We start from the raw sequence: 72,089 nt of genomic DNA, 5'->3' as shown, positions 1-72,089 counted from the left end.
GAAAGAATGCAGAGAATGAGAGGCCAGTAACAGAGTGAATGCACCACACTGCTCTCTGCAATGCTGCACCTAACCAGGAGCACCTCCCCGAAACATTACCAAAAGATCAAAGCCAGCCTTGATTTCCTGCACCGCACGGTTGGCGAGATGCAAAAAGACAACGCCGATCTAAAAACATCCGTGAAGCATCTCACAATAGAGGTGGAGGTTCTAAAAAAAAATAATAATATATTGGAAGAGACTATCCTAGATATACAGTCCAGAAGTATGCAGTACAACCTCATTGTTTCTGGGATCCCAGAGGACAACACAGAGTCCCCAGAAAACATGGTGAAAGACTTCCTCCACACCGCCCTAAAACTCTCTTTGGACTCCGTGAAGCAGATCACCTTTCACCGGGTTCACCGACTGGGACACCACCTGTGGACCGTCCCCGCTCCATCAGTGCCAAGTTTGAACACTTCAAGCACAAGGAGCTGGTTAAAAGCAAAGGACGGGAGCTGAAAGGAACCACGCTGGGTATGAACGATCAATTCCCCCCGGGAGATCAACAGGAAGGTGCTGTACCCCATCCTGAAAGAGAACCGGCAGAAGGATAAACACCTATCGCTGATTGTTGATAAACTATATATAGACGGTCTGTTATTCCGAGACTCCACCGCACCCTGGTTATGTTGATTATTATATATGTATTGTGGTTATTATATACTGCGAGATGTAGAAATTAGCACGCTATCTATGTCAATATTTAAAAGATCATTCACTCTCATCATCTCACCCTCCTATTCCCCCCTCCCTCCTCTCATCATCTCACCTCCCTGATCCCTCCCTCCCTACTTCTCCCATCACTCTCACTCTATTCCGTCTCTCACTATATCTTTGTCTAGCTCTGCAATGTTCTATGTTTGTATTTGTCTATTTGCATTTGTTTGTGTGGATTTAGTGCGTTTCTATATTGATAAATAAAAATATGCCATATCAAAATAAAACCACAATATCAGACCCAGAAGGGCGTTACATAATGATTAATGGAATTTTTGGTAACATCAAATTAACCATAGCTAATATTTATGGCCCCAGTGAGTGCCCAAATTTCTTTCACAATATATTTTCAAAACTCTTAGAATTCTCTGACTCAATTATCATATTGGGAGGGGACTTCAACACAGTACTGGATCCAAGTTTAGACTGTGGTCAAACCAGAAATAATCATAAATCCTGGCGTTCGTTGGACACTATAAACAATATATGAGTGATCTTGCTCTTGGCGATGTTGGCGATCAAATAACCCACATTTTAGAGAATACACAAATCCATTCAATTGTAATTTCTGACCATGGGTCGATTAGTTTCAACCTCATAAATGAAACCAACCGGAACCCTACCAGCAGGTGGCGGTTTAATGCCTCACTTTTGAAAGATAGAGAATTTAACCATTTATTTTCCAGAGAATGCACTTCCTTCATTGAACTGAAAGACTCCTCAGAAATATCACCATCCTTACTCTGGGGAAACGGCTAAGGCAGGTCTAAGAGGTAGTATTATTTCATTCTCCACTCACAAGAAAAGAAAGGACAAGAATGCCAAAATAAACTCGAACAGCGACTGTAGGAGTTGCACTCCCAACAAGCCCACTCATTCACCAAGCAAATCCAAAATGAGATCTGGACAATTGCATCTCAACTTGATAATATCATCCATCAAAGGACACAATTCCTCATGCAACAAACAAGGGGAGATTATTTTGAATTCAAAGACAAATCAGGTAAATTTCTTGCCAATCAATTGAAACGCGATGAAGAAAAAACACTTATTACAGCCATCAAAGAGCCACAGGGTAGGATAACATACATCAATAACATATTTAGAGACATTTATAATAGCTATATCACTCAAGTAATGAATCTAATGTATCAAACATTCGCTCATTCCTTGAAGATATTGACCTCCCTAAACGTTCGACAGAGTAGGCTATTATTTATATCACAAATAGTGTTATTTATTTCCTAACTTTTTTTCTGTGAAGATCCCAGAGAGGGTTATTTGGTTATTATTTATTTCATAAAAAGTGTTATTTATTTCATTAATAGTGTTATTATTTATTTCCTGACTTTTTTTTTCTGTGAAGATCCCTGAAAGGGTTATTAATATTTGGTTATGTGTGGCTTTTTGGAAAACAATAAATGTTTACGTTTAGGCACCCCTGCGATCGACACACTTTTCTGTTACAAACTGACCCCGGCCCCCATCAGAGAAGGGAAAAGTTATGTGGCCCTCACAGGAAAAAGTTTGGGTACCCCTGCTTTAGACTCAAGAGTCAATAAATCTTGTTGGAAATAAAGAAACCAAGAATTAAACTAGCAACACAAGAGAAAAACAAAGACTGTGGAGGCCTAGCAGCCCAAAACTTTAGATACTACTATCTTGCGAACCATCTTCAATTTATAATTAAATGGTTACAACTAGAGTAAATTAGGCCATGGATGGCAAGACACTGAACAAACAGAATGTCAGGAGTTATCATTATCTCCTCTCCCATTCCTTACCGAATCAATAAGGAAACATAATTGCTTTAAAAACCCATTTATCGCAACAACTCTCTCAGCCTGGGTGAGATTCCTCAAACTCAGTGGTCACACTATCTATCTTCATACAAAGCCACACCCATCTGGCACAACCCAGATTTTCTGGTTAAAAACAGACCAATAATATTTAGGTCTTGGAGAGACAAGGAATTACTAATCTGGAACACATTTTTGAAAACAATTCCCTTATATCCTTCCTAACCCGAACCCAAAGGTATAATATTGGTGGCCACGGCTCCCTACAATTCCTTCAACTACGGCAGTCTTTAAAAGTTTAAATCAAATTGACAAACAACATCCTACAACCACCTCTAATGATTCGACATCTCACTCATATCGGTCATTTAAAAAAAAAATCCTTTTTCCAGAATATAAATGACACCTTATCTTTACCTATAATGGAATGTGAAAGAGACCTTCCTATTCCCACCAATATCAACCCGTGGAAGCTTATTTGCAACAACACCTTTTCTATGACCCACCAACTCAAAAATGCAACTCATCCAATGAAAGATTCTGCACAGAGCTCATATAACGTAACACAAAATGTTCAAAATGGGTTTTGTGGATAAAGCCATTTGCTCTAACGGGGTGGCCCATTATGCTGGGGCTGGTTAGGCATTCCGTCTGGTCCTGTCACGGGGGGCCTGAACCTGGCTGAGTGTGCTCGGCACGGGGCTCACCATGCGGCCTCCTTCGGTGGGGGACGGTTTCCTGTCATCACACCGGGCTGCAGGGGTACCTGTCCTCTGGCACTCTCGGTGCACAGGGCGTGCGCCACAGGGTCGGGCTGTGGGTTGTGGGGCTATCTGCCCCCCTCTGCTCTGTGGTCCACATGCTCGGCGGCTGGGGGCTGACCAGGCCCTGATGAGGAGCAGCCCGGCATGGCGGAGGCGCATGGCGGGCCGCTTGGTGCCTGTGGCATATCGATGTACTGTAGGTTGGATGCCACCAGGTGGGCATGCTAGGGCACAGTCATGTCCGGGGTGGGGTCCGAGTGGTCGGTTCCCGGCCTGCTGCACCTCTGTATCAATCTGGTCGCGCTTCGCTTATCTCTCCCAGTGCCAAAACTCATACTCAGTACATACACCACACAATAGGCCTAGGGCTTGTGGGAAGGGTGGGGTGCAAGCTATGTGGGTGGGGATGCAGCGAGCAGCTGCCATCTTGCCTGTCACGCTCTTGCCCCAGCGTGCTTCTCGTCCGTCCCGAAATTTTATCCCACTCATATTAGGTTAGAACACATACACTTGCACATCAATCCTACTTCAAACAACACTCCAAAAGACCAGGGTCTGCGGGGCAGGAGGGTGATTTAGGTTCGACTTGCCTGAAGGACTCGCAGCCCCACACCCCGCAATTTTAACTGCAATTGCCAACAGCACACATTGAGTACCGGAGTTTTACAGGGTGGCGGGTCGCTGGCGGGTCAGTGACGGGGCATTGTGGGCCGGGTGGGCTCCCTGCGCCACGACATAATACTGACCTTATACACCAGAACCAATTGGGATACGTCCTGTACACTCACCGGTGGTCATCTTACACACACACAAATTCAGGCGGTCTCATCACACACACACCACCACACTTGCTTTGAATGCGCCCCAGCACCCTCCTGATTGCATGTATATGTATGTGACAAATAAACCTCTTGATCCCACTTCTTTCCTCCCTCATTTACTTCCATAACTATGACAGGAAGAGGCAACGTGCCCAATTGTAGTTCTAGTTTTCCTGGACCTAATTAATTGTTTTTCAATACATGTTGTCGTCCAGTGTTTATGTTTTCGCGTAAATGTTGTTTGGATCTATGTTTATTTGTTTCACCCATGGTGAATCTCCCCCTCTTGGAGTAGTGATCAGTTGTTTATAGACCCAAACATGACAAATAGTTCTCCAAAGAGGGGGGTTGGTGGTGGCTCTCTAAAACCAAAAGCTGTGCTCTTGTCATCCTATAGGTCGTCCACAGGACAGAGTTATTGGTATATATACAGGTATATATGCTGGGGATGGTTAAAAAAAATACAATAGCAAAGCAGTTGTCATTGTTACCTGTGCAAGTCTGACAATTCGCCAAAAATAATTGTTGTTGGCCTGGGTCCAAATGACAAAATGAGTCAGGTGATCTGACTGTGCCAATCAGAATTCAATGACATGTTCTTTGGGAACAATTATTCTTAGCTGCCATTACACATATTTATTTCAAGGACTCACTTGGATGGAAATAGAAGAGAAGAATTTGGTCTGCTATTGATTCAGCTAAATAACACAGACCCATACTTTAACTTTTGCCATTCTGCATTCATTTCATGGCCAGCATGAGGAACCTGATATTATCCATGGGGAGCAGTGGCTCTTTATGCATGCTCCTGCTCTGTTTGTCCTGGAACGGAGCGAAGAGTGAGATGCTGCCTTCAAAGCCTTCTCCCAATGTCACCAACAAAGAACCTCTTCAAGATCATCCAGAGGTTTGGAAAGCCTTTTGACCATTTATTTACTTTTTGCAATCCTGACTGAATTAGTTGAAAATGTGCACTTTGATATCAAGAAAAACAAAACATTGCTGATATCAAAAACAAATTTGCAGAAATTGCTATTTTGATATCAAGAAAAAACATGGATAAAATTTGAAACCTCTTCCCATTGCTTTCAATGCAGAATCTCAACTGTGAACATTTTATTAAAGTTTATTAATTCCCATTCTTGATTTCAACAACATGAATTGTGGATGTCATGAAATGTACTTCTTAATCTCAAGAATGTAATTGCATTTTGATGCATTTTGATATAAAAACTTGAAAGATCTATATCACGAATTACCTTTCTGCTTTCAACAATTCAAATTTTTAATAACAACTATACACATTTTTTATATCACAATTACGATTCTGCATCGAAAGCAACAGGAAGTGGTTTCAATTCTTGATATCAAGAATGTCTGTTTTTGATATCAACATGTGAAATGTACACTTGATTTTAAAGTGTATATTTACAACAAGTTAAATCAGAATTGTGCTAAGTATGAAAAGGTGAATAAATGCTGAAACAGCTTTTAATCTACAGGCTTCCCCCAGCGAGGAGAAGCTCAACCTGCCGATGTTTACTATGGATTATCCTCGCATTCAGATGCCCTTCGAACTTACACTCTGGGTGCTGCTGGCTTGCTTTGCCAAAATCAGTAAGCTAGAGTCACTAAAATGGGGCGACTTTCAAAGTACAGTTGAAAGACTAGAGGGCATGTGAAGGACTGGATTCTTCCGTCTCTTCCTCTTCACTCTTCCTTGCACTGTTCTTTTCCGCTGACCCTTCTGTCCGGCAGGCCTCCATGTTTACCCGAAAATCACCATCTGGATCCCAGAGTGCTGTCTGCTAATTGTCATCGGGTTCATCGGGGGCGCCGTCATGCACTATGTCCGAGAGGAGCCTCTGCCCATCCTGGACTCCAATGTCTTCTTCCTGTACATGCTGCCGCCCATCGTCCTGGGCAGCGGATACTTCATGCCCACGAGGCCCTTCTTTGAGAACGTGGGCACGGTGCTGTGGTACGCTGTGGTGGGATCGCTCTGGAACAGCGCCGCCATTGGGCTCTCCCTCTACGGCATCTGCCACATCGAGCTGTTTGGAGTTCAGGATATCAACCTGCAGGTCAGCTGCATTCTGACCGAAATTATAACCCCACACACCTTTAGTCAGTCTAGTAGTCGTCTTTCTAAGTGGAAGCCGGTTAAAACATTGTGTTCTTCTTAAAGTGTGAAGTTTTTTTGCATTCTCAGTCCCTCGGTTTTTGTATAAAGAGCAACTATCAGGTTGCGAGCAGCTGTCACATCACAACAGTGTGAGAGGAGACAGCGATGGTGGAAGGTGTATTTACATATCTCGGTATACGACAGGAAAACCTCCTCTTTGGCTGCATCGTTTCGACCTTGGATCCTGTGGCGGTACTCTCCGTGTTTGAGGACATTGGAGTCAACGAACAGCTGCACATAGTCGTATTTGGAGAGGGCATTTTCAATGATGCCATAGTTGTGGTGAGTATGTCAAGTATGTATGTGAACATATATTTGTGCAATGTGTGTGACAGCATGTGTTTGGGTGCCGTCTATTATTCCATGGGCACACTACACCACTTTCAAAGTGATCCGATCCTTGTACTGTTCACACTACACAACTTTTTGTCTTGTGATTGGGAATCTTGCAGTCTTGTGGTTTGCACAATACATGACAATCAAGTTACAAGATCTTTCACCAGGAGGAATCCCAGACGAGTTTGTTGGGTCTCCAAACTACATTTTGTCACGAAAACACACGCGACAATTGACACCGGAAATGACATACCATGCGGTGGACAGGACCATTTATTATTACATTTTTGATCACTTAAAAAAAAAAATAAAAGCAGAATTTAAATAAGAAATATATTAAAAACCTAGAGAAGAAAAGTTAAATAGGTATGTTGTGTGTTTCTTGGACATAAATGCATCTACAACATAGGAAATGACAATTGACTTTAGGAAGAAGCCTCATTTTCTTCCTGCTGTTATCCATGGCCAGGCTGTTGAAGTTGTTCAACAGTAAAAAATTGGGACTAGAGGACAATAATCGATAAGAAACCTTTGAACCAAATACTGATGTTGTGCAAAGGCCCAGCAACGCATGTACCTTTATTGGAAGCTCAAAAGTTTTAATGTTGACACCTCATTTTGTAGAACGCCAGAGCACGGCGCTGTTGGCACCGTGCTCTACATTTTCTTTTGTGTATCGTTGGTGTTTTGATTGATGTATGATCGTATTTACGACTGGCTGTGTAACAAATTGCGCCTCAGTGATAATAAAGACTACCTTGAGCTTGACCCCAGAATGCTTACGCCCCCAAATTCAGGAACAGTCTCACCTGTCACTGAACATGGAACAAGCAGCCTCCAAAATATTCCAGAACATTGAGAACCTGTTTCTGTCTAATGCAATAAGTAGCTATTTGGCAAACAAACAAAGCCCAGAAAAAAGGCCCAGGATAAGTTCAATGTATTTTTTTAACTGATAAGATACATATAGAGTTTCAAATACTGCAACCAGAAATAATTTGTTTATTCAATTTTGGTCTTCACTCAAAATTTAACAGAAAAAAACAAACATTTAGAACTTAGTTATAGTGAATTATCAAAGACATCAGACAGTATTTCTTTTAATTTTTTTTTCCATATGTGAACTTGTGAGAAGTACAATGGCCCCGTGTACTGCGTAAGGTGCACATGCTGTTTTGACTACCAACCTCACCTACATTGCAACAGACATAACAAGCACAAAATCTAATTTCATGAATTCCAAAATAACTAAACTAACTACTTGCTCGAATCTTGACAAATCTAGTCCAATAAAACAAAGAGATGAGTTTGAGTCAAAGCAAACACCAAGTGATATGTTGTCTTATGTTTTGACAAAATTCTTTCTCTCGCTCTCTCTCTCTCGCTCTATAGGTTCTCTACAACATGCTCACCTTTGTGGCCGAGATGCCTGCTGTCCACGTCACCGACTTGTACCTGGGGGTGGCCAGGTTCTTCCTGGTGGGCCTGGGCGCCGTTCTGCTTGGCTTCCTGTTCAGCATCGTGGCTGCCTTCACCACCAGGTTCACCGCCAACACCCGCTCCATCGAGCCGCTCTTCATCCTGCTGTACAGCTACCTGGCGTACCTGGTGGCTGAGCTCTTCGCCATTTCAAGTCTCCTGACGTGAGTGGAAACTCTGCGCTTCAAACTGCACTGCAACTCATTTTTCTACCCTAATTACCTCCAAAACCTGGAGTATCCCGTTCAGTTTGAGCCAGTGCCAACCATTACATTTTATGGCACAGTCTAGACATGGACTGTTTGGGGTCATTAGGGTTTAGTCGTAATCGTCAGATTAGCCGCAGTAGTGGTGATATGAGGGCAGCTTGGAGGGGAATCCAATCTATGGCCTCAATCACTCAGAGAAACAGTGACAGGAGACCTCTAAAAACTGATATTGATTGATATTGTCATTAGTCAGGGATGTGTTAGAGATCTTTTTAAAATATGTAAACATCAGTGTGGTAGTTCTGCCTACCATAGCTGCCCACGTTTTAGGGCCCTTTGGCACAGACAACATTGGGTTGTAGACATCAGTTTATTGTAGAGAGGCGGTGAGCAACAGGTAGATAGCCACCCTGACCCAATCACCTAGATCCAGGTCAGGTGTAGCTGTTCAAACCATCCCATCTCCACACCACAATCAAAAAGGCCCCTGGTCCAGAACACATTTGGGGGCACATCACGATACCGTGCTGACCAGCTTTGCTGTGTCCTCCCCCATATCTTCCAGATGTCACTTGATTGAAACCAAATCCCTGCTATCTGGGAATGTTCTTTTGTGATACCTGTCCCAATGAACACCAATCGATTTTAGACTAGTGGCGGGAACATCATTAATAATCAAAAGCTTGTGAGAAAAATATGATTACGATCAACTATTTTGAATGAAGACAAAGGCCTCTATCTCCAGAAGGGGTTTTTAAAACATTTGTCTCTGTCTCCCCTGGAACCCCCCAGAGTTCATGTAAAGAGAAATGTTTTGCTCCCTACAATGTCCATTTTAACATGAAATAATCAGATCACACTTGGCCCTGTTTACCTTCTATGGAGATGAAGAAACTCAACAGGGGGCGCAGACTTGTTGGAGAGCTCTGACCCAAGCCACACCTTGTTTTTCCTGTATAAAGCCTCCTGTCTTTTCCTGTGATATCAGATTGATCCGAGCACTGCTTTGTAGCAGTACTGAATCTTTCTCTTTATTCTGCAGAATAAATAATCTTGAATATTCTCAGTTTTGTTTTCTTGTAGCGGGCAGATTAACCTCACCGATCATTGCGGAAGAATTTCTTCCACAAGCTTCGAGGGAATTGTTAAAAACCTTGTTCTGTTAACTGTGGTTGGAAAACTTGATTCACTGCAATTTGCTCATCATGCAGGGAGAGGTGTGGAGGATGCAAAGCTTTTAATACTCAATAACCTAATTAAACATTTTGAAAAGCTGCAAGCCCGTGCCAGGCTTTGGATTGCAGACTTTATCGGCATTCAATGCGAAGTAGCCGCACCTTTTATCGGTAAGGTTGCTATGTGATACAAATTTGCCTCACCAGCTTGTATTATTTATCTTGGACTTCTTGACTGACAGAGTGCAGAGGGTTTCTGTAAATGGCTGTTTCTCAGACTCTGTAGCTACATCCACAGGGTCGCCAAAAGGGTGTTTTATCTCTTGGTGTGATAACAGCTTCTTGGACTTAAACTTATCTAAAACCAAGGAACTGACTATTGATTTACGACGTAACATAGATTCAGCCAAAGAGTGCATCATACATAATAGAAGTGTGGAAATGGTAAGATCATGCGAATATTTGGATACTATTTTTGATGATGACCTTAAATTTGATGTGAACACTTATGCTATTGTGAAGCGGGAGAAACAGACAATTCACCTTCTCTGCAAACTAAATTCATTTTCTGTCAGTCTTGTCATCCTCTGTTGTTTTTAATCAATCTTTTATTGAGAGACTCCTGAGTTTTTCTTTTATCTGCTGGTTTCACAGCCTTACAGTAAAAGATGGAAACAGCCTGAACAGCATTGTTAAAATCTGTTCTAAGATCACCGGGGTGAAACTAAGCGATCTGAATTATTTTTACGACCAACAAATCCCCTCAAGTTGGGGGAAGACAGTGCTAGAGTTGCTATTGTTCCATCGAGCAACCCTGTCTCGCACTCTAGCACCCGATCTAATGTGGAAGCACACGAGAGTTGCCTCAAGCAGTCTCCTTTAACCCCAGTCGCACTTGAATCCTTCTAGCAACCCCAGGACTAGCAATCTAAAACAGAAATGCTATTTGATCTACTGCAGTTACCATTTGTTTGTGAGCTACTTTCAAAATCGATAATCTGCTCATCTTCCTTTAGTATCGTCACATGTGGGATAACCATGAAGTACTATGTGGAGCAGAACATCTCCGCGCAGTCATGCACCACCATCCGCCAAGTGCTCACCATGCTGGCCACCATCTCTGAAACGCTCATCTTTTTCTCCCTGGGCGTTGCCATCATAACCATGGACCATGAGTGGAACTTGGCCTACATCCTCTTCACACTGCTGTTCGCCCTCCTGTGGAGAGTCCTGGGTGAGAAAGGCATGAACTTGCAGCCCAAAGCTCTGATATGGGAGCTAGGCGTGTTCTAGTGGTTGGTAGAAAACACCAATAATAGCTTCTTGCAGTTGTCACTAGGTCTGATACACCAAAAGCTTTAGAGTTACTTATAGACACCTTGTAACTGAAAAACCCAAGGACTAGGGGTAAGGTTAGGGTTAGGGTTCAGCCATTAGTAAGACGCTCGTTTCCTCCTGCTGTACATGGCAACTTGAAGCTGTGAAATGACACCTGAGATAGCTTTGAGTTAACAAGCTGTTCCAGCGTGTCCTTTGTGGTCATCTCACCTCACTCTTCCCTTCTCCACTCACATCCGTTGCCCACAGGCGTTCTGGTGCTGTCCCAGATCGCCAAACCCTTTCGCACGTTTCAGTTTGACTTCAAGGAGCAGTTGGGCCTGGCCTGCAGCGGCCTGCGGGGCTCCCTCTGCTTCGCCCTGGCCTTCACCTTGCCCGACAGCATCCAAAGGAGGAAGCTGTTCATCACAGCCTCCATTTGCATCATTATTATCAGCATCTTCACACAGGTTCGGTTTTTCTGCAGTGAACAGGCATCAGACGGAAGTTTGCGCATGTAGATGCATTTCCAGAGATACATTTTCAGATTCTAAAGAAATCCCCTCATCAACCATCTTATTCCTCAGGGTCTCAGTATGCGTCCCATCGTGGAGTGCATGAACTTCAGGAGGACCAACAAGGAGCTGAAAACCATCAATGTGGAGAATCACAAAAGAGTAGGTTCTTCTTCCCTTTCATTTCCAGTTTGAACCTCATTCTTGTCCCCACCATCATGATGTCAAACTGGTGGGTTTTTTAATGCATGACACCATGGAAAACATATGGTCTATCTCATTTGCGAAGATGCTTCCTAGAGAGGGAGGAAGGTTGTTTTAGGAAATGATGGCCACGTAGGAGAGACCATGGCATGGCTTGAATATTCTGCTAACATGTGTTTGTGTCCAGCTGATGGAGCATGTCGTTGTTGGGATTGAGGATCTGTGTGGTCAGTGGAGCCACCACTACTGGAAAGACAAGTGAGAACCATTAGACACAACTGTGTGATCCAAATGATCTAATAAATTCCCTGTGAATCCATCCTGAATCCAGCCTGTGTCTGCACAAGGTTCAAGAAGTTTAACAACCGGGTATTGGGGCGTATTCTGGTGCCAGACAGCCAGCCAGAGTCCAGCATTGTGGCTCTGTACAAGAAACTGCAACTGGAAAAGGCCATGGAGTTACTGGAAACTCCTGTGGGCGACCTCAGCACAGTGCCCCCTGGTGTGTCTTTACCGTAAGTACAACAGGTTGTTTACGATGCTCCCAATGCTCTCTTATTCCCTTTAATGTATACAGTATATTTAAGGTCATTATCAAAATTTACCAAACCAACTTTCTGTGGCAGGTTGAAGTTGCTTTGCAGAGGTCAATGCTGTGCATCCATCAGCACCAGACAGGACACCACTGAGGTGGTGGATTCTCTGTCCACAGTGGTGGATAGCCTCAGTGGGACGGTCCCTGTGAGTGGAGGTCCAAGCTCCGGAGGCAGGAAGGACTGGCCCGATCCGCCCCTGACCAGACACCTCTCCCAGGTGTCCCCAGGAGAAGGACACCCTGTTGACCTCCAGGGAGATGGAGAGAAGGTGGAGTGTTCCTCCCCATCTCCCCATCCTCCTCCATCTCCACCTGAGGACCAGAAGCGTGAGGAGGACAGGACAGCAATGTGGATCCAAACACTTATTTAATAACCAAAGCATGTTTGTCTACACCACGTAGAACACATTTTGTATATGAAGTATATTTTGGTATATTTGGGTTTTTTTGTTTTTTTTTGCTATGGACTATGCTTTATCCTACTAATCTACCTCTACTAGAATGCACCCACTGGCACCAAGACACATTGCATATGAAAATGTACTTGACCAACAGTGGCGACTCTGGGAAAACTCTACTGATTATTAGTTTGGTATATTGATTGTTTAAATACTGCATTAACACAGACGTGTCTCACTGTAGGGAGACATGTACATGACTGTACATGACAATATTATCAAGAGTCAAGAGGTTTATTTGTCACATACATATACATACGGTCATATACATATGCGGTGAAATGTCATGACACCCGGTGATTACGCTCACCAAGCTCTAAAAATACTAAAAACACTAAAATGTGTGTAATCGACACGAGGCACTCCCGCAGGCGGCCGCAAGGGCAGCGCCACAATCGCGATTCTAGGTTCTATAATTATGTAGGTGACACGTTGCGCTACGTTCTCACTCGCCATTGGTTAAACCAACACTATGTAACCTTTTGTAACTGGCACTCTGACTTGTAACATGGAGAATGTACCGCTTTCATTCCCACCCACCCCCTGAACACCTGTTCTTGCACTATGTAACAACTGTGTGTGGATTCGAAACCACGGGAATGGTGCGTTATGCCACTGGTAATTACCTTTTTCTTTTTCTTGGTAAAATGTATAAAAAAAACCCATAAATAAATAAAATTATATATATATATATATATATATATATTATACATTTGCTGGTCAAAATGTCAGGTAATAATACTCATACAAATCTCCTGCACCAGGTGATCCCTACTGCAAGACAAACAACACACAAGAAAGCTCTTCCAGTTGGGTCCCACCAATAAGCGCAAGCGAGGCGAAGCCAGAAGCCACGGCGCCTGCAGACCGTAGCTTAACCACGCCCTCTCTTCTGCCACAATTATATTGCCGAATTTGAACTAAATGTAATTGGCATGTTACAACCACAATTACTAAAAAATTGTAAATGTAAAATATTATACAATAAAATAATAAATATTTACTACTACTACTACTACTACTACTAAAAGACACCAAAATGTATCTTCTTTGTGTATCTGATTTGTGTGTGTGTTTCTATATTTTCAAGTATAGGATCCTAAACTGAACTCCTTTGTATGTGCAGTTGGTTAACTTTACACAAACCGAATATAAAGGATCATATTGTAAAAAAAACAAAACAATGAAAAGAACATCGGCAAAATCCTCTCCCTGGCTCAATGTTCCAGAGGTCCATACAGTAAAGAGGGAACGGAGAAAGGCAGAAAGAGATGGAACGCCTGCACCCGAAATGTGTATAATCCTATGACAGATCTTATGAAGGAATTTAATGCAGTAGTTTAGGATGCACGAGCACAGTATTTCTCAAAAACTATCTCAGAGAATGCCCACAACCCAGGAATACTGTTGAACACCATCGATAGAGGTGTAAACATTCCCACTAGCACTGCTATGAATCATAATCCAGAGAAATGTGAAAAGTTTCTTCTATTCTTTACAAAGAAAATTGAAGATATCGGGGATCAAATAATCCCACCTGCACGTGACCTCTGTTACCTTCCATTTGGAGGCTGAATTGGAAGCATTTTTTCCTGTAAGTGCAGAAACCACAGAGATTTTATTTCACAAGAAATCTTCTTCCTGCCCCCTAGGTATTGTCCCCCACAATACTGCTTAAAGAAGTCTTGGTTGAAGTTGGCCCTGGCATTTTGTCCATTTTAAATAGTACCCTCACCACTGCTCAGCACCACCTGACTTTGTGCGTTCCCTCATCCAACCGCTCCTTCAAAAACCACAACCTCAATCCCTCAGTTCTTAGCAATTTTAGACCCATCTCTAAACCCCCATTTAAATCCAGAGATTTAGAGTCTGTTGGCATTTTTTTTTCATGTACCCTTATCAGTCCCGCAACGGGGAAATTCGCAATTTCTCTGCATTTACCCATCCTAGTATCGGACGTATCTAGTAGCAGCGGGCTGCCATGTGGAGCAGTTATGGGGTTAGGTGTCTTGCTCAAGGACACATCAGCGTGCTACCAGGAGGAGCCGGGGATCGAACCAGCAACCTTCCGCTTACTAGATGACCCTGATAGCTTTGTGACTACTCTAACACCAACGACCCATTTGAAAAATTACAATTATCTGGTTTTCGGCCATGCCACAGCACACAAAAGGCTCGACTGAAAGTCACAAATGATCTTTTAGCAGTTGATGCAGGACAATGCTCCATCCTCTTTAATCTTAGTGCTGTATTAGACACAAGTGACATCCTCATTGACCGCATTAAAAGTTCGGTTGGCATATCAGGCTCTGCTCTCAATTGTTTTTTTTCTCTCTTATTTATCAGACAGAGTTTTGAGTTAGTTTAAGTAATTCCGATTCCACCTCAATTTATTATATTCCACCTCGCAGTAACCCGTCTGCAGTGGTGGCACCACGCCGGGGCTTGCTGGTACTATAGGATGATTGACATCAGGAAGACTTCCTTATAATTTTACAATTCATTAAACCCTTCAAATCCTGTCCAACAGTTATTTAAAATTTGAAGTTCATTTAGGACTGATCCTTTGTAAAACAGACAGCTGTAGAGCAGTAGCGTAAATGCAAAATGGACAGGGAGCGATCTCTGCTACACGTCCCCGTTTCCCACCAAAAAGATTTAGATAAATAAAAACCTTGTGTTTTTATTTTATATGTATTTATTTTCCTGTTTCCTAACTGAACGAAACAAAACAAGACCTGTGTCAGGCTCCGCAGAGCCATTGATACCATTAGATGGTTATCTGCATGAGAAATAGAGAAAAGAATAAGAAAAAAATTGGGTTAGAATAATCATCCGCTTACATCGATCAATTTGAACTGGACAGACGATATCACGATAAGAGGTTTCCACTGTATTGGGAAATCGAGGTGTGGTTTATGGTAATTAGCAGTCATGAGCACGCGCTTACTGGGGCCTCCTTACTGAGGCCCCAGTTCTGAGAGCCAATGGGGTTGGAGCATGAGTAGTCGGGTTGCGTTGAATGAAGGACATCAACTTTCACTTATTTAAGTCCGCCAAAATCTGTCTCTGAACAAATTTTAGGCGAGAAATAAGCAATCCGGTTACTGAATCTTCAATCGTATTAGATCCGCAAGGCCTGATTTTAAAGTTTGTTCCGTGTTCAGTATTGCTGCACTGCCGGTTGCACTGCTTTCTTGGCCGTGCTTCAAGCTTGTGGGGGGACACCAAAGCAGTATATATAGTCTTCATATATTTACAATTGCATTTCTTATATATAGTTTTCATATAATTATATTTTGTGAACTATGACCTGGTTGTTGTCTTTTGAAACAATATACAATACGTACTCCGACCAGCGGGGGCGATGATACCGGTATGAGCGGGGCCCGGGCAGAGACGTCCGAGGAGGAGGTTTGCGGCTGGACCCTCTTGACGTGCGCGTCTTGAATCCGGTGCCGACTTTGCGTATCCAGCTCTTTTGCGCACAAAGAACATTCCTACGCACATACTCATGAATGAGACCCGAGTCCCGATTGCCCTCACTGAATATTTTAATATTTTTACCTGTTTGATCTGGAGTTTGTGCTGCGGGAGGAAAAGGCTGGAGGGACGGGGTCTGGGCTGCGGACGGGTGGCTGCGCTCCACTTGAACTGGGGAGGTCGGAATTACAATTCATTCAGTCAGACGCGTAAATCCCGCCGCCATCTTGGCACGGTGTTCATTCTGCCCACCGCCCCGCTAGGAGCGCTCATGGCTGATGGGAACAAAATAATCCGATCGTTAGAACGTTCCTAGTCTAATAATAATAATAATAATACTTAGAAATGCCACTTTTCTGTGCCGCATGTGGGTGCACGAATCGTTTTAAAATAACATTCATTTATTAACTGAGTTAGACCTCTTGATTGTTGAAGCTTAATGGCCATTTCACCAAGTAATAAAGCCCAAATCTATTTAAATATAATGTTTAAAAATTAATCCTTAGTCGTCTTTGTTATCAATAATGAAAAATCCAGTACAAGTGAATTGGCAAAATACTTTTTTTTGCTGCAGCGTTATAACATTTATGAGCCACAGGAAATAAAAAGACACAAGAGCATGTTTCAATTTATGCACAATACAATGAAATAGATGAACCCATACCTGCAGCGGAAATAACTGTATATGATATATTTGTTAGTTGTACATGTTGAATTTAAAATCTAGTTGAAAATCAAAGTATTTACCAACAAAATAGTTCAACTTCTCTCCACCCAAATCTTTCAATTTCTAATATAAATGAAGACACTTAAAGGAATTTAGAAAAAAAAAGAAACGAGAACAACATTAAAATAAACAATTTTAATTTAAATTATACTGTGGCGGTGGAACATTGGAAAAAGAAAAAAGTTCATAAATTAAAGTCAATGAAACATCTTCACACAATATTATTTCCAACAAAACGTTAAGTACAGTCATTCTGTCTGTTCATATCCTCACACTAAATTCAATGTAAATGAAAAAGTTATCATCTCCTTTAACCAAATCTCATTTCTAAGGTTGTGTGGAGCTCAGCGAATTAGTGATTTTTTCTTTTCCTATTTAGAAAAAGCTGCTTCACTTAGTACTGACTTTAATAACACAAAGGAATCAAATATTGTATAATATTGTTTTCCCCATTTTCTGTGCATAATTCTTTTTAAATACCAGCTGCTCGCCTGCAACACAAACTCATGTTTTTTTTCCTGACTACAAGAAATTAACATGCAGCTCTGTGAGAAATTAAACTATAAGTGGTCAAACTTTACTTACTTGATCGTACTATATGAATGCATATCATAATATTCTATCATATCAAACGCATGAATCTAACCAATGTGTAAACCACAGATAGTACCCTTATCAATAAACAAAATGTCAGGAACAAATCACAGTTGTTCATCTTTTGCACATTTCAGCACATGCATGTGACTTTTCACACAAAATTAAATACCCTAACCGCCATTAAAGCAGACACCCACATTTCCCACATCTTTGTCAGAAAAACACTGAACTAAACTATAAACAATATAATATTAATATATCATATTAATATTAAAGGGGACCTTTCATGAAAAACTAACCTTTTCAGTGCTTGAGTACATACATTTGGGTCTCTGATGGGCCTACTAACACACAAACTGTGAAATAAGACAACCTAGTTTTTTGTGGGGTCCTTATTTCAGAAACATGTGATTCAACAACCTGTTCAGATTTGCGTCTCCTTCCTTTATCACATGGAGAATAACTAGCATTAGAACTGCCCCCGATCTGCGTAACTCCACCCACGGCTGGAGAACTACAAAGTGCTGCCAGACTCCCTAAGCATGGGAACTGCTCTGTTGGCCAGTAAAAACTGTTGAATTGCTATGTATTTATTTTATTTTCTGACATTTCCAAATTGAATTAAACAATGAGCCCTGTGTGGTGTTCCACGTGGTGCAACCGGCAGTGGAGAAGTTCCCCTGCCTCACGGAAGTTTGAACAAACTTTTAAATTAGGCCTTGGGAATCTAATATGAGTGAAGATGCAGCAACTGGATTGCTTATTTCTCGCCTCAAATTTGTTGGCAGCTCAATATCTTTTAAAGTGGCACACACTGAAACAACCCGGAGAGAACAGGGGGGTTATAGAGGCATGTTATAATGGCTAGAATGCCTAATCTAAATGGTGTCTTTAGCAAAAAAAACTTCAAAGACATGTTTTGGGGACCTCAGAGACCTATATTAACTTGTTGAAAAGGAGTATAATAGATCCACTTTAATATATATATGTACTGTATACTGTATAGTGTATATGACTGTCTCAATGTGCACTTACGTCACTGAATGTTCCTCTTCTGTCGTTCACTTTAAATATCCGTCAAGAACTGTGTTTTAACAATTACGGTTGTTCCTGGATCATGCAGAGCGCACACAAAAGGAACCGTTGGTTCCTCCAGTGGTTCTTAGAGCTTCCTGCGGTGCGGAAACATCTTTTACAATGATTATAGTTTTCAGGGTTTTGTAAAAGGCAGCACTAGGTACAGTTTTCAGAGTTTCCTTTAAACACAGCACCGGCTCAAGTCGTCTGTCTAGGTATCACACTTGCAAGATGTCACAAAGCGACCCGCTCCTGAAATGAATGAAGCTACGCCAGTTCTTCACTTATTTCTGCTCCAAATGTCGATCGATACTGATCAAACTGAATGAAAAGACGTCTGAAGTGTCCTGGTTCTAACAAGTCCTCAACCACGTCTCTGCGTACTGCTGTTGTCAGGTTTCAGATACTTTTAGTCTGAAAAACGCCAAAATTAAAAAAAAAAAAAATACAATAATAATAACAACAATAACAACAACAATAAAATCTGGGGAACACAGTCCACACAGTTTAGAGTTCATGTCCGTGTTGTGGAGGAAAATACAAAATAATAAAGATTCCCACTTGTGCAAAAAAACACTTCCCTCTGGCTCTGGAGCGTCCAGGTCGAAATTTCACTCCAATTTAAATTCCCATGTCGTTCTGAAGACTTCCTCTTCCTTGATGTGGATTTGGTGAGCTGCGGCCGGGAGCCTTTCCTGCTCCATCCTCCATGGAGCTGCACTGTACCATCTCTAACTCTGACCTGGTGAAGGAGGAAGAAAAAACTAAAAACAGCCATAACGCTTCGAACAGTTGGTGTGGTTGGAGAATTGCAGCGCGTCCGAAGAAAAAGTAATTTCTTTCAATACTTCGATTATGATTTTTCTTTGTTTTTCACACACACACACACACACACACACACACACACACACACACACACACACACACACACACACACACACACACACACACACACACACACACACACACACACACACACACACACACACACCTGCGATGTATTTGGCTCCGATCAACATCAACATGGTGCCGATGACGTAGAATCCCAGAGGAACACTGCTGAAGATGCTGCTTTCACCTGATCGAGGAAGCAGCACGAACCAGTCAATTTATTTATTTATATATACATATATACTGTGCGCGCACACACACACACACACACACACACACACACACACACACACACACACACACACACACACACACACATACACACACACACACAATGTATTCGCGTTCTGAATGTTGCTGCTCTCAACCCTGTTTTCACATTGTTGGTTGAACAATCCAAGAATGGAACAATCAGGCACGTGAAACGCAATAAGTTAATTTGTGATCAGTTTCCAATGGACTTCTGGGATTTGTGGATGTGGAATAACACTTTAAAGACATAAACACAGGAAACCTCCATATTTTGTTTTTTAACCGTTTGTTTACCATTGCTGTTGCCGATGGGCTCCGTCGTTTCCCAGTTCATGGATTTCTGAACAGCCACTTTCCAGCGCGCATAGCGGAACTCGCTCTCTGACAAAAACAGCACAAAAATGTTTTATCTCACAAATGTTTCTTTAAAAAATGTTAATAAAAGTAGTGTGCAGTGTTATACCTTCAGGGTTGATCTGTGGATCAAACTTCTCAGAGGTGACCTCACTCAAGTCCTCAGGCTGGAGGCTCCACACGCTCACGCCCTCTGCCGCCCCCGCCGCCATCGCAGCCCCCAGAGCTGTGGTCTCTGGCATTGACGGCTTCACTGGAAAAATGTAATTAAATTAAAACTTAATTGATCTCAAAGTAGTGCATTAAACATTAGCCTAACTATGATTTAATTATTGAGAACTGAAACACAAAATACTCTTTATCAAAAGGTATTTAATGGAATTTTTACCATAAACAAGCTGCTAGCGTTCTCCTTTTCCTTTGCACTGAGCCAGTTGCTAAGACAAACTAGGCTGTTTACATTAAATGCTACATTGAAACATAGAAAACAATAAAAGAAAAAACATAAATGGATTAAATAAAAAACAATCATAATTTTGCGGTGGAAACCCTGCAATTTCCAAGGAGGACCCCTAGGGGCAGCAGATCCTAGGTTGGGAACCCTTTGGATATAGAATGAAGTCAGTGCAACATGAAGCCATCATATCTAAAAGTTTGTAATTCGATTTTTGTTTAAAATATTTTGGAGACAAAGAGTTAATCAAGCACTTTGAAAACTGTGTTGAGTATCTTTGTAGACTGTCCCTAACTCGCTACTGATACAACCCGGCTCTCAGCTCTGCCACTGCCCGTCCAGTGCATCCTGGGAAAGCACGCAGCCACTCTGCTTGTGAATTGCAGACTTAAATAAGAATATCTGTTGAATATCTATTGAAGGAGACATTACGAAATGGGAGAACAGCAGTGGATGCTTTAGTACGCATCCACTGCCAGAGGGAGAGTTGCAGCTGCTTTCTCCATCATTCTAACGCAGAAAGTGAAAGTAAAACATGCTCGGAAACGCTATGGCCAAACTGGGAAAATTAACAGCGTTACCTTTAACAGCTCATATATATACACAGTGTAGATATCATTTTATATATATATATTTTCAATTGATTAAATGTTAAACTGACCGACTGGGATGCAGAGGATGTCTGCCTGCAGCTGCATCAGGACCCTGTTGGACGTCATCCCTCCGTCCACCTGCAGCTGAGCTAGTGGGATCCCGCTGTCCTGGTTCATGGCGTCCAGGATCTGAAAAACAGAAAATATCACAGTGCACAGATTTTAAATGGACTTCATCGTTTTCTGAATCAGAATCAGTTTATTGGGTGTAAGATTACCCTACGACTCACCACTGATTAACACTGACTGAACACTGACCTCTCGTGTCTGGAAGCAGACGGCTTCCAACGCAGCAAACGCGACGTGACTCCTGTTTGTGAACTGCGTCAACCCACAAATGATCCTAGGGCACACGTGGAGACAAAAAAAAAAGAATAAAAAGTCACAATTATTTAAAGGCTCATATATGGAATTTACTAATTCAAACTACAGCGAAAGTGAGTCACCGTAGATGTCAGCGGGAACAGGAAATCATTTTACAGTAGGCTTCTCACTATATAGCTTGAATATTCCAAAACCCCAAAAATGATTACATCTAAAAGTGAGCTGTTGAGACAAATGAATGTCATCTTTACATAATGAATAGTAGAAAATATCCTAAATATTTCATATATTTTAAAATTTTGTTCCTACCCTCTTGCACTGGGTTCCCAGTAAGGGGCATACAGGCCAGAGAATGCAGGAACAAAATAGCAACCGTAGGACGTCCCCACTGAGGAAGCCAGTTTCTCTGGAAAACAATGAAAGAGGTCCATGAGTTTAATCCACTATTCACTTCAGAAAACCAATTTAACCCAGAAAGAGTCCAATTAAAAACTGTTAATGTGACTGTTTTAATTGAATTTGGGCACATACCAAGCTCTTCGGACGTTTTGATGATTCCCAGATTGTCCCTTAACCATCGTACCACGGCTCCAGCAATGGCCACTGAGCCCTGCCGATGGAATTCACATGTACACATTAAAATGACTCCCTTTGCAGTTATCTTTGGCCTTAAACAACAGCGAGTACTAAAAGTTATAGGTACTCCAGTATTTTGGGAAATTTACCAAGATTCAGACGAGAAGGTCAATACTTGATTTCATCCTTGTGTTTCTTTGACTGTATTTTGACAGTGTTGGATAGACTGGATGGATTGTTGGAGAGGACAGGACCGGACAAGCTAAATTAAATATACAATTCATCCATCTGCGATTATCAGCTGTGAAATGCTGCTTCAAGCGAGCTGAGGCGGGTTGCCAGATATAGGGCAGATGCTACGGCTCGAGCAAGAACTTTACAGCCAACAAAACTTAACTGACTGACTAACTGACCTGGCAACCCTACAGCCCCAACGTGTTGAGTTGATGGTTTTTATGTTTTTATTTTTACTCAAAAAGACACTGCTTTTGAGACGCTGGAAGGTGTATTTTTCCCTAATCTCACAAGAACTAGGCTAGCTGATCCCACCTGCAGCCATGCATTGCGCTAACACAGTTAGCGTGCAACCTTGTTGCCATCTGAGCACTGGACACACAGGGATGAAATTGGTGTTGACCTTCTCATCTGTATGACCGTATGTATATAGTTGTGACAAATAATCCCTTGAACTTGAATTTGTTTAAGAACGACAAGCAAGTTTCCCAGAAAACTGGATTATACTTTTAAACTTTAACTGTTTGGTAAAAACAAAGAACATTTAAATTACATTAAAGAACAATGCTCCTGGTTCTAAGGTACCTCCAGTGCATAGCAGGCTGGTTTGTCTCGGCCGAGCTTGTAGGCCACCGTGGTCAGGAGGCCATGGTCAGATATCACAGGCTGAACATTAAAAAATAAAACCATAAGAACCATGGCAATGGAAGATAATCCAAGAAAAAAATAGAAATTAAATAAAATACACATGTAAAATGTACACATATAAACAGGTTAACAGGGAGCAGCATTTGCAAGGCTGACTGTGTTTACTTGTTGTCCAAAATAGGAAGTAGAGGGTATGTTAAACAAAAGCCTATCTGGTTAATTACCCCTTGTAGAGTAAATCCTGTGTAAACTGTACCTTAGGTCCAGTGTTGCGAAGGAGAAAACAGCCCGTCCCGTACCTGGACGTAGGGAATAAGAAGAAGTAGAAATGGCTCTGTTGCTTTCATTTTTCTGCAATATTTGTTTTATCTTTTGCTGTAATGTTTGTTACATACAGTATATCTGTGTACATGTTTTTTTTCTACTTGAAAATACTACTACTACTACTACTAATAATAATATTGATAATATAAATCATAATATGCTTGGAAATAATAACAATAATAATAATACTAAATATAGCTGTAGGTAGCAATACACAGGGTCAAGTTTAGTCATGTTAGGTACGTCTTACAGGTTTCCGATTGTCCATAAATCAACACAAAAGAAAGGGATGGCTCCTCCTAGGGCTGGACGATATATTATATACATTTAAATATACAATATAATCATCATTGTAGTCCAACAATAGTCAACATAGTAGAACAGTCCAAAACATTCCAGAATCTGCACTCTTGTGATTATATGGGAGGATATTTGCAGCGCACCGAGGGACGCTCCACGACCATTTCAGACCACATGTCAGTGAAAATCGCAGCTTCTTTCTTTAATTGCTCTCCTTGTGTGGGGATGAGGGCCATACCGGGCTCGGGTTAGGAGGAGGGCGATTTCACGTGACCAGTGACGCAATGACGTGGAGACGATTGTTTGTGACCAATCACTAGTGTACAGTGCTATCGAATGACCATTCGGGAAATGAGAAAAGTTTTTTTTTTTTTCTTTCTTAACTTCTCAGACAAAAATGGACCAATATGGATCTAACTCGGACGTCGACATGTCTGAACTGCCCTAAATACAAAGACCATTTTTTCATGTCTGTGGGTTCAAAGGTGTCTGAATGCCAGACACTTCAACAGCCATTTTGTTCTGAACAAAAACAATAGGGCTCCCACCTTTTTGGGGCTGGACCCCAAAAAACAACGCGTTTTTGCACCGAAAAGTTCTGGGGACTCCCTGAGGGGAACTAGGAACTGGGGAAGTCCCCAGAGAACTAGACACTTTCAAGGGCTTTTTTTCTGGTTGTGTTCCGTCGCAGTTGAACTCTGAAGTGATGTCAGCCAACAGGGTTTCAGCATTTAATTAAATTCAAGAGATTTGTCACATACATATACATACTTTCATACATATATGCAGTGAAATGTCTTTACAACGCACCCATAGATTATGCACAATAGTTACGAAACCGAACATAATAGCTAACCTAATTCCTACCTAGCAACTAACTGAAACTAGCTGATCCCTACAACGTAATGCAGTTAGTGAATAGAATAATATAAATAAATAAATAAGTAACAATTAAATATGGCTCAAAAAGATAATACAAAGTGGGGGTACAAAATAGAAGGGAATAGAGTTATGTGCATGAGTTCTGTGTTGTATTTACTCCATAACTCACTTATTTCACCTTATCAGTCCACTAAAATCTGTTTCTGAACATATATGAGCTGAGAAATAAGCAATCCAGCTGCTGGATCTTCACTCATATTAGATCTACAAGACCTAATTTAAAGGTTAGTTCTGACTTTCGTAAGGCACGGGCTCAGGATAGCGCACGGAGATTACAGGGCGCATGTTTATTAATTCAATGAATGTTGGAAAATAAAATAAATACATTTACATTAAAAATACAATTTATATTGTTGTTAAAAAAAAAAAAGTATTACCACTGAGTGAACGTGGGCTGGTCCGTACCCAGAGCGATACAACTTGACCGGGTGGACTCAGTCCGAGGGACCAGCAGGGGACCGTGGACTTACGTCTGGACCAATCACTGTGAACTTACATCACTGATGGTTCCTCTTGTGCGGGTTAGTCCCTGCTCTGGAGAAGGAGCTAAAAAAGTACCACAAAACTGAGTTCCAAGAGCTACGATCATTCCTAGTTCCTGCAGTGTGGACACAAAAAAGGGACAGTTCCTCCAAAAAGGTCTTAGAACTATGAAAAGGTTCCTGCGGTGCGAAAACACCTATGGCTGCAGGCAGAAATGCACAGGGTCCAGTTTAGTTGCAGAAATTGCACCAATTATATGACGTCACAGCATCTGCATATTCATCCAGACTGTGGTTGGCAGTTCTGAACATTCAGAGTCAAACATCCACATCAGGCGTTTTGGGACCAACCAATTCTGGAGGGATCCTGAAGGGAGCTAGGAACTGGGGATGTCCCCCGAGACCTATATACAGTGGGGCAAAAAAGAATTTAGTCAGCCACCAATTGTGCAAGTTCTCCCACTTAAAAAAGATGAGAGGCCTGTTATTTTCATCATAGGTTCACCTCAACTATGAGAGACAAAATGAGAAAAAGAAATCCAGAAAATCACATTGTCTGATTTTTAAAGAATTTATTTGCAAATTATGGTGGAAAATAAGTATTTGGTCAATAACAAAAGTTCATCTCAATACTTTGTTATTTACCCTTTGTTTGCAATGACAGAGGTCAAACGTTTTCTGTAAGTCTTCACAAGGTTTTCACACACTGTTGCTGGTATTTTGGCCCATTCCTCCATGCAGATCTCCTCTAGAGCAGTGATGTTCTGGGGCTGTCGCTGGGCAACACGGACTTTCAACTCCCTCCAAAGATTTTCTATGGGGTTGAGATCTGGAGACTGGCTAGGCCACTCCAAGACCTTGAAATGCTTCTTACGAAGCCACTCCTTCGTTGCCCAGGCGGTGTGTTTGGGATCATTGTCGTGCTGAAAGACCCAGCCACGTTTCATCTTCAATGCCCTTGCTGATGGAAGGCGGTTTTCACTCAAAATCTCACGATACATGGCCCCATTCATTCTTTCCTTTACACGGATCAGTCGTCCTGGTCCCTTTGCAGAAAAACAGCCCCAAAGCATGATGTTTCCACCCCCATGCTTCACAGTAGGTATGGTGTTCTTTGGATGCAACTCAGCTTTCTTTCTCCTCCAAACACGACAAGTTGAGTTTTTACCAAAAAGTTCTATTTTGGTTTCATCTGACCATATGACATTCTCCCAATCCTCTTCTGGATCATCCAAATGCTCTCTAGCAAACTTCAGACGGGCCTGGACATGTACTGGCTTAAGCAGGGGGACACGTCTGGCACTGCAGGATTTGAGTCCCTGGCGGCGTAGTGTGTTACTGATGGTAGCCTTTGTTACTTTGGTCCCAGCTCTCTGCAGGTCATTCACTAGGTCCCCACGTGTGGTTCTGGGATGTTTGCTCACCGTTCTTGTGATCATTTTGACCCCACGGGGTGAGATCTTGCGTGGAGCCCCAGATCGAGGGAGATTTTCAGTGGTCTTGCATGTCTTCCATTTTCTAATAATTACTCCCACAGTTGATTTCTTCACAACAAGCTGCTTACCTATTGCAGATTCAGTCTTCCCAGCCTGGTGCAGGTCTACAATTTTGTTTCTGGTGTCCTTTGACAGCTCTTTGGTCTTGGCCATAGTGGAGTTTGGAGTGTGACTGTTTGAGGTTGTGGACAGGTGTCTTTTATACTGATAACGAGTTCAAACAGGTGCCATTAATACAGGTAACGAGTGGAGGACAGAGGAGCCTCTTAAAGAAAGGGTCTGTGAAAGCCAGAAATCTTGCTTGTTTGTAGGTGACCAAATACTTATTTTACCGAGGAATTTACCAATTAATTCATTAAAAATCCTACAATGTGATTTCCTGGATTCTTTCCCCCCATTCTGTCTCTCATAGTCGGTGTACCTATGATGAAAATTACAGGCCTCTCTCATCTTTTTAAGTGGGAGAACTTGCACAACTGGTGGCTGACTAAATAGTTCTTTGCCCCACTATATCTTCAAGGAGCTTTTTTTAGGTTGCATTCGCACCGCAAGTAGGAACGCTGAAGTGATTTAAGCCAGTGGGGTTTCAGCACGAGTTCTGTGTTGTAATTCTCTGTAAACTTTCACTGAATTCAGCTTATCAGTCCACCAAAATCTGTTTCTGAACAAATTTGAGGCAAGAAATAAGCAACCCAGTTCCTTATTCCAATCACTGTGGACTTACGTCTGGACCACTCACCACATGCAAACTTACGTCAATGAATGTTCCTCATGTGCCAGTTGGTCCCTGCCCTGGAGTAGGAGCTAAAAAAAAGTCCCTCAAAACGGCGTTCTAAGAACTGCGATCGTTCCTAGTACCTGCAGTGCGGACACAACAAAAAGGGAGGGTTCCTCCAAAAGTTCTTAGAACTTTGAAAAAATTCCTGCAGTGCAAAAACACCGATATATATATATATATATATACCATATTGGATGATGATGTCATAATGCGCTCTGCTCCAACACTTGCAGTCCCTTTGCTCGTCTACTTCCGGTACCTTCCTTCAAAAAAAAGTTTTTTACTAACTGCTCCGACAGATATACAAACCTGGGGTTAGTATATGATCACTTCAAACTCTTGTGAACATTTCAGAGCGTCACCGCTTATTTTTGTTTGAAATGTCACCAGAAATCCAGATAAATGTGAAATTGTATTAATTCGTTTAAATTTGTGTTTTAATAATCTATACTGGGATACGCATACACTGTGCCTTTAAGAGTTTAAGTCGCCACTTGATGATGTCATCTCTCTGCTGCGCTCGGGTCATGCTGGAGAGAGAGATGATTCACAGAATCAGAACACAATGTAGGGAATTCGCAGCATCTGCGCGGAGGTGGGAACCGATCCTGGAACGCAGCATCACCTCCTGCTGTCTCTCGTTTTGACCTGCCGCAGATCCTGCGCAGAGTGACCAACACACACGACTGGAGGCTTGAGCACAGCGTGCCCCATGTAAAAGAAACCCCAGAGCCAGAGCCCTCCACACATATGCGATATTGGATGATGATGATGTCACAAGGCGCCCCGCTCCACCACCCCTGGTACCTTCGCTTGTCTACTCCCGGTAGGCTCCGGTAAAGCTTTTTTTTCTATTTTGCTTCTACAGATATAATGCAATGAAGATCAAACTTGGACCACAGCATGTGTGGACAGCCCGGAATACAAATGTCATTCATTCGTGTCCATGGGTTAGACGGTTTCTGTGTCGCAGACATAATCACATGACATTGATATGTCAGAAGAATAAGAATCCAAGCAAAAACAATAGTTCCTGCCGTTCGGGCCGGACCGCCAATAAAGACACACCAGAGGGGTGCCATAATAGTAACATTAGACATACGTGTTTTTGGCCTGTCCTTCCTGGAAGCACATCTGTCCAACCAGAGCAGCCGACTGGTCCCCCAGACACTGGTTTGGAAAAATTAAATAAAATATAAACATATAACAGTCAAGAATCTGTTTGGTGGTGTTTATGATCACTCCAAAATTTTAATTCAAATTAGAATGGGCATCAGGTTTATTTTGACGTTGCACTGAATGCAACTGCAAATTAAAAAGAATATAAAAATATGCATATACAAGATTAAGTAGAAAAAATATGTGATGCTATTGAAGGTCTTTATTAAAAAAGAATTAGTTTACTTTTGAAAACAGCAGTAATTTAATGGACTGAGTGTAGTAAATATGTTTAAAATGATAACAATAGAGGTGTAGAGGTGGTATGGACGTGATTGAATTAAACTTTAAAACTGATCAACTTACCCCTGAGATGGGAATACCTGTAAGAGCACCTGATTTCTGGAAAAAGAATATAATAATAAAAATAAACAATTTCAGAATATTGATTAAAAGAAAGCGTCATTCCTGTTTGAATTTCAGTGAAGTTTAATCCAAAGGGAAGTTATGCCCAAATCATGTACAAATACTTAACAGTTTTATACAATTTAAAAATAACAGGTTTTCCCTTCCTTAGTAAAGCTTCATTTTGCCCAAATTGAACAATTAATAATAATTACTGAGGCCTTCATTAAAATGGGTGAAGGCATTTGGTTTAATTCATAATTAATGTGACTAAAATAAATTATTTTAACAGAAGATTCACAGTGTACATGTTTCCTCCAAAATAAACATTTTTTGAGAGAATTAGACGGAAATATTCTTTGGGATCCACTTTGCAACATTTTTCACCTAAATCAATAACTGTAGCAGAATTTGAATGATTCAATTATTTTTTTTACTGAGTGAATCGTCAAGAACAGAATCTGAAAAAAGAGACGACCCTGATGCATCACTGATGCAGAGATCCCACATTGCATATTACAAAACTGTTGTGAAACATGTGAATTTGATGTATCATTTGGAGGGAGCATTTGAAGTCGCGAAGGCCTCGAATACTAGAAAATTCCCGATATGTGAAAATATATATATTATATTTTCTTTGACTCAAACTAATCATACTAATTTGATGATAAAACCATATTTTAACAACAAACTCATCACAAGGGAAAATAAAAATAAAGCCACTGTGACCCAGTGAAGTTTAAACATCTTCACTCCCACTGTAGTCATGTTGGGGACCAGGACCCCATAACAGGAGATATTTCCAAAAAACCCAGAGAGTGAAGAGGTTTGGGCGATGGGAAGCAGCAGGTTGGGGGATTTCCGGGAATTTTTTGGGAGGTGGTGGGGGCATGAGCGATGACCATCCAGTACATTTCCATGCAGCAAAAGGATTATATCCAGCAGAGTGTGTGTGTGTGTGTGTGTGTGTGTGTGTGTGTGTGTGTGTGTGTGTGTGTGTAATATTAAATACAATGTTGATGTTTTTAAAACCTGAAATGAAAATTCAAGTGAAGTTTAACAATATAAAAAAAAAATCAACAACTGTTACCATGATTCTAGAACTTTTATTTTATTATTATTTTAGTGTAATCATTTTTCTTCTTAATAATAAAGTTATTTTAATAATACAGTGGTACCTCGACTTACGACTGCATCTACTTACAACTAATTCAAGATACGAGTGGCGATAGTCGCAAAAAGTTTGTATCGACTTGCGACCGACTGCTCCAAGATACGACCGTGGAAATTTGCAGTTCGCGCGTCGGTGGGCAGTCAGCAGTCAGTCAGCAGTCAGTCAGCGGGCGACCTACATCGTGTGTGCATGTAGTTCGTGGCTTATCAATCTTTTTTTTATATTTACTGTGTTTTTGCTGTGTTTTTTTTTTTTTTTTTCAGCCTTCATGATGACTCCTAAGAAGAAGGATGATGGGAAAAAGAAAAAGGCAATGATTCCCATTGAAACTAAGAAGGAAATCATAGAAAAAAATGAGCGTGGTGTATATGGGAAAAATTGCTTCGACATACGACTGTTTTAACATACGACCGTTCTTATAGAACGAATTACAGTCGTAAGTCAAGGTACCACTGTTCTATTATTATTATTATTATTATTATTATTATTATTATTATTATTCAACTAATTAATGGCAAGTATAATTGTTATAATTAGGGCTGGGTGTTCAATATAGTACAGTGAACTTGATCCCATTCCCTAAACAATCCAATAACAATTAGATTTTTATAATGAAAATACTGTTTGTCATCGTATGGCTTTTTAATAAAAAAACCGATTTAATCTCTTCCTCACTTCAAACATCAACAGCAATTTCTAAAAAAAAAAAAGTTATCCTATTACATAACTATTTACTGTACAAAGGTTTTATTTTGGTTTCCTCATACTGAAGATATGAACTAATTCATTATTAAACTTTGTTATTGAATGCCAATGAATCTTTTTGGCACCATCGTGCAAAATCATTTGAAATAAATGCTATAATAAAAATGATATTATATATTTATAAAAAATAATATAAAAGGAAATAAAAACTGTACTTATTTAATTTAGCTTTGTTTGCTTTATTTTTATTGTTTCTTTTTTAATGTAAATCCCTTTCAGTTGCATGTTGTGTATGAAAGGTGCTGTATAAATAAAGGTTATCAATTTTAATTGGATTTCGATACCCAACCCTCGTTTTTGACACCGTCACACAATAAGATCAACACAATAATAATATTTATCTATTTTATTAAATGCATTTTGCTAATTTGCTATGCTATTTTTACCTCTTGACTATGAGTTGCATGTAGTGTATAAAATGTGTAAAAAGTTATATTTCACATAGGCGTACCAATCAGCCTATTAGCTGTAACCTGCTACTTAAAAAAGTGGGGAGCAGAACTAAAAAAAGTTCTGCTCAGCAACCATTCGCTAAAGAACGAATAAAATAAGTACCCAAAGATTTTCTAACAACACTCTTGTCCCACCACAACAGCCATTTTCAGGGCCAGGCTCCCTTGGGCAGCTGTGTGAGGGATGCCCAGCATACTTGTCACCTGCCAGTGCCTGGGCTCCCTCCACGCCAAACAGGCAGTCAAAGATCCGGTGGTCAGTGTTCCACTTGGAGGAGGCTCTTGTCATGTGTGGTGCAGGGGAGGAGGATCTCAAGCAGGATCTTCTCCTTCTGTTCTACTTCCATTAGGTAAAACCTCCACAAGCTCATCCATCGCAACCCAGGTGGGTAACCCCATGGAGGCGGGTTGACCCAGAGCTCCGCAACGACTTCCCGGGCTTATTCCCTCAGCAGCAGCGAGGAAGGGCATCCTCCACTTGGAGGCATTCTCCCTCTCCTTCTCCCTAACCATCCTACTGGCACACACACTTACCAGAAAGTGGGTGGATTACAGTATCTGGGCATTCATCTGGGCTCTTTATCCAAGACAGCCACACTGACAGCTCCATGTCAGAACGCTATTGTGGCAGCAGTGGAACACTGGCGCCATATGCAGGAAGTGACCATTATGCTGTTAGGGCTGATGTCAGCAGCACAGACTGTACGCAAGTACAGCTGGGTTTGCTTCACATGCGTCCTATCCGGAAATGGTTCAGTTGTCGTTACTTCTGTGTGCCACAGAGCACGTTTGTTGACGACCCCAACCACAATCGGCACTGAGCTGAACCATAGGGGAGAGCCCCGGGTTTTGTCCCTCAGTGCACCCCTGGGAAGGATGCCCAGTCATCTGACTATCTTCACAGATGTGTCTCTGACGGGATGAGGAGGAGCGTGCCACCCCTTCGCAGTGGGGGGGTGGCAGCCGAATTCTCTGTTTGAACACATTGTGTTGGAACTCAACACAGTCCAGCTGGGGCGGCAACAGTTTGCCTCCTTTTTAAAGAACCGCGACATTCTAGTCAGGATAGACAGCAATTGGAGGCGGCTTATTTCAACCGACAGGACGGAGGTTGGTGAACCTGCATCGCCCAGCGTCCAGACTGTGGCACTGGGCGCATGCGAACCTCCAAAACCTGAGAGCCCACTACATTCCCAGAATACAGGGGCTGATCCGATGTCCCGTGGGGACCATCAGAGAGCGAATGTCACCTAAACCCGGACAGAGTTCGACAGATCTGGCGCAGTTTTGGAGAAGCGCGGGTGGACCTGTTTGCAACCAGGGAGAACACTCAGTGCCCATTCTGGTTCTCCCCTCACCACCGGTATGAACCGCCACTGGAAATGGATGCTTTTGTCCACACACCCTGGCCTCATGGGCTACTATAGGCGTTCCCTCCGATCCACCTCATAGACCGCCTGCTAACAAGAATGACAGCGAAGAGCGCGTGCCTCGTTCTAGTAGCCCCAGAGCGCAAATCCGCACCTTCGTTACAGGAGCTGGTCCAGTTACTGGCAAACAAACCATGGCCAATACCTAGGTTTCTGGGTGACATCTCTCAGGCACAGGGAATGATAAAACAGCACCTGACTCTCAGTCAGCCACTGGTGGCTGGTACCTGAGAGATTGAAGCTACAACAGGGCTTGTCATCTGTGGCGATTAATACGATAGAGTGCCAGGGCAGCTTCTGCCAACACTCAGTACACTGGGAAGTGGAGGTCGTCCTCATGCCCTCTGGAGTTCATGCTTTCCTATCTCCAATGGTTATTGGACATGGAATTCCCTTCTACTGTTAAGACATATGCATCGGCTATTTCTATCTGTCATAAGGGTATTGGTGAAAAACCAGCGCTTAGCCATCCTCTGTTCCAGCCCCGTCACGCTATTTCTCCCCAACATGGGTATAGGAATGTGTACTGTACCGATGAGTAGGTGTGTAACGTATACCCTTATAAGGTACACCACGGTGTCAAGCAACCATGCTTCTGAACTGTAAGCCTTTCCTCGTAGTAGTTCTGGCTGAATGATGCGCTTGGCGAAATTACTTATTGGATGGATTATTACAACATTTGGCAGTCTGCTGCCATGCAGCGGGAACATAAGGTGAGTTGAATTAAAGTTCACATCTTCAAATAAGTTCATCCGTGATGCGAATCTTCCATCACATCCTAAAGGTGCTCTACTGGATTGAGATCTGGTGACTGTGGAGGCCATTGGAGTAGAGTGAACTCATTGTCATGTTCATGAAACCAGTTTGAGATGATTTGAGCTTTGTGACATGGTGCATTATCCTGCTGGAAGTAGCCATCAGAAGATGGGTACACTGTGCTCATAAAGGGACGGACATGGTCAGCAACAATACTCAGGTCTGCTGTGGCGTTTAAAACATGCTCAATTGGTACTAAGGGGCCAAAAGTGTGCCAAGAAAATTTCCACCACACCATTACACCACCACCATCAGCCTGATCCGTTGATACAAGACAGGATGGATCCATGCTTTCATGTTGTTTATGTCAAATTCTGACCCTACCATCTGAATGTCGCAGCTGAAATGGAGACTCATCAGACCAGGCAACATTTTTCCAATCATCTATTGTCCATTTTTTGTGAGCCTGTGCGAATTGTAGCCTCAGTTTCCTGTTCTTAGCTGACCGGAGTGGCACCCGGTGTGGTCTTCTGCTGCTGTAGCCCATCTGCTTCAAGGTTCAACGTGTTGTGCGTTCAGAGATGGTATTCTGCATATCTTGGTTGTTACGAGTGGTTATTTGAGTTACTGTTGCCGTTCTATCGTCTCGAACCAGTCTGCCCATTCTCCTCTGACCTCTGACATCAACAAGGCATTTCGTCCACACAACTGCTGCTCACTGGATATTTTCTCTTTCTCGGGCCATTCTCTGTAAACCCTAAAGATGGTTGTGCGTGAAAATCCCAGTAGGAGAGCAGTTTCTGAAATACTCAGACCAGCCCATCTGGCACCAACAACCATGCCACGTTCAAAGTCACTTAAACCCCCTTTCTTCCCCATTCTGATGCTCGGTTTTGAACTTCAGCAAGTCATCCTCACCATGTCTACATGCCTAAATGCAATGAGTTGCTGCAATGTGATTGGCTGATTCGCTATTTGTGTTAACAAGCAATTGAACAGGTGTACCTAATAAAGTCGCTGGTGAGTGTGTGTATATATATATATATATTTGTCGCTTATCTTGCCTCTCCTGTGAATGAGAGCCCCGACAAGCGCCTTCCAGTGCCAGTGCTCTTTTTTTAATATAAACTATTAATTTTATAGAAAATGAATTGGGAAAAATACTGTTTCCCCGAAGTATTTTTGTACATAAGTACAGTACTATGAAAATTCATATCCTTACATTCCTACAGGTGAGCATCGACTGACACTATCCAGCGGTCTGTCATAACAGCGCTTCTGCTTGCCCTGATGTCTGCTAAACGTGTGGGGGAGCTGGCCGCCCTGTCTGTGGACCCTAGCTGCTTTGTAATGAATGGTGATCTGAGTAAAGCTATGTTGAAACCCAGCTTTTATAACGAAAAACATCAGGAACTCCTTGACTCTTTCTACCCGCCACTCCACACTAACAAGAAGACAAATGCCTCCGTTGCGTAAGTCTGTGTGAACTGCTTATCTTATGTGCAAATGAGGATGACAGTCCCAGCACATCATTGGTTTGAACGCCTGTCCGGATACATCATAGACCTGCTTATCCAAATATGCAAATGAGGATAGACAGTTCCAGCGCATGATTGGTTTGACTGCCAATCCAGATACATCACAGACCTTCTATTGCCTTGTCGCTTGACAGCAGGGTGTAGACTCAACTGGCTTTGCCTCATGCCAATAAGGATGAAGCTAGATGGTAGAGCCTATGTGAAATAGAACGATAGTTAGCTTGCTCAAACTCAAGTTCTATGATCATAGGCCAAGCCCTCTAGCCTATCCTGCCCTGCTGTCTTCCTGAGGTCGCTGATCCTTGGGGAGCACAACGGTGGGTGCACCGCCCTTTTATAGCAGCAGGTCAGAGCTGATAGGCTGATAGGTACATTAAAATCTTCAGCAGGGCGTGCACGTGCGCCGAGGAAGCCATTAACGACGAGGTTAGAGGGCGTCGCCTTTGATGATAGAACTTGAGTTAGAGCAAATCATCGTTATTATTTTTTTGAATGGATTTTGATACCCAGACCTTGTCATAGTAACGGATAATGACATCAGTTAAAACCCACTAAACTAAACCACCTTTAATCTTTTGGAAATGCAGCGTTTGGGTGGCAGCAAGCAAAGCGAGGAAAGTGAGGAAGAGGAACAGGCTGAGGTCGAAACTTACCCAGCTAGAGCATATTTTCTACCAGCGAGAAGGAAAGACAGAAAACATGGAAATGCCTGAACAGTTCCTCAGATAAAGTCCACGCACTTGAAAACAACTTGAAAGCAAAAAATAAAAATAAAAAACAAACCCATTGTGTAGAGTCACACCACAGAGTTAACCCTTTGACTCACACTGGACACACAGATGTGATATTAAACAGTGTATTTACATCAACAATACAATTGTGGTGAGTTACATTTACGAGACAGTGGAATGACGAGGAACACTAAGGGAAGAAAGCTTCAAAAATAGGCCCCGACTGGCAAACACAGTTTCCGCTGACCCCTGACCATTTTCTTCATGACAGTGCACATTTTTTAGATTTAAGTGAAAATCTGTGAGATTTGTGATGGAAAATTACCAAGTTACCATATGTGCTGAAGTAAAGCCAAATGCCTCCTGTTTTTACTTCACACTGAAATGCCCCCCCCCCCCCCCTTCTCTCAGGTCCAATCTAACACCCACTGCTCCATATGTTCTTATCTGCTCTGTCTGTGGGCACCTGGTGTGCTCACTAAGGAATGTGAATTGTGAATGCCAGCGGCAGTGGCCCGAATGATTTATGAATAGCCCCCAACCTCAAACAGCCCCGCAGTGCCGGTTCTGCGCCTCGATCTGTCCCTCTCTAACGGTACAAACCGTACCCACGGTACGCACTAGTGATGGTGCGCTGTGATTAGTGCCCCAAAAAGTGTGTTTTAATTGTAGAAGTAGGTTATTTCATTTTACTCTGTTTCCTTTTAGAAAGAAACAAGCACCGTGCGTGATGAGGACATGTTCTTTGCCCCCCTGCTATCGACAGTTTGCCTAGAGCGGCAAAATGGCTTGAGCCTGTTTGGGCTAACCCCTGATGTCTTTGCATTCTAGCAACGCCTCTGGTGAGCGAAAATGTAAATGTATATTGCATTTATGCATATGCATAAATGCGTATGCAGATAAGTCATGTGACTAGGGGCGTAGTCACAAGATAACCCCGAACTTCAAGAACTCTCTCTTGACAAAATTACAAAGAGAAACTGCTGTGTCACCGTTAAAAAGTGCATCACTTCATCTTTCTCCTATTTTGCAAAATAGGGTGTCAGTTTGTTCCTGATAGCAAGGTTTATCTCACTGACCATGCAGTGGAATTTACCGAGTGACTGTTTTGCTGAATAATCTAAAATTTTCAACTTTATTTATCTGGCGTTTGTGTTGTGCATGTGCTCCTCTACAAGCCGTTTTACATTGTTGGTGGCAGGGTCCGTCACATGCAAGAAGCCGAGGTGAATTCGCTAAAGCAGCGTAGGAAGTTGTGGTCGGTAAACTGTCGAGATGCATGAACATTCACAAAAAAAAGAACAAAAAATATCCCCACCACCTTGAGTGGCAAACTTTTAATTTCCAATGGAATTGTGGGACAGATGATCTGATGGATTACCTCTTTAAAGCCCCTTACCCACTTCGAATCAGTTACCTAGCTAGATTAAAAAAAAAAAAAAAAAAACAGCAAAGGCAGTAGGTAGCCGTTCACACACAGCCTCCTTTACGGAAAAGTTCCTTATGGAGTGTTCCCACATATAGTGGGGAAAATAATTATTTGATCCCTCAATGATTTTGTAAGTTTGACCACTGACAAAGAAATGAACGGTCTATAATTTTAGTGGTAATTTTTGGTAGGGTAATTATAACAGTGAGAGACAGAATATCAAAAAGAAAATCCAGAAAATCACATAAAAAAATATATATAAATTATTTTGCATTTCATTGAGTGAAATAAGTATTTGATCCCCTACCAACCATAAAGACTTCTGGCTCCCACAGATAAGTCCTCTCGCTTTAAGAAAGTACTCCTAATCTCAACTCATTACCTGTATAAAAGACATCCGTCTCAACTTGTTACCTGTATAAAATACATCCGTCTCAACTTGTTACCTGTATAAAATACACCTGTCCACAGAATCAATCAATCAGACTCCAACCTTTCCATCATGGGCAAGACCAAAGAGCTGTCTAAGGACATCAGGGAGAAGATTGTAGACCTGCACAAGGCCGGAATGGGCTACAAGACCATTGGCAAGAAGCTGGGTGAGAAGGAGACAACCGTTGGCGTGATTATTCGAAAATGGAAGAAACACAAAATGACTGTCAATCTCCCTCAGTCTGGGGCTCCACGCAAGATCTCACCTCGTGGGATATCAATTATCATGAGAAAGGTGAGGGATCAGCCCAGAACTACACAGGGGGAGCTTGTTAATGATCTCAAGGCAGCTGGGACCACAGTCACCAAGAAAACCATTGGTAACACACTACGCTGTAATGGATTAAAATCCTGCAGCGCCCGTAAGGTCCCCCTGCTCAAGAAGGGACGTGTACAGGCCCGACTGAAGTTTGCCAATGAACACCTGAATGATTCAGAGAACGCTTGGGAGAAGGTGATGTGGTCAGATGAGACCAAAATCGAGCTCTTTGGTATCAATTCGACTCACCGTGTTTGGAGGAAGAGGAATTCTGACTACGACCCCAAGAACACCATCCCCACCGTCAAGCATGGAGGTGGAAGCATTATGCTTTGGGGGTGTTTCTCTGCTAAGGGGACAGGTCGACTTCACCGCATCGAGGGAAAGATGGATAGGGGCCATATACTGTGAAATCCTGGGTGACAACCTCCTTCTCTCAGCCAGGACACTAAAAATGGGTCGTGGATGGGTCTTCCAGCACGACAATGACCCAAAACATACAGCCAAGGCAACAAAGGAGTGGCTCAAGAAGAAGAACATTAAGGTCATGGAGTGGCCTGGCCAGCCTCTGGACCTTAATCCTATAGAAAATCTGTGGCGGGAGCTGAAGCTTGGAGTTGCCAAGCGACAGCCTCGAAATCTTAAAGATTTGGAGAGGATCTGCAAAGAGAAGTGGTCCAACTTTCCTCCTGAGATGTGTGCAAACCTGGTAATCAACTACAAGAAATGTCTTGTACTACGTCATGTTTTGATAGGGGATCAAAAACTTCTTTCACTCAATGAAATGCAAAATAATTAATATATTTTATTTAATGTGATTTTCTGGATTTTCTTTTAGATATTCTGTCTCTCACTGTTATAATAAACCTACCAAAAATTACCACTAAAATTATAGACCGTTCATTTCTTTGTCAGTGGGCAAACTTAAAAAAAAAATCAGTGAGGGATCAAATAATTATTTCCCCCACTGTAGATGACCGATACAGATACATATAATGCTCGCACCAGGTATCTAATCTAATATCCCGTAAGACTAGGCAATAGAATCGGTTTTAGGTCAGTGTGATCATTTTCAACCTGTCCTACACTCTCTGCTTCCGGAAAAGGAACATTCTCCGCCCGATGCCACCACACGGTTGCACCGCACCCCTAACTGTAAAAGACACGTCTAGGGTCTGATGGACAATTTTAAGAAGAAGAAGATACAATAGAAGGATATAAAAAAAACAGTCTCCATAGAGACTGGATGCATTTCGGTTAATCGCCTTTACAGCCGAGGTAAAACAAATATATTTTTGTTATATTTGTACTAAATAAATATTCGTAAAAAACACTTTGTGCTTTATTTGGATTAGGCTCCACCCCTACTTTACCGCAATGTTACTGCTTCCATTCCCACACACTTCCATTCACAGCCGTACAGGCAATTTGCCGGAAATTATACTACTTCGAGAGTGGGAAAATTAATTATAAAAATAGGTTTATTGAAATTTTGCAAAAAAATAAAATAAAAATAAAAAATAATAAAAAAGAGACAAATTTACAATGTGAGCTATCAGGGAAATTGAAATGTTAAATGTGTGTTCTGTGTGGTAAACAAGCCGAAATTTAACACCAATTTATCTATCTTTGACGCCGGTCATTTAAAAACACGCTTACCATGAGGCCGTATATTTCTGAAGAGCTTCTCACTTTGGGCAAGATTTCCATTGGAATATCAAAATATCTAGTGGGCAAAAAAAGGAAGAGAGAGAACTTTTACAAACATACAAAAAAGTCAAATAAAATCATTGTTTACATGATCTGTTTGCTACATCTGGGAAAAAAACAACACATCGTAAAATTTGTTTAATTATAAATAACATTGGATACAGGACTGATAATCGTAAAATTAAGAAGAAAATGTAATGCCAACGGCTAATTGTGAACTTAATCCACTTCATTATCTTACCCTACTGCCCACAAGATGATTCTGAAACTACTTTGTTCGGACTCTGACATATTATCTAAATAGAATGGAACGTGTCTGCCTACTTGCACAGCTCAGGGTCCCAGTCCAGGGTGTGGATGTTAAACAGCATGGTGCGGCTGGCGTTGGTCACGTCCGTGCAGTGAACACCGCCTGCCCTCCCGCCCGTCAGACACTGAGGAGCATTCCAAAAGCACAACAGGAAGTCAACTCCAACACCAAAGCTTATTAACGGGAACATCAGAACTCTCAACATCACATTAGAACAACCTCCAAACTCGCAGAGTCTCACCCAGATGAGCCAGGAGTCCACGGTGCCAAACAGCGCCCGGTTGGACAGCACCGCCTCCTGTACTTTGGGCACGTTGTCCATGAGCCACCGCAGCTTCACGGCGCTGAAGTACGTGCTGATGGGGAGTCCCGTCTTATGCTGCGGAGCGTGGAAAACCACCATGAGAAGAACACTGTCACACAGATTAAAGCTAACTCAAGAGCGTTCTGAGCGGTTCGTATGCAACACTTTTTACAATGCAATATTCCCACGGCACTACACCACTATTCTTTTAACCGCTCAAAATGTCAGAAACATATAGTACTGTGCTTATTATTAGGGCCTTCTAATAGACAGTGATGAAAGACTCAAGTGAACACATTTTTTTAATGATTCAGGGGTTGTGAGTCAGTCCTCAGTCAGTCACAAAAAAAGTTGTCGAGTGAGTTATTCTTCGACTCACAAACTGAAAAGAATCATTGAGGACTCAATTGAGGTCTAGGGAGAGACATTGGGCATAATTCATATTGAATGTGACTGGTTTACTTTTAGCATTCCACCAAGATAAATAATTTTGACAGAATTGAAAGATTTGAAGTGACATCCTGACTGTTTTGTGGCGTAAACAGACAGTAAACAGTGTTACAGGTGTCCTATTCAGTTTTAGTGAGAAACAAGAAGAATTCAGACAATTCTAATTCCTACACCTGTAAAATAATTGGACGTACTGATACTTAAAGAGGCTCTTAAGATGAATGGCTGTTCAAAAACAGGCAATCCGGATACCCCAAAACGTATGTTTGTTTTTGTACAAACTTTATAGACAAGACGAAACAAATAATTCCTACACATTAGAGGAAAACTCGAGTCATTTTTTCTACTTGGGGCAATCGCGACAAAGTTCTTTGTCTAAAGCTACTCTCTTAATACTGGCTAATTTAAAATAAATAAAATAAAATAAAATATTCTGATGCCGATCACTCTGACTCCCAATTGATGAAAAATAAGGTTCACGTTTAAAAAATAAAAATCGTAACATACTGACGTTATCCTTGGAATAAGACAAGAAATTATGGCTAACCTTCAGGTGGTTCTTGTTCCTTCCGGGGGTTTTGTTGATCAGCCGTTCCACAGTGGACTGGGTCCGTAGGTCCAGCCATACTGCAGACAAGGGGCACTTAAAGTGACTGAGTGAACGAGTAAAATAAAGTCCCAGATAGAGTGTGCGAAGGTGGATGAATGAGTGTCACTTAAGACGGCTTTACACCAAATCCGAAAAATGACAACAACAAAGCCGAAGTCCATTCATTCCTATGGAGAGATTCTGCATGTGAGAAGCTGTGACGCTCTACGGTAAGCTCTGCATCCATTGCACGGCGTTGCACGCCCCCCAGCGGCATGGAATTTCCGTCGGTGTTCAAGGCTCTGGAGCGCGTTCAAATATAAATTACATTACTAATCTTGGATACCACCACATTCACTATCAATGAATACATTTTCCTATAAGTGAGTTCTGTGTATGTCTTTTTTCGCACGTTGTATAAAAACTATAGAAAGGAATTTTTTAACTCTCATTCATGGAACATGGTAAATGTCCAGTTGAGCAAACTAATCCCTGTTGTACTGGAACAACAACATTTTGTGATGCAAAACCCAGACATAGTTCAGGCAGCCACGAGGGGTGAATATCTGACTGTTGAGTTTTCGGAGATGGTGTGAAGCCAGCTTTAGGACGGGTTTGTAAATTAAATGTTTACTGATGGCATTGTAGAGGGGCTCGCCAGTTTCCTTGTCCCAAACCAGCGTAGTCTCTCTCTGGTTGGTCACTCCAATTGCTAGAAATACATCATCAAATATCTCAATAATCATTGCAGAACATGAGAATAGTGTTATTTACTTTCATTCATCTTAGTGACATTTTATCGTGGGTAATATTCCAGGTCAGTTTGAGCGTGTTTGTAGGGTGAGTTTATTCTATCATAGACGATTCATTTGTCCTGTTGAGGATTGCTGTGTTTCTCAATGGAATATTCACATTGTAAAAAAAAAGAAAGAGAAAAATAAAAGAAGAAAAATAAAAAATGATCACTAAAAAATTTAATTTATGTAAGTTATGAAAAATTAACAGAATAAAATAAATATATAAAAATATACAGAACATACAGATGTAATTCTATGCACGACTGTCATTGAATATATATCTAGACTTAAATTATTGGTCTGGGTATATAGGGTAAAAATTATTCATTATTATTAATTATAATTACAATATAATAACAGTTTTTATTAATAGCCTATGGTGTTATAATAGTGATATGACATTAGAGCAATCAAAAATAATTTGTTTCATGAGTATGGCTGGAATAATATTATTAATCTTTAAAAGTGCGAATATACCTTTAATGTTGGAGATGTCGATGTTGAGCTGGGTGAGTTTTTCGCACGTCCTCTCCATGCACTCGTACACAGAGTGTAGGATTTCTTTGGGGTCCTCCTCCACCCATCTGCAAGAAGGACCATAATCAGTGTCATCAACTATTTAAATGTTGTTTAAATTTATTCCCCCCCCCCCCCAATCCAGAAACATTACAGACTAGAAAAAAATAAAATAATTTATTGCAGTACACATTAGCCAAATAGGTAATTTTGCTGTGAAGGGGCTCTCTACATTACAGGCCAATAAAGGCCATCGATAAAAATGTGTGTGTTTTTTAAGTAATGTCAACTGCCTCCACAGACAAAGATGAAGGTCCTAACCAAACGGACTAGTAAAATTATTTGAATTGAATGTCTCAAATATTCTAATAAAGCTGTTGTCAGTTAATCATTGATTGATTGGCTGGTGGGTGATAACTATGAGGCAAACACTGGTTGATAATACAGACGAGTGATCCCCTTCACGTACCCTTCCTTGGGGAAACTCTGGTTAATCTCCACCTGGTGATGGCTCAGGAGTTCTGCCGTTTTAGAGTTAAACACCTGAAAAAAAAAAGTCAAATGAAGCAGCATAGCTTTAGACAGTTAAACAGCAGCTCACACCAAAACGATAATAATAATGACATAACAGAAAAGTGTATAAAAATACAATAAACGTAAACATCAACTAAAAATATGCTAAAGAAAATGGCAATATACAATAAACCTACATATTAATAGCTCACACCAAAATACTGGATAAATCAAATGTAAATTGTGCAGGTTAACACACATAATGAACTACAACGTGTGTCCCAGGTTGCTGTAATGCTAGATGAGCTAGAGTGTCACATAGCATGCCTAGCATAACAACACACGGATGACGTCACGACCCCTGTGCCGCGGTCGACTTTCCCCACATTTGGATCCAGAATCTCACCAGGAACCGAGTGGAGCTTGTTCCCTGGTCGATGGCAGCCACCAGCGGGCCCAGCGTGATCCTATCCGCGGAAGCAGCCATGGCGGACTGGTTCATGTGCGCAGCGTTGCGCCACTGACAGCCAGGGATTAGCAGCGGATCGGCGACAGAAACACCGGCCGGTCCGGCACGCACGGCTCTTCAAAGTCGGCAGGTCAGTCGCGCTCATTCTACGTCGATCCGGAGCCCTGTGCCTTTAATGGTGACGTCAACTGTGGATTATTTTTATATAAATATATGTATATATATTAACAGTATATTTGAAAATTATGTTGACTACAAGCATTTGATAAAGGAGAAACTGTTGCTTTTTCAACCAAATTTGTGTTGTTGTTGTTATTATTAGTATTATTATTATTATTATTATTATTATTATTACAATTGTTATTCCATTTTAGAATTGTTATTATTCCTAGGCTTTTTTCTTTGACTGCTTACTGTCTGTCAATCCAAATTCTAATAAACTGAGAGGAAGTTATGAAGTTATGATCCAGTCACAGACGGTAAGCATTTAGACTTGTTACCTGGAACTAGCAGCGTAATATCGTTTTACGTTTTGACGTTATACACTTTTTTTAACCGCTCAATTTATCGTTATTGCATATTTATTCTATGTGTTAACAGTGAATATGCAAATATCCATGAATGTGGCAGGTGATTGTTGTTGGAGGAGGTTGTCAACAAAATCACACTAATGCAGTGTGTAATGTTAAGTCCTTACAGGGTATTCTCTTAGATCCTTTGATTTACTACACATGGACCATTGGAAAAGAGTGGTATGTTCCTGCGATAGAGGAGGCTGTAGCATTTCTTGGACCCTAGTTTTTCCATGACAACCAAGGATAACCAAGGACCGCATATCAAGGACTCATGGAGCAGATGGAAGACACCCTAACCCTCAACTTAACCATCTCTAAGCTTATATCTAAACTTGACCATCTCTACCCTTAAACCTAAACTTGACCATCTCTAACCTTATACCTAAACTTAACCACCTCTAACCTTATTCAAGAGATTCAAGAGATTCAAGAGGTTTATTTGTCACATACATATACATAGGTTCATACATATATGCAGTGGAATGTCTTTGCAACGCCCCCGGAGATTATGCACAATAAATATTAAACAAAACATAATAGTTAACCTAATTTCTACTTGGCTTACTAACTGAAACTAACGAATTCCTAAAATGTAATGCAGTTAGTGAATTGAATAATATAAATAAAATAAAATTAAAATAAAATAAAGCTCAAAAAGGTAATACAGAGTGGGGGTACAAAATAGAAGCAAAGGGAATAGAGTTATGTATATGGGATAGGCTATTTGTATATACAGATATGTGCAGTAAAGTGCATGTGAATAAAGTGTGTATGGAGATATACAGTTCAGTATACAACAGTACGACACAGCTTTACAGTAACACTGAAGAGAACAGCAATACAGCTTAGTATGCAGTAACCCAGAACAGGGATACAGTAACTTGCAGTACAGTATGCTACATACAGTACAGTAAGGTAGTGGGGCCTATGTGAGTGACTCAGTGCTTTTTGTTTGGACGCCTGGTGGGTTGAGCATTGACTGTCCTTATGGCTTGTGGGAAGAAACTCTGTCTCAGTCTCTCTGTCCTTGCTGTGTGACTGCGGAGGCACTTGCCAGACCCCAGCAGCTGGAACACTCCATTGTTGGGGTGGTGAGGATCCATCATGATCCTGCAGGCTCTGCTACTACACCTCCTGGTGTATGAGTCCTGCACAGAGGGGAGGGTAGTTCCAGTGGTACGTTCAGCTGAACGCACCACTGGAACGTACCTTTCGCAGTACAGTTCCCAAACCAGGCAGGGATGCTGCCTCTCAGGATGCTCCTCACTGCCCCAGAGTAGAAGGACTTGAGCGTCCCCTCCGAGACCCTACATTTCTTCAGCTGCCTGAGGTGGTAAAGACGCTGCCTCACCTTTCTCACCAGAGTGTCTGTGTGTAAAGTCCATGTTAAATGTCACAGGTACTTGAAGCTGCTCAGCTTTATCTAGACGTAACCATCTATAACATTATACTTAAACGTAACCACCTCTAACCTTATGCCTTAACGTAACCATCTCTAACCTTACACCTAAATTAAAAAAAAAAACAATAATAACAAATATTGTATAGCAAAACAAGTCATTCCCATACCGGGAGTCGAACCCGGGCCGCCTGGGTGAAAACCAGGAATCCTAACCGCTAGACCATATGGGAAGGTGCCAGCTCTAAGATAGACTGAGATTATAAAGGTATTGATACATCTTACAATACTTTTAATGTAGGTATTTTTGGTTATTATTTTTACGAATAGCATTTTAAAGTATAAAATATTATTTTCAAGTATATGAAAACCCAGCAATTATTTTTTTGAGGATCTTTTTTTTGAGGATTTCCATTATTTGCGACTATTGATGACGTAACCAGACTACGAGGAATCGGCAACGTCATCAGCAATTGACGGTGTTGTTAACTGTGCAATGTGCATCAGTTGACCATAGTGAACGTTAGCGTTCTTTTCTTCTTTAGTTTTTCCACAATCAAAAAATAAGATGTAAGTCGGATCGTTTGATTTTACGTGTATGTGACGTAAAATGTGTCGAATAATCTAGCATCGTATTTAGAAACTGTGTGAAGTCTAGGTTAGCTGTCGAGCTAACCATGCCAACCACTGTTTACTTTCCAGGGCTGACTACTGGAAGTCTCAACCCAAGAAGTTCTGCCAATACTGCAAGTGTTGGATAGCAGACAACAAGCCCGTGAGTTATTCAGTGTCAAATGTTTTTTTTAATTGATATACAGTATATAGAGACACACACACACCGATCAGCCACTCACAGGTGAAGGGAACATTGCTCATCGCATGCCAATGGCACCTGGAAGTTGATGTGTTGGAAGCAGGGAAAATGGGCAAACGTAAGGATCTGAGCGACTTTGACAAGGGCCAAATTGTGATGGCTAGACAACTGGGTCAGAGCATCTTCAAAACAGCAGGTCTTGTTGTGTTTTGCGAGTTTGCGGTGGTTAGTACCTACCAAAAATGGTCCAAGGAAGGACAACCAGTGAACTGGTGACAGGGTCATGGGCTCATTGATGCGGGTGGGGAGCGAAGTCTAGTCCGTCTGGTCCGATCCCACAGAAGAGCTACTGTAGCACAAATTGCTGAAAAGTTAATGCTGGCTATAATAGAAAGAGTGCCCATGCTGACTCCTGTCTACCGCTGAAAGCGCCTACAATGGGCACGTGAGCGTCAAAACTGGACCAAGGGAACAATGGAAGAAGGTGGCCTTGTCTGATGAATTATGTTATAACCATCATGTGGATGGCCAGGGTTAGGGTCCGAGCCGATGGAGCATCAGTGGGATGTGCTGGAACAACAAGCCCGATCCATGGCCCCACCTCGCAACTTACAGGACTTTAAGGATCTGCTGCTAACGTCTTGGTGCCAGATACCACAGGACACCTTCAGAGGTCTTTTGGAGTCCGTGCCTTGGGGGTTCAGAGCTGTTTTGGCGGCAGGAGGGGGAGCTACACAATATAAGTGATTATTGGTGGTGTGTGTATAATAATCATAATGCATGAGACCTTTTGTGTATTTTTCCTCTGCAGAGTGTTGAGTTCCACGAAAAAGGGAAGCACCACAAAGAAAATGTTGCTGCCAAAATTACTGAGGTATCTAAATACCACCTGACTAACGTTTTGTGTATTTACCTGGTGAATATTCATTGATATTGTCAAACAAATGTTTTTTTGTCTCCTATTTTGGTTTCTATAATTCAAATATAAGCTGCTCATACAAGTTCAATAATTCTACCATTCTACTACAGTGAACCATTTCAGTTTGAAAATTCAAAATAAGAACGTTGTCAACTGAAGTCAGTTCCTTGGCACATTTCTTACGACTGGCAAGAGAGAGATTAGGTCCAGATATTCCACTATCACACGAAGTGGGGCATCATATTTGCTAATAACACCCCGTCAGTCATTGTTTGTTTTCCTTTTACATTTATTCTGCAGATTAAACAGAAGAGCCTTGAAAAGGCGAAGCAGGAGAAACGTATGTCCAAAGAGTTTGCAGCCATGGAGGAGGCGGCACTCAAAGCGTACGAAGAAGATATAAAGAGAATGCAGATGGAGTCAGGTGTGTGTGTGGTTTGGATTCCACTGAATTTCGCTTATATCATTCTGTTTTAACTGATTAAATTCTCCAGGTTTATAATAACATATAATAAGATTTTCAGGTTTATTTTTCATTATTATCCTGCCATATTTTATTGTTTACGGTTAACTGTACACAATAAAAACTAAACTAACATTCAAAACTTAACTAACACTTTGCCACTTTTCTGTTTCATAATTTTATTTTCATATTTTGCTATTCTTATTTTTCTGTTATTATTACTGCCTATTGTTTTGATGTGAGCTGCTGGGATATTGCAATATTTCCCCTGGGGATGAATAAAGTATCTATCTTGCTAAAAAGTGCATTGAGTTTAAAGCTGACCTCTTGTTTTAGGGTCAGTTACCCAAGTGCAGACACCAGTTCCACCCCAACCACCAATTAAACAGAAAGAAAAGCCCAAAAAGCAGGCGTCCAGAAACAACAATCCCAAAAACAAATCCCGAGTGTCGAAGGACTGGAAGGACTGGGTGGAAGGGAAGTCAGATGACGGACACGTGTACTACTACAACAGGACGACAGGAGGTAAGAAATACACAGTGATCCGATGATCACCAGGACATTTGAGAAGTCGAGTCTCTCCTATTCACCTATCATTTCAATCTTCCAGTCGAATCACTTTTCCCCTGTCCTGTTGTGTGACACCTCTACATGATACATGTAAAAACAAAAAAAGTAATTTAATTGGATAGAAAACAGCTTCATAATTAACTAACTACAGATAAAAGGCCTAAACAGAGAATTTGTAATATTTCTTGATAAAATTTCTCGACAATTTATTGAATACTAATATATCCATTTCCTATTTAAATCAACAAATTCTGAAAAAAAGGTTTTGTCAACTATCAATGTACAGTAAACCTCAAAATTAAACAGATGAGAAAATCAAAAAAATATATACAATGAACCTAGAAATGAACAATAAACAATGGCAATACATTTGATTTTGGCAGTGTACAATACACCGAAACACTAACTGGAAGATAAATTATTTTTTCTCTGGACAATAAACCTAAAAATAACTAACAATAAAGCTAAAAATATACCTACAGACAAACAATGAACAGTACAAACGTGGTACTGTACAATAAACCTCACAAAAAATTGATAAATATAACCCTAAAAAACGAGAAAAAATTGTGTAAATCAACACATCACAGACATACACTGTGCATACATACTTTTAGATCACATATTTTGTGATATTGACATTTTAATTGATGATTAATTATCATACAAATAATTGTCAATTTAGATAAAAGTTCAATTCAATTCAGTTGTAATGTTTTTTAATTTTAAGCCACATCCATAGTACAAACTCGGACTGGAACATAAACATTCAGGTCGACTGTTAATCTTGTCTCAAACTACATGATGGAAACACATTTATTGTGACATTTTTAACATTGGTCTAAAATTCCCCTTCAATTTAGATGATTTTTTTTTCTTTTTTGTTACGTAATGTGAAAGCTCCCTGTGTTCTATTGTCAAGTTTGTTTTCCATACAAAAAAATGGTACAACTTGGAAAAGTATGGATACAAAATGATTGACGTTGCTTTATTGATTGTTCATTTCGTCATCATTGTCCATGCACTGTCACTCATTCTCGAACAATGTGAAATTGATGCTTAAAAAGAACAAACAAAAAAAAAAACAACAACAACCGGGTGGTAACACATGATTGTGGAATCTTAAAGAGTTTTATGGTCATGATTTGGCGATTACAGATTGAAATCCCTTCTGTTGTCAAGTGTTGCGTGTAATGTCATGTTGTGTATTCTTATGAAGCCGTTTTGTGTTGCCCGCCGCTCAGAGTCTCAGTGGGAGAAGCCGGAGGGTTTTCAGGGAGGAAGCTCGGCGGCTTCACAGCTTGGACACAACCAGGTACCTTCTACCAAATGTTCCATTTTCATATATAATGTCCTTATAGGGGTGGTTTCATAGATAGGGTTTAGTCTAAATCAGGACTAAGCTTGTCCTACTAACATTGATCCAAAATTTAAAAAGGCCTTTCTGCGACATTACTAAATTTAAGATGAATGGGTTATAGACTAGAAGTCTCAGATTAAGGTAATGAAGGACTAGTCAGCTCCTTCTGTCTGGATTCGGTGCTGGTCTTAGTCTAGATCAACCAGATCGACCTGGGAGGCCACATCCATATATCCAAAATTTTAATGTAAGCCTTCACTTAGACCTAGGTCAGCTCTAATCTTCCTTCTGGAAATCAGATGTTTTAAACCAAGATTAGAGCAAGTCTAAGACTATTTTAAACCATGACTGAGAAAGGCCATTTCAGTTAGTCCAGATTCACAGTGTGATTTAGTCTAAAGTTACTCCGATATGATATTTGTGATTGGTTGATTTCCTGGCGTAGCTGATGTATGAAATACTGTATAATTAACATAAAAAAGCACGCCTGGTTCTTTTTAAAGGGGACCTATTATGCTAATTTTTACACAAGTTAGTCACACAAGTTCATATCAGCCTCTGAGGTCCCCAAAACATGTTTTTAAAGTTTATTTCTGCTCAAAGCTTGTCGGATAAGCACCAAGACTCTATTACTCTCTATTACTAGTTTTTGTTTGGAGAAACGTACAGCGGATTGCACGCCGCAGCCTACAGTCTAACGGTCTCTTTTTCTTTAGAAAGAAACACCCAGCGCAATTATTTTTTAAATACTTACATTTCCATGGTCTGCAGTTTCTTCACCGACTGTTGGTATTCATTCCTCTTTCTTTTTAGAGCTTTATTTGTTGAGTTATTCAGATGGGGGTCAGTTCTAATTCTAACATGTCTCAATGCTACATAGTACTGAGACACAAATCTGAAAGGCTCATTTCATTACATATCTGACTGTTTTGTCTTATTTTACAGTTTGTGTGTTAGTAGGCCCATCAGAGACCCAAATGTATGTGCACAAGCACTGAAGTGAGTTTTGCATAGTAGGTGATACATTCCCTTGTTAACACTCACATGTTGATCAATTGCTGTGTCAACTCACCGTGTTTTCCTAGGGAGGCGGCAGCGCCGGAAGTGCTTGGATGGAGGCTGTGAGCCCTGATGGATACACGTATTACTACAACACAGAAACGGGAGGTGAGCACACAGCACAGTCCCATCACCTTAACTTCTAAAGGAAGAGAGTTCTTGGTTATTCAATTTGGAGAGTCTCAAAGTTAATGACCAACTCAGCACAAGTTGACTTACAATTCAGCTAATGTCAATACTTGAGTTTCAACTGGTCCATTCTTAAAGAATTTAGTCAAATTTGATCGGTTTCCATGAAGCTAAGATATTTAGCCTGGGGATACATCACAGTTCAGATAGATACTCCCTCCCTCAAGGGAATGTCAGCGCAGCTCACATCAAAATAGGCAATGATTATAATAAGGCAATAGAGTAAAAATAGAAAAAAAAAAAGGCAATACACAATAAACGTCAATTTAAAAAAATTAAACTAGAAATGGATTAATTTGCAATGTACAATAAACCTAAGAGGTTGACTGTAAAACACAACAGTAAACCAAAAGATTATGAGATGAACTAAAGATAAATAATAAACAGTGGGAAATAAGTAATGTACACTAGACCTAACGATAAATATTAAATATTATTAGAATTGACAAAAGAACTATTAACACACCTACAATTTAAACAGTGAACAAGAAAAAACAAATTGTCAATGTACAGTAAACTTCAAGGCTAGACATTATAGTAAACTCGTCAACATAGCATTAACCAAAAAATGAACAATAGAAATACAAATAAGCCTTAAATAAGCAGTGAACAATGACTAGTAATATAAGGTTACGGGTTAACTTTAGAGGTTATGTTCCTACTAAACGATGGTGGCATCAAAACACCAGGGAGGACTTTATTTTCCACCTCTAACGTCAACAGCATCACCACATCCTCTCTTCCTGGACCTGTCACAGCGTCCAGTTGGGAGATACCAGCTTGTTTGGGGTCCAGCGCCGAGGGGGAGAGTCCTCAGCCGGAGCCTCCAGGAGTCGGGGAAAGCTCCGGTGGGATGCAGCCGTCCAAGGAGGCCGACGGCAGCGGCCAGGGAGGAGAACAGTCCAACGTAGCCAAGATCAGCTTCAGGGTGAGAATACTAAAACTAACTTCAGATGATATTTTGTTTTTAGGATTTCCTTCTCAACGTTCGTCAGGGCTGCAGTTGGATTACTTGAAGGGATACTCCAGTTTTTTGGTGAAATTAGTTTTTTGTCCGTCTCACCCAGACTCAAAAATTGACACCAATTTCACCCGTGTGTCCAGTACTGAGATAGGAACAGGCTGCACGCTAACTGTGTTGGGTCAATGCATGGCTGCAGGTAAATCAGCTAGCCGAGCTCCTGTGAAATTAGGTAATACTCCTTCCAGCGTCTCAAAAGTCAAGTTATTTAAGCAAGATAAAGCTTGGGTCGGTAGGACGAGTACAAATAAAAACAAAAAAAGGCACATTTCCCAAAAAACAAGAGTATCAATTTGATGCATTCACAAATGAGGTCATGCTAACCGACTTCCTCGTCCCCGGGAAAAGGAGGGAGACGACAACGCAGAAGGCGACAGTCAGAGCGAAGGAGCGGTGGAAGGAGGGGGAGAAACCCAAAACACGACAGCGGTGGCTGAGGAGGAGAGGAAGAAAAAAGAGGAGGAGGAGAAGAAGAGGAAAGAGGAGGAGGAGGAGGAGAAGAGGAGGAAAGATGAGGAGGAGGTGAAGAAAAGACAAATACAAGCCAAGAAGCGGAAGTTGGCCAACCCATACGGCGTCTGGGAACGGATCCAGGAGGAGGATGACCCATTGTAAGTTCATCCATTTAGTGTTGCTTTCTATCATTCACACTATTTTAATAGGTACAAAACTAAAATATCCTGCAGTTGCTTGGTCTACGACTCAAAAATAATTTATTTTGTGCATTGCAGTCCCTACTTTCAATGGGTGTCTTTAAATTAAAAAAAATCGAATGCGACTTATTTTGAAGATTCCTGATCGGTTTGTTGGATGGTGTCACAAATCAGAATACCAAGGGGAACTGATGTTCTACCACGCATTAAGGTACTTCGTAGAATATCCCTAATACAAAAATCTAGCACGAGAAGTAAAATTAAACAACGTCATATGGTAAGAAAAGCGACTAAATGATTTGCTTTAGTGATTTATTACGTCCAATGTCTGTTACAGAGGAAAAATAAGATTACATGTCAACCATTTTGTGCTAATCACCCCAAAAAATCCAAGTCTTTATTGTTCCTGAGAGACAGAATGTGTCAAGAGTGCACCGGTAGAACACCGGTGTCCACTGTTCCAACCGTGTGTTGGTGTGGAAGTAAAACAGAGCTTCTTGAAAACACTGACAACTTCCTCAAACCTCAACTTGGGTCAGGAACCTACAAGCGACGGCTGACGACCAGCTTGTGTGTATGAATATCATGAAAAAGCTCGATACGCATGCTCCTAATGTTCTTCTGTGGTGTTTGGCAAGTTTTAGGACATATTATAGACCATACTGGCCTAGTGGGCTGATGTCAGTGTTTTAAAGCATTTTTGCCTTCTCATGTGGACAGAGATTTCCTAAAACATCATTGGTGTGGACAAGATTAAAATTAAAAAAAAGTAACTGGGGGGTGGAGGTGTTTTCAGAAATATCCTTATACGGTGCGGGCGAGGCCCAAGAGTCAGGAATTCAACATCGGTGGCAAGGAAATGATATCCAAATTTAGAAAAAAACAAGCTCTCCATACAGAGCCCCTAACACAGTCCTGTCGTACAGCGTATGTGAGCGTGTGTTTTGTTCCACTGCAGTGCGAGCGTGGACTTACAGCTTCCCCAGACGGGTGGGGACGCCGATCCGGCACCGGACGTCCTGCAGCCCCCACCAGAGGCCAAGCCCAAGTTCAAGGAGCGCACCATCACCTCGCTGGGGGCCGACGGGGGCCCCGCCTCCTTCAGGAAGAGCAGAGCGCAGAACGGCAAAGCCAGGAGCCTCCGACAGAGAGGCAAGGACGACTGAGTGCTGCCGCAAAGCTATGACCTGCTCCACCTGCAGAGTCAAACATTCAGGGGAGCCTCTATCCCCTGCTGATCAGTTTTTTTATGAATGTAAATATTAGGGGGAAGGTCCACATCTGTATTTTATATTTTCTACATGTGTAATTTATGTCAAGCTGCCTTGTGTTTTTTTGTGCAGATGTTACAATACTTCAATCCAGTAAAATGAACAATACTCACTCTGATTTAGGCTTAGGCAAAGTCGTTAAAAGCAATTAAAGTAAGAAAAAGTGAAGAAATGTCTGACTCAGAGAGCGTACAGTTTATTTTTATTGCAAGTGCTATGAATTAAGACGGGTCTTTTTACGGTCTGATCGCAAGAAAAAAAACAAAACGGTTTATGAAAGACAATACATTTAATTCAGTCTGGTTAAGCATCCAACCGAGAGCAACCGGGTTGATTCCGGTTCCGAGAGCAGCAGTTTTTTTGGGGGGGTGGGTGGTCTTACTCCACGGAGCGCCCGGACTCCAGACTGTGGCTCTCCACCAGCTCCAGGAGCGCTTCCCTCTCCCCGTGCTCCACAACGTCAGCGATCAGGTCGTCCAGGTCCTCACCGCCCTTCATCAACTCCTAAATACACATGAATCCATTAATAAATTAAGTTACACCATTTATTAGATTAAATAATCAAAACACAAAAGGCTTTTAAGAAAAAGAAAAACAGCAAATGAGGAAATGGATTTATTGACAGCGGGGAAAAAAAAGAAAGTGATGTTTGTAAAAAAATAAAATACATTTAAAAAAGGACAAAAGTGATGTTCAAGATACTTATGTTGGCAAAACACTCTGTTAAAATGCTTCTATTAATACATTTGTACATTAAAAAATTATGAAAGTCGGGGGAAATACCAAAATGCTAGTTTATAAATGAATCCCTGTGGAAGTGAGATTTTCTTTTTGTACTCCCCAATCTTTATATTTTGTGATTATTTTCACGATCGATTTTTTTTTCTCTTCTCATTAAAATTTGCCAATTTGGCAGCCCACTTGAATGACCCTTGTGGCCCACAGGTTGAAAATATCTGATCTATGGTGAGCTCAATCAAGGCATTTACTCGCAATCCACAAAAAGAAAAGAACACCCGAATGGGAAGAAGTAAATCTCCATCCCAAAGAAGAAAATTTAACTAAACTAAAGTGCAGTTTAAACCTTGATGTCCCTTGTGATGTAGCCCGTCCTGTGGTCCGTGATGCGGTCCTGACTGAAGTTGTAGGTGCGAATCCTCTCAGACTGGGAGCGAGTCCCCAACTGGCGATGAACAAGGAACAAAATTACATTTATAGGAAAGAGAAATTGCTGGAAATAAACAACTTCTCACTGATGTGTGGAACTCCCGGTCACCTGCTGTTTGCGTGCCGCGTGCCTCTTCTCCGTCTCTTTACCCATGATGCTCTGGTACAGGCGTGCTCTCAGCATGGCCATGGCGGTGTCTCGGTTCTGGATCTGCGAGCGGCTCTGCTGGCACTCGGCCGTGGTGCCTGGAGGTAAGGGGTAAAACATGGAAACGCAGACACTGAATAAGCCCATCACAATCATGTTAAGGAAATATTCCTAATATTGCAACTGTCATGTTGCAATCAGTCATGTTATCTTTATTGAGATAAGCTCTAAACAGGGGCAAGAACCGAAAAAGGGGACATATTGAATAAAGTGTAGAGGATTGAGGTTTCAAGATGGAGGTAGACGGTAGAGCAAGAACTTTGTGTCAATAACCTGACTACGCCACTGTTCAGTAATAACATCATTCCAAACACAGGTCAACACTTCAAACACACCATTGCCATAGCTTAATCTGGGAGTTTAGTTCATGTAAATGCGATCATCCTTCAGTATTATGTCTTAGAAAACAAAACTTGAAATGATTCATGTATGTTTTCAGTTAAAGTTTAAATTGAGTTACTTTGTGTTGTTTAGTTTATGTATTTATTTTACCCGTGGGGAGGTGGACGATGCGCACGGCGCTGTCCGTGGTGTTGACGCTCTGACCTCCTGCACCGCGGGACCGGAACGTGTCGATGCGCAGATCCTTGGGATCAATGCTGACGTCAAACTGTAGACAGAAGAAAAAGTTTTGCTTGAGTTTTTAATTTTAACTGGGAGTAAGGAAGCAAAGCTTTATTTATACAGCTACAAAGCGCTTCACAGACAGTTGTGGCAGCAGATACAAACACAACATAAAATAAATGAAATAAAACAAAGGAACACATATTTCAACAAAGTGGGGATGAAAACAAGGATTGGTGCATTTCTCTACAGACAATTAACAGGAATAAAAAATCTTCATAAATAAAATAGAATTAATAAAAAAATCATAATAAGCAATAATAATATATAATAATATTAATAATGATAATAACGACAATATTAAAAATCAACAGGTAAATCGTACTACTGTAATGTACTATGTGACTGCTAAAAGGGATAAAACTCTTTGTTGGGCGTGGTGCTCACCTCCAAGGACTGGGGCAGCACCACCACGGTCATGGTGCCTGTGTGGATGCGCTGCATCCTGGAGGAGAGGCCCACCTCGGGGATCCTCTGCACCCGGTGCGTCCCGCCCTCGTGCTTCAGGCGGCTGTACACGTTATCCCCCGCGATCCTGACAGCCGCGTGGTGCAGACCACCTGGAGAAAAAAACAAAACCGCCACATGATGGGAAAGGATGACCTTAATTGGTGTCCTGACAGTTTACTTTTGGATAAAATAAGGATAAGCATGTGTCTCCCGAAGCTGGAAGCAAGAAAAACATTAAAGAGCAATTTGCAGGTTGGCATCCCCAGTGATTTCATGCATGGGGAAATAATGTGGCAATTAAATAAAAAAACATAAAAAACATTTTCTTTTACTTCTAATTACAGCTGGACTCGTTTTTGTAATGCAATAAGCTACGCCCACCTAAAAGTCTGACATTGCCCACGAACCTGAACGTGACGTAACGGGGGGCGACAGGACAGAGCCAGCAGTGAATGGTAACTTGGAAAGAGACACTCAGAGAGTTTTTATTTTTGATTTAGATTTGTTTCTCAATTTCCTACTTGTATGAATAAAAAATAAAAATTAAAAAAAAAAGGTAAACATCCGTTCCGTCCAAGTAGGAGTCTCTCCTGCTGCACCCCAGCTCTCCCCGGAGAGGCACGGTGTGTTTTTATTTTATTTTAGATTTAGATGTGTTTGTTTTCCTTCATTTCCCACTTGAACGAAACAATACAAAACCTGTGTCACACTTGCAGTCTCTGTTGGTATGGGAACACAGTACTTCTCCATCCTAAATAGCTGTGAATCTAACTGACTGACCTGTCGACGTTCTTTATTTGGATCCCTATTAGCTTGCACAAAGTGGTTGCGGGGTCCACACAAAAACAACAAACTATAAACCAAAAAAACAAACAATTAAAATCACACTGTGTCAATAAAACAAAAAGGCAAAACATGCCAAATATAAAGCCCATTTAGCCTAAGTCCATTGCAGTGCAGATGCGGTCATTTGAACAATCTGTCGGCAACGGATGTACAAACTGAATCGGTTTCGCTTTATTCCTGGCTCTCAGAGACCAGCGCTTCGCTTCCAGTCTCTTTGCTCCTTCTGGATTGACTCGGTTCCCTCCGCTGACGGAGCTGGAACAGAGCCCCGGCATTTTTAAGAAGTAAAGGAGTAAAATTTTAAAACAAAGACCTGTCTCTGTAGAGACCGGACATGTTTCAGGTTTCTCGTCTTTGCAGCCGAGCACCACGGTTCGGACTCGCTTTTTTTCCCCCCTGAATGTTTTTATTTTTTTCCCCTTCCTGAAAACAAATCATTTTTCAAATATTTGTACGAAATAAATATTCGTAAAAACCCATTATTAGTGCTTTAACGATACCGTATTTGGTTTCGGCTCCACCCCTACTTTACGTGCTTGTTCCGGCAATTTTACAGCTTCCGTTTACAACACAGCCATACCGGAATTTTCCCGGAAATACTAGGTCAAGAGGTGGTAAATTGCCAGAACAGATTTCCCGGAATATCGATCCCTGCCCCTCCCATTCACACATGACTCCATGCAGGAACGGTTCTGGAACATTGCTGGGGAAGACTGCATCTGTGAAAGGGGCTTTAGAGATCAGAAAATAAGTGAAATTACTCCACCTATGAAATAATAAACAATAGTAACCTACAATGAAAGCAAAAACAAAGTTGTCACAAATACACAACAAAAAAAGAAAACAATGCAAGGTTTCAAAAAAACAAAAACCACAATAACTTTTATCTATTTTTGTTTTACTTTGTTTTTCTTAGATGTTTCTGAGTGGCACTTGACCGATAAACTGTATTTAGTACTCCAAATGACAGAACAAGTGATGAAATACTGTTCTGGCCGATCACTCATAACAGAAGATGGAACAAATGCAGAGAATTTCCTTGAAATTGCAATGTCCTTTCCAATCACGGAAACAATATGATCAATCTGATCATATCAGATCAAGACAATAAATTATCAAATTTAACACCCCATAATTTGGTCTTCGTGACCTGCTCGACTAATATCCCTTCTATAAAGACATTAAGTGCAGTAGCGTTAGCAAGAACATTCCTACTACCAAATACAATACATTTCATTTTGGCAATGTTTAGTAATAATTTGTTTATTCTCACCCATTTAGTAACGCTCTGCAACTCAACATGTGGATTTTGTCTCACCTCCACTATATATATATATATATATATATATATATATATATATATATATATATATATATATATATTTATTTATTTATTGACAAACAATTGAGTGCAATGATTGCTATATAGATGATGCTTTAAAGGTGACATTGTATCAGCGCTCAAACAAATTATTATGTTCATGCATGCTGTGGGCCCGCCCCGACATGCTAAGAGGCTGCGCAGTCTACTCAGGCTAGATGGCCAATCCGTCACTGGACGCACAGAACAAAGTTGAGTCATCAGCAAACATATCTACATCAGCATTTTTAACAACATATTGTGAATCATTTATGAAAATTTAAAATAAAAGTGGACCCAAGCAACTCCCTTGTGGAACACCGCAAGATCTGGTTTTGATGTCAGAAACTCTGCCATGAAGAACACGCTGTGTTCTGCCAAAGAGGTAGCTCTTCATCCAAGCAAGAGCTAAAGGTGAAAAACCATAACATTTGAGCTTTGCAATTAGAATACTGTGGTCAATGACATCAAAGCTGCAGTAAAATCCAAGAGCACAGCCACAACTCGTTTTCAGTCATCCATATACAGTGTGTTAGCCATTGATCAGTCATGTTTACTAATGCAGTGCTAGTAGCGTGCCCTGCTCTATAACATGCTGTGCTTTTGTAAGTAGTTGTCCAGCTATCGACTTTTTTCTCCGCACAAATTTAAAACACCTTTTAGTTGTGTCCCATAATATTCACGCAACCCTGTTACCTGAACACTGGGGGTGCAACCGATCACTAAACTCACAGTTCAGATCATATCATGGTTTTGGTCACGGATTGGATCATTTTTCGGATCAGCAAAGACAAATATATCTTTGCTTTGCATTTATTCTATAAAACACTTACAGCAAAGAACTTTAGCCCATGGTCCTAAATTAAAACAACATTCAAGATGTCCAATGTTTAAATCAAATCTTAAAATCTATAAAATATTCAATCAATACCCAAATGTGAAATTAAAGTGCAATATGAAGTACACACGATACCTTCTTCTTTTAAACATGGCGGTGAATGGAAAAAAATATGATTAAATCCACCCCAGGTAACTGCATTTAATTCCAACAGTAACCAGAATCATGTTCAATTTCTCACGTTTTCAACAAATACAATTTTCATGAAAATCTGTTCAGAATTAGGTGAGTTACAGTCGATTTTGTAGACAAGTCTGCATCTCTCAATACACATTGTATTTGTTTACTGGCAGAGCTTGACCGCTCCAATATGGCGGACGCGCAGACGCATAGCGATGACATTGGCTGCATCCACAGCTCATTCACGACACGTAACCTAGCAGCAACATAGCGCAATTTACCGTAAACCAATTGTTGCGCTTCAGAGTAAAACACAGCATGCAACACGTCTTGTATATCTTCTTTTCGCTGCAACTCCATCTTGATTTAGGTAATTATTACTTTAAAAAGTAACAGCGGCAGTAAAACTGTATTTTACTATGATGGTTAAATTTTGCAATTGATCCGCTGTGCACATGCGTGCCGAACCGCGGGGGGTGATCCCTACGCATCATGGATCAACTACGTTCCGTTACACCACTACTGAACACATTCACCCCCATGAAAAATGTTGAATATTCCACAAGTCAGAATTTCCTGAAGGCCACGGGAAGAAGTAAAATAAGTTTTCTCTCATTCTTTTTTCTGTGCTTTAACTGATATTGACCGAGAGATCACTCTCAATGTGCAACCCTCTTACAAAAAGTACAACTTGAACGTAACGAATGTAATCTTAAAGCCATCTTCAACACAGAAACCTTATGAAAAAAGGTTTTGGGGCAAACATTTTTTGAATGGTTAAATGTTTTCTTTGATTCAATTTTGGAAGGGGCTAAATGGCACCCTAATTAGGTATCACCGATGAATCAATCAATTCTCTTCATTCATAAGGAAGCTTCATGTTGTGCATCACAGACAAGAGTTTGGATTCCTGGTGTTATGGAGGCTTGACATCACAAAAAAAAATGGAAAAAGGAAAAATAAATTTGAAAAAATCGGAATGAGCCTCACCGTAGTCAGCGGGTGAGTAGTTGAACACCTCGAAGCTCCAGTTCCTGTAGGAGGCGTAGCCCTGGTACATGTCCAGCATCTCCCTGGTGAACTGCTGGCAGATGTCCCCTGGAACGCACAGGACACTACATGACTCTTTATCGTGTAGTAATCATGCATTTGTGTAACAAGTCTTTCTTTATGTCCATCAAGTGGTGTTTCCAAGGTACGGAACAATAAACAATATATTTTGAGACTGACACAGGCGTTCACAACTGAACTCACTGTTTTTAATACTGAATGGCATATTTTCACTGTTGTTTTTTCCTAGGGCTGCCCCCTGAAAGTCTATGAGCCGAATCGTGCGTCTGAAACCCATCAGTCGACTGAGATTCTTCAAGTCGAGCGGTCATTTGATTTTTGTCAGTCAGTGTGCAGTACAATAACAGGATAAAACAGAAAGACGATTACAAAATGCACAAGGATAACATTTTGATGGGGAATTATAAATAAGGGAAACCATATATATGGGGGCAAAAAAGTATTTAGTCAGCCACCAATTGTGCAAGTTCTCCTACTTAAAAAGATGAGAGAGGCCTGTTATTTTCATCATAGGTTCACCTCAACTATGAGAGACAAAATGAGAAAAAAAAAAATCCAGAAAATCACATTGTCTGAATTTTAAAGAATTTATTTGCAAATTATGGTGGAAAATAAGTATTTGGTCAATAACAAAAGTTCATCTCAATACTTTGTTATATACCCTTTGTTTGCAATGACAGAGGTCAAACGTTTTCCTGGTCCCTTTGCAGAAAAACAGCCCCAAAGCATGATGTTTCCATCCCCATGCTTCACAGTAGGTATGGTGTTCTTTGGATGCAACTCAGCTTTCTTTCTCCTCCAAACACGACAAGTTGAGTTTTTACCAAAAAGTTCTATTTTGGTTTCATCTGACCATATGACATTCTCCCAGTCCTCTTCTGGATCTTCCAAATGCTCTCTAGCAAACTTCAGACGGGCCTGGACATGTACTGGCTTAAGCAGGGGGACACATCTGGCACTGCAGGATTTGAGTCCCTGGCGGCGTAGTGTGTTACTGATGGTAGCCTTTGTTACTCTGGTCCCAGCTCTCTGCAGGTCATTCACTAGGTCCCCACGTGTGGTTCTGGGATGTTTGCTCACCGTTCTTGTGATCATTTTGACCCCACGGGGTGAGATCTTGCGTGGAGCCCCAGATGGAGGGAGATTATCAGCGGTCTTGTATGTCTTCCATTTTCTAATAATTACTCCCACATTTGATTTCTTCACAACAAGCTGCTTACCTATTGCAGATTCAGTCTTCCCAGCCTGGTGCAGGTCTACAATTTTGTTTCTGGTGTCCTTTGACAGCTCTTTGGTCTTGGCCATAGTGGAGTTTGGAGTGTGACTGTTTGAGGTTGTGGACAGGTGTCTTTTATACTGATAACGAGTTCAAACAGAGTGGAGGACAGAGGAGCCTCTTAAAGAAAAAGTTGCAGGTCTGTGAAAGCCAGAAATCTTGCTTGTTTGTAGGTGACCAAATACTTATTTCACCGAGGAATTTACCAATTAATTCCTTAAAAATCCTACAATGTGATTTCCTGGATTCTTTCCCCCCATTCTGTCTCTCATAGTCTAAGTGTACCTATGATGAAAATTACAGGCCTCTCTCATCTTTTTAAGTGGGAGAAGTTGCACAATTGGTGCCTGACTAAATACTTTTTTGCCCCACTGTATATGTGTGAATCTTCCGCATTCAGACACCGATGCAAACACGACTCTCTGAGCGCTCCGATCGTTGGCCAGTTCCTCCAAATAAAACAACTAAAAAAAGTGTGTTTTTAGTTGTTATATCTGGAGGAACGGGGATGGGGCACGAGTAGGGATGGGTATCGTTAAGATTTTAACGGTACTAATACTCTTAGTGAAAGTGCTTATCGATCCGATCCACAAATTAAGTGCAGAATTAACACTGCTTTATTTTCTGCTCATTACGCATGGAGAGGGGATGATTGGGCACAATCTCTTATCTCTCTCTCTCTCTCTCTCTCTCTCTCTCTCTCTCTCTCTCTCTCTCTCTCTCTCTCTATATATATATATATATATATATATATATATTTTTTTTTTTTTTTTTTTTAATTTCTCCAATAACGTTAACAGTACTGGTAACATTGGAGCTTATAGATAAGGGAGACTAAGGTTCAAATTTGCATTTTAGGAAGACCCGCCCTGTCAGCTCCGGGGGGCCTCATCCCCGCTGCGCACTATCGGCCGGAGAGCACCGCGGCCAGGGAGAGAGTGGAGGAAGTCCCGGCGCTCCTGCTGTATGATTGGCTGTTTGTGTCACATGGTTGTATCTCTGCTCTGTACGATTAGCTGTTTGTGTCATGTCTTTGTAGGTAGAGGAAAAAGGATTTCGTATCGAATCTCATAGATTTGTCGTCGCTATTTTGAAAGATTTTATCATGAAAATTATGCAGATCATTTTAATGCCCTGCCCTAGTTCCAACAAAGGTTCTTAGAACTTACTGTAGTGCGAAGATGCCTTCTACCGACTGATTCGTTTTCAGGGTTTTGCAAAACACAGCACGAGTTACAGTTTCAATGGAAACAATCACATCTAAATATATAAAAGAAAATGGCATTATGGACATGAATTATAATTTAAACCCAACCAGTGCATGTCAGTCAGGTGTTCCTACCGCCTGTCGTTCGTCCAGACAACACTTCCAGGAGGACATTACTGGAATCCAGGGGGTCAGTGGGCACGAGCGCTTTTATCAGCTGGAAAAACCAACATGCAGCCCACATTAGCTTTAAATAATTAACTATTATATTGAATCATCTCTGATTCGATCAATCCCCCTTACTTCTCTTTTTAAGGATTCTATTCTGTGGGAGATCTGTGCTTCTTCCTCCTTCAGCAGCTGGGCCATCTGCTGCTCCTCCTCCTCACTTTCAGCCGTGGCTAGTCCAGTTACAAAAGGAACCAAGAACCAATTACACATTCCACTAAATAACAACAGAAATCAAGTCACATCTGTATTTGACGACGTATTCATCAAATAGAGAGTTTCCTTTAAACGCTGCCCCGGCTCAAGTTGTCTGTCTAGGTGTCACACTCGCAAGTGGCCGGAGGCGAAATAGTTTCCGAAAGACGAAGCTTGGACTTATACAACTTCGGATGATGATGTCACTTATGTCATAATATCATATCATATGTATCATATCAAAATGTGATAATAAATAAATACTGCTCACCGTGCAGCAGAGCTAATACCTCCTCCAGGTCCTTCAGAGCATTGCCGATGCTTTGAAAGACATCAGCCACCGGCAGTAGTTCTAAATGTCTCTTATTCAACTCTCTCCTCTCCGAGTCACTGAGGTGAGCATGCTGCAGCTTCTTGGACAGGTCTCCATGTTCCTCCATCTTCTGCCTCAGGTATCTCTGCACAGAGCTGTTCTGGTACAGGTCCCCCACACCACTGTGACTGAGTCTCCTGGGAGCCATGCCGTCCCAGGTGAGCTCTGAGACATGCTGGTACAATGTCCTCCATCCCGCTGCGGGCTTGGAGTGAGAAACAAGGCGCTTACAAACCGCGCCCAGTCTGAGCCAACGACGGGCGCGCATTTTTTATTTTATTTCCGTCATAAGTTAAAAAAATGAATACGTATAAATCTGAAACGACTCGGTGCACTTCAAGCAGCGCACCACCAACACACAGGTCAAGGCAGCGCCTCACATGTTTGACAGACGGACAGGAAATGACGTCAGGGAAATGGTCACGCGGAACTCTTGGTATTGTAGTTTTACGTCTTCGATAAATATGTTTTCATTTCTTAAAAATAATAATAATAATATACACAAATAATATATAATACATGTATGATATGAATACAATAAAAGTAAAATAAATAAAATAACTTCAATAGCCTACAAAGATGATCATACAATATCATAAAGATAACACTGCACGACATAAAAATATAGTTCGTTATTCCCATTTTGACAACAAAAAGTCGAATACAAACGGTTTTGGTAAAATGTTTTATATAACACATTATAACCATAACCATACAACCATATTATGTAGTATAGTAATAACTCAAATTTCCCTTTAATACATTTTTCATCATACACACGTAGATATATATAGTCTCTCTCATTTATTTATTTTTATTTTCGCTTTATATAAAACGATATATATATCGATAACGAAAATAAAAAATCAATCTTAAAAAACTTTATAAAAGTGAATGAGCAGTTCAGTCTCTCTCTCTCTCTCTCTCTCTCTCTCTATATATATATATATATATATATATATATACACATACGTGTATATGATGAAAAAGTTTTTTATATATTACATTTTATAAAAAAAAAAAAATTTAAATTATTTGATATTATTATTATTATTATTATTATTATTATTATTATTATTATTATTATTTGATATACGTGTGTATATGATGAAAAATATTTTTATATGAAATTATATTAAAAATAAATGTATATATATATATATATATATATAGTTTTATGTAAAACGAAAATAAAAATAAATCTTAAAAAATAAAATAAAAGTTGCAGTGACGCTATATACACAGATAAGTAAAGATAAAATTCAATGACAAGGCAGGAGAACACAAATGAGTAAGGGTCAACTAAATCATAAAGTGATAGTGTAAACATTGCAATACTGTAGAGTGGACTAGTCTCTCGCTCTCTCTCGCTCTCGCTCTCGCTCTCTCAACATATTTTATCACTTATGGCAGCGTTAAACATTACTTTTACGCGATAATGTCAAATTGTAGGCCTTGTGAAGATGGTAAGAAGTTATTAAAGTCAAATCCATAGATGGAATCCTGGTAAATTCGAAGTGTTGTTGCAGTAAACCCAGAAACAGCAAACATTGCTGTGCTAAGTTGTGCTAATATTAGCGCTAGCTTGAGTCAGGTTGAACTTGATGGGATTTTAAAACACTGAGCTTCTGCAAAACTGTAATGTACTGTTTATATTACATTGTTATAGCCATTTTGTTTTCCACCCTGGTACACACAGTTCGTGTACAGTTTTATTGTATGTATGCAAATGTTTGAAAGCGTGTGAATTGTCTATACAAATGTTTATTGTCTGAATGTTTAAAAAAATATATAATATATTGCCATTTCTTTCTCTTTTTCATTTAATTTTTAAGTTCACCACAATTTCTGTCCAGGGATGAATAAATGTTCTATCTATATCTATCTATCTATCTATCTATCTATCTATCTATCTATCCATCCATCCATCCATCCATCCATCCATCCATCCATCCATCCATCCATCCATCCATCCATCCATCCATCCATCCATCCATCCATCCATCCATCCATCCATCTGTCCGTCCATCCATCTACCCACAGGGAAGGAGGAAGGAAGTGAGTTTTCCTTCAAGAAGGCTCTGGAGGATGTGAGTCAACAGGGCTGCTCGTTGATCGTTTCCCTCCAAGAGAAACAGCAAGAGCTCAGCTTCCTGCAGGTGTTACTATACTACTATACTATTTAAAATCCTTTACTGCACCTTTCTCCATCTTTCCCCTCTGCAGCACCTGAACATTCAGCCACAATCTTGACCACACAAGATCTGCACGACATACTGCAACTTCCTAAAAGCTGGCCCACACTACAAGATTTATCCAATCTTAACAGATTTTGCGTGAGAGACCCCACACATAATGACATATCATGATACGTTTGACAGTTTTGTTCCTGTGAGTGTGTGGTGTGCTGTTGGGGCAAATTGGTGCTCGTGGAGAGCAACTATTTGCAACAGCTCAACAGATTCCATTCACGATGCAAGATTTGACACGGAGGTGTCGCGATACGCACGATCAAACGTGACTTTAGAGGAAACAAACATGGCGGAGGACGGGCTACAATTAGCGACGCTATTTTCTGCACTATTCTTTTTCAGAAAACCCAGAAGGCAGCGCAAGCTTTATGCTTCGCAGCGTTTACATTGGCCACCATGGCGGCTCTTGTGTTTATGACTTCTTCCGTTGCAGTCAGCATGGCTCCCAATTGGCTATCGGTATTTCCCATGTGACAGTCCACACACTGCGTCCTTGGGGTTCCCCCCACACTACAGGATATTGGATCTTAAATGTTGAACATGTTTAATATTTGTGATTTGCCATCAGTGCCGCCAGGACAGACTTCTCGTAACATACTTCACACCACAGGATAATCTGCCCGATATTCTTTGGAACCATCAAAAAATAGGGACTTTTCTCATGATTGTCGGAAGGGTGAATCGGGGCCAAAATTGGCTTTATAATGTTGTAGTGTGTACCCTGCTTAAGGGAAATGGCCTTGCTAGCCTGCTTCACATCTAGGCCATAATCGTATCCGACAGTTGGATCCTCCTCTTAGTGGCCATTGGATGAACTGCGTCTGGGTTTCGCATCCCAAGATACTATGTCAGGGAAAATGGGAGAGCTTGTTTTTTCCAGCAAAACACCAAGTTGTTTGCTCGGCTGGCCATTTACCATTTTCCACAAATGAGAGTTTAAAACTCACTTTATATGGTGTTTGCAAAGTGCAAAAAAATACACACAACTAATTTATATAAAGAAATTTATTGTTTGTGAATGTGATGACATCAAACGGTCATGTTAAAGATGTCATTATTTTATATACGTGAATTATTTCGTTAGTTTTAAGCCCAGTTCCAATAGAGAGCAGTGTCGGACTCAAACGTCATGAGTCGGAAAATTTTAACGCATAGATCGATCGGACACGGAGCTTTTCGCATGAAGAATCGGATTATTTTATTAATTAGTCATTTGTCATTTTCAGTGTGAAGCAAGCTTAAGAATGCAAATAAAACAGGGTCGGTGTCAAAATCTTGGTCATAAAATAGAAATAATTCCATATGAACATTTTGATGTTCAGTTTAAAGTTTTGGATAGAAATGTTTCAGCAGTGACTTTCCAACACATTCTGCTAATGCACTACCTAACAATATAAATGTGTGGTGATTAAGAACAATTAGCGCTAAAAAAAAATTAAAATCCTTAAAAGTAACTGACACGAGGCGCTCACGCAGGCAGCCGCAAGGGGCGATTCTGGGTTCTATAATTATTTAATAGTATTAATTGTCTGTATTGTATTTAATACACATTTAAATACTCCCAAATTAAACTTACATTAACTAACCTCCAGTACTACCCTCACAGAGTAGAAGTCCTGGCCCGTTACACAGAGCAAGCGGCTGGATAAGAAGCTGAGGCATAGTAATAACTCATGTTCATGTATATTAGGTCAGGTGGTTATCATGAGTCCTGGAGCGAGTTCTAGGGCCAGTAGAAGACAAATCTGATGTGGTTAGTAGAATGATAACCGCAATAAACTAACAACCATGACAAATTTCGAATAATGTGTGATCTGGGCCTTGTACTGGAGAAAAATAAAACAATTGCACAAAATATTATAACAGCTTCGTAAAAAGTTAAGACTTAACTCAATTCATTATTACACCATGTCCATACTATGAAAACATACAGTTGAGGCTAACCTTAAAAATAAAATGTCTATATATGTACACAATTAACTAGTAAGTAGGTAATAATAATAATAATAATAATAATAATAATAATAATAATAATAATAAATGCAGTTATGCGCACATTATATATCCGATTTCTGGTTGTTAACGGGATGCTTTGATGATTTTTTTTATGATAGTAATCAGCTGGCTATTCATTATCCCACCATAACTACTTACTAAATAAAAGAAACCCTCCTCCAGGCTGTTCTGTCAGAATCGGAGAAGAGAGCTGAGGCCGCAGAACTGTTGCTGAGATCCAGCATGTGTCAAATCTTCAGCCTGGATGCCCAGATGGAGCACCAGTGGCAGCAGTCGCAAGTACTGTGGTCACGCCTCACCTCCACACACAACCACAACATCGAGCTACGCTTTCGCATAGAGGCGGAGGAGGAGGGGGCCCATATTGCACTGGTGGGGTACAACACCTACCGCAACAAGATGGAGGGCCACAGGTTGGCCGTGGCGTACGCCACCAGCCAAACCGAAGCCCACAAGGAGCTACAGGAGAAGAGGGCACTGGTGGAGGCGCTGAGACAGAAGGTGGAGGAGCTCAGAGACGATCTGGAGAACCCGAACGGGAAGGCCATGTGGGAGGCAAGGGTGAAGCTAAAAGCAAATGTTGATGTGAAATGTGCTGTTGTTAAGACGTGTCTTTCAGCAATTGTCAGTCCTCTGAGAATCAGAATCATAATTTATTATTCAGAGTTTATTCCACCAGGTGCACATGTTGTGGTGAGGATCGATGCCTTTCTGCAGACGATTAGCATGAAAAACAAATCTTAAATTTCCTTCAAACCTGTTGTCCATCACGTTACTCTGCCCTGGCTCCAGAGGGAGATGGATCTTCAGAGGGAGGAGATTGCTGCCCTGAGGGACACCGTGGCCGCAAAGAGAGAGCGTCTCCGCCACGAGTTGGACACCCACACCCATTTAAAGGAAGACATCCAGGTGGGTGAGAGACAAGGTAGCTGGTAATCTGTAAAATTATTTTGTTGGAAAAAATCTCATATTTAATACAGAATTTTCCCGGCACCTTATAAGAAACAGTCATTCAATGTGTTTGTGTTGTTGTGTGCGCCAGAATATGCTGTTTTAGTACCTTGTTGGTGGCAGGGTCCATGAAAGGCAGCGAGGGTGAATTAGCTTAAGCAGCGAATCTAGTTTGGGTCAGTAAACTCTTGATATAGATGAACATTATATCACGAAAATTGACAAAAAATATCCGCACCATCTCAGGTGACCAAGAAAAAAAGCCAATAACAAATCAGTCAAAAAAAGGCAAACTTTAGAGAAAGGAAAGTGACCGTATTAGAGCCATGGGTAAACAGACATGGGTAAACCCGAATGGATTTGCAGTTTAAGTGTTGTTTTTATAATTATTTATTTTTTAAAGAATATTTGTTCCAGCCGAAAATAACATTTACTTGTTTGCCCTTCTGCTCCCACATCCAATATGTAGTTTAAACTTAATCCGTTTGAAAGTAGGATTAGATTTAATCAATTGAAATTCCATTGATCACTGTTGGTGGACTCAGGTCATTCATTACCCCAGTTTAAATTGGGCTGTATATGAAAATAATATTTTAATGTGGAGAAATAAAAGAAAGATTAATGAATAAATTGTCTTATTACAGTGACTTTTGACAGTTACAGGTAAGCAGTAGTTGTTCATCATTCGTTCCCCCACCAAAAGTAATATAAAATGGAATGTAATAATGAGATGTAAAATAATGAAATTCAACATATGATTGCGTGTCTGTTTTTTTTTTCTCCACTCTTTTAGATTCAACACAGACATTATGAGGCCATTGTGAAGCGTCTTCACTGCAAACTGAACAAGGCCCAAAGCATCCGCAGGTATCAATAACTATGACCATCCATCCATTAATCAAACAGTCCATCCGTCCATTTATTCATCCTTTCTTTAGGCAGGTTTCTGGAGACATCCATCGCATGGAGAAGCTGATAATGGATCTCAAGCGGCAGCTGTATTCGTCTGAGGACCATTTTGGTCAGTCGTCTAAATGTTGAGCTCAGCGTTCACAGGATTTGTGATCAGTTGTGACACCTTGGCTGAAAGTTCGACATATTATTGACATTATTACTCATAAATATTCAACTGTTGTAACGAGTGCCTTGCTGTGTTTATGTTAAGCAGATATACAGTGGCCGTTACCGCAGTTGATCAGCAGGGGGCAGCAGGGACTGATTTTTCCTTGACTTCCTAAAACTACTGGTCCTCATACAGTAGTTATAACTGTTGTTTGAGGATGTTCTCCAACATAATGTACACCTCCTTTTTTGTTTTTACTTAAAGGAAACATTATAATTCACAGTGTTATTTGGTTTATCAACTTAGCAGCAGCAATAAAATGTATGTACATAGACAGCAGGTCTATTCCCCCTTTTTTTGACATTTTGAGTCTTGATGGGTGAGATAATCATATTATATCAATATTGTGATACAAGACTAGATATCCTCTGGGAGTTTGGGTATTTTGAAGTGCTATTTAGTTAAAAATCATCATGCGGGAGCATTACACTAAAGTGATGCAGTTTTCTGAACTTCATAGACTATTCTAGCTGTTCTAATCAATGGACATTATATCCACATTACTGATGTTTGATTCTAAAATATTTATTGTGTGTAGATATTATACAAAAGCACCGACGGTCATCCCCCAAAATATGGTCAAAATCGTCAATATTGAGGTGTTGGTCAAGAATATCGTGATATTCCGCTACCATGAACAAACTGGTCCCAAACCATGGCCTCTGATCTGAAATTAGTTGTGACGGGTAACCAGGGTTGACACCACACCACCCCGCCAGTCCCTGTAAACAGCAAAGCCTCTCGTCCCCCTCTGCCTGTATCGGCGGTGGTGGTGGTGGTGGTGTTTATCTGGTACATGCTGTTCCCGCTCCGCTCCACCGGTCCCCGGGACGCGATGTGGCATGGCAGCCCTCACCTCGGCTAACAAGGGAGGGACTGTGCCACGGCGGCCCGAGCTAACAAAGGGTGCGCTAACGTCAACACCACTAATTGAGGGAAGAGAAAAAAAATTCTATCTGAGACAAATTTTGACGATGGCAGACATTCATGAGATGCTAGGACATGAAATGTGCACCGACACTCATCTAAATCATCTGCTTCTTCTTCCCGAAGAGGACAGCCTACTATGTGCTCATTCGATGGGAAATAGATAGACAGACAGACAGACAGACAGACAGATAGACAGATAGACAGATAGATAGATAGATAGATAGATAGATAGATAGATAGATAGATAGATAGATAGATAGATAGATAGATAGATGATTCTTAACAGGTCTTTGAAATGCTTGAATTTCTTCTGAAATTTCTTTCTTCTTTTCTCAGAAATGTAAGTACTGGAACGCCTTGAAAATGGCCCCTTTTATGATGAAGTGCTTGAAGATCCTTGAAAGTGCTTTTTCCTTTTCTCTAACTTCCAAGTGTCAGACAGTCATTTTTTAGGAGAGGTGATAGCTTGGATATGGTAGAGAACATGGTTGGCCTTTGACCCTGTAGCCAAATTTGGTATTAACATTAACAAGCCTTTTTTTAATTACCAACAATCAATCAATCAGCGAGAGAGCGAGAGAGAGAGAGAGAGAGTGTGTGTGTGTGTGTCTGTGTGTGTGTGTGTCTGTGTCTGTGTGTGTGTGTGTGTGGTGACATATTATGATGGCTCATGCGTCCAGTCACATATCTACATCGTAACGTCATCCTTCTAATTGTCCATTCTGGAGCGCTGCTGTGTCCAGGTATCTTGGCCCTGACCCCTGATCTCCTTCCCCTAATCCCTAATCCTAATCCTGTCTCAGCAGGGATCACACCACATCAACAAATTGCTAAAAAAAAAAAAAAAGTCAACCTGGTCCCACTGTGGTTTTAACAAACGCTCTAGTAGATGTTGGCCCCTGCAGGTCTGTACTTCCAGTTGAAATCCGTAAGATAAATCTATTAAAAAAAAGAAATCCCCATATACTGTTTGATATTTATCCCATATGTAATTGGATCATGTATATGCTACTCTAACAGCTCTTCTATATGCTGTTTTTGTT

At 41.0% G+C, this 72,089-nt stretch overlaps 4 protein-coding genes across 4 annotated transcripts; 2 read left to right on the top strand and 2 right to left on the bottom strand.

Moving 5' to 3' along the window:
* Positions 1 to 4,903: 4,903 nt before the first annotated feature.
* LOC307247716 (sodium/hydrogen exchanger 2-like) lies at positions 4,904 to 14,977 on the top strand (the record flags this gene model as incomplete). The annotated part of the gene is made up of 12 exons (XM_080023839.1): positions 4,904 to 5,053; positions 5,649 to 5,763; positions 5,905 to 6,230; positions 6,476 to 6,613; positions 8,060 to 8,310; positions 10,547 to 10,764; positions 11,118 to 11,317; positions 11,435 to 11,524; positions 11,754 to 11,824; positions 11,914 to 12,081; positions 12,193 to 12,430; positions 14,966 to 14,977. 12 exons carry the CDS (start codon positions 4,904 to 4,906, stop codon positions 14,975 to 14,977), a joined length of 1,977 nt encoding a protein of 658 aa, XP_079879965.1.
* A 1,972-nt stretch (positions 14,978 to 16,949) lies between these two features.
* LOC307227478 (glycerol kinase 3-like) lies at positions 16,950 to 43,491 on the bottom strand (the record flags this gene model as incomplete). The annotated part of the gene is made up of 20 exons (XM_079996818.1): positions 16,950 to 19,245; positions 19,495 to 19,581; positions 19,941 to 20,027; positions 20,110 to 20,253; positions 21,116 to 21,236; positions 21,366 to 21,450; positions 21,741 to 21,837; positions 21,963 to 22,041; positions 22,827 to 22,907; positions 23,146 to 23,188; positions 28,314 to 28,381; positions 28,736 to 28,771; positions 39,460 to 39,526; positions 39,835 to 39,944; positions 40,062 to 40,199; positions 41,122 to 41,201; positions 41,798 to 41,875; positions 42,438 to 42,544; positions 42,946 to 43,019; positions 43,396 to 43,491. 20 exons carry the CDS (start codon positions 43,489 to 43,491, stop codon positions 19,235 to 19,237), a joined length of 1,689 nt encoding a protein of 562 aa, XP_079852944.1. The 3' UTR covers positions 16,950 to 19,234.
* A 2,398-nt stretch (positions 43,492 to 45,889) lies between these two features.
* On the top strand, positions 45,890 to 53,848 carry wbp4 (WW domain binding protein 4). The gene is made up of 10 exons (XM_079996937.1): positions 45,890 to 46,002; positions 46,135 to 46,207; positions 47,058 to 47,120; positions 47,466 to 47,589; positions 47,965 to 48,153; positions 49,443 to 49,513; positions 50,644 to 50,725; positions 51,565 to 51,734; positions 52,176 to 52,438; positions 53,439 to 53,848. Coding segments are annotated over exons 1-10 (1,245 nt in total). The 5' UTR covers positions 45,890 to 46,000; the 3' UTR covers positions 53,647 to 53,848.
* A 92-nt stretch (positions 53,849 to 53,940) lies between these two features.
* mtrf1 (mitochondrial translational release factor 1) lies at positions 53,941 to 64,113 on the bottom strand. The gene is made up of 9 exons (XM_079996936.1): positions 63,673 to 64,113; positions 63,282 to 63,379; positions 63,114 to 63,195; positions 60,415 to 60,522; positions 56,138 to 56,310; positions 55,619 to 55,736; positions 55,028 to 55,164; positions 54,836 to 54,934; positions 53,941 to 54,255 (listed from the first exon to the last, which is right to left on the bottom strand). Exons 1-9 carry the CDS (start codon positions 64,040 to 64,042, stop codon positions 54,130 to 54,132), a joined length of 1,311 nt encoding a protein of 436 aa, XP_079853062.1. The 5' UTR covers positions 64,043 to 64,113; the 3' UTR covers positions 53,941 to 54,129.
* Positions 64,114 to 72,089: the final 7,976 nt, after the last annotated feature.

This window comes from Zeus faber (genome assembly GCF_960531495.2).
Source record: "Zeus faber genome assembly, chromosome: 2".
NCBI classification, from domain to species: domain Eukaryota; kingdom Metazoa; phylum Chordata; class Actinopteri; order Zeiformes; family Zeidae; genus Zeus; species Zeus faber.
Note: the sequence above shows the minus strand (reverse complement) of the source record. Positions and strands in the feature narration are given on the sequence as shown.

What these genes read in the sequence shown, in the direction of transcription:
- wbp4 (XM_079996937.1), top strand. An exon ending in TTGCTGCCAAAATTACTGAG is followed by an intron (nt 47,121 to 47,465) that starts GTATCTAAATAC and finishes TTTATTCTGCAG; the next exon opens with ATTAAACAGAAGAGCCTTGA. An exon ending in CACAGCTTGGACACAACCAG is followed by an intron (nt 49,514 to 50,643) that starts GTACCTTCTACC and finishes GTGTTTTCCTAG; the next exon opens with GGAGGCGGCAGCGCCGGAAG.
- mtrf1 (XM_079996936.1), bottom strand. Translation starts at nt 64,042, where the DNA reads ATGCGCGCCCGTCGTTGGCTCAGACTGGGCGCGGTTTGTAAGCGCCTT. An exon ending in CATCGTCCACCTCCCCACGG is followed by an intron (nt 55,165 to 55,618) that starts GTAAAATAAATA and finishes CCTTACCTCCAG; the next exon opens with GCACCACGGCCGAGTGCCAG. An exon ending in ACATCACAAGGGACATCAAG is followed by an intron (nt 54,256 to 54,835) that starts GTTTAAACTGCA and finishes ATGTGTATTTAG; the next exon opens with GAGTTGATGAAGGGCGGTGA.